The sequence below is a fragment of the Carassius gibelio genome, chromosome B15, assembly GCF_023724105.1.
Source record: "Carassius gibelio isolate Cgi1373 ecotype wild population from Czech Republic chromosome B15, carGib1.2-hapl.c, whole genome shotgun sequence".
Taxonomy (NCBI): Eukaryota; Metazoa; Chordata; class Actinopteri; order Cypriniformes; family Cyprinidae; genus Carassius; species Carassius gibelio.
The window spans coordinates 21,645,793-21,717,881 of record NC_068410.1 but is presented as its reverse complement, the minus strand read 5'-3'; the positions used below and the strand labels follow the sequence as shown (position 1 = coordinate 21,717,881).

Sequence of the window (72,089 nt, the reverse complement as noted above, 5' to 3'; positions counted from 1 at the left end):
TCTGTAACAGAAAAAGAGCTGATCTGAGGTCCTGAAGCCTTTTGTCCGATCTACATAGTAACCTAATGCTCGAGCAGGACAGGCAGGGCTTGCAGGTTCACCACTTGGTCTTTGAAGGGATTACTGGGAACCTTGGGCACATAGCCGGCCCAAACTCTACGAATCATCAACCCAAAATGCGTGCAGGTACCCTGCTCTCTTGATGGAGGCCAGTGGAAACAGGAGCAGAGTTTTCAATGCAAGAAACTTTAGCTCGATTTAATGTAAGGGTTAAATTAGGCCCTGCTGTAGTGATTTTAGCACTAGAGACAGGTCCCAAGAGGGTATATTTAAGCTCATGGTCCCTTTAAGGAACCTGATGACGTGTTTACCCAAAGACTTCCCATTCACAGGGTCATGGTACGCAGCAATAGCAGCAATCTGGACTTTGAGGGTGGATCACTGATTCAAGATTGGCCATAACCCACCGCCTTTCTTGGGTACAAGGAAGTAAAAGCTGTAAACCCCCAGCCTCATACTAGGTTTGACGGGGGCCTGGATGGGTGGGGTTGCCGTCTACACCCAGCTCCATGGTGCTGCTTACTGCAAATGCAGTGTGGGAGTGGACACAGGGGGGCACCCTCAGTAATGAGCAGGCTGTGGAGGTCTTCTACAGGGTTTGTTACCACTGTAATCCTCAAACCACCTGTGCTACTGCTAGAAGTGGTTCACATCTGTCAGCCACCAGAATGAGCCTTAAATTGCAGCAATGGGACTCCACCGCCCTGAAGGTAGTGGAGCCTGGTTCACAGCTCTGAAATGGTCATCTTCCAGCAGTGGGAATATGACTCATTCACGAAGACCACCTCTGCGTGCTTGACACATGAGGCAGCAATTGTGACCATCACCTGGTGCCAGGTAACGACTGCACCTAGAAACGCACGCGTGAAATGGCATCCTTATATGGATGATCCATCGTCTTTACAAAGACGCACCCGTTTATTGTTCTTTTAGATAAATTGCTATTTTAGGAAAAGGCTCTTTAATGTGCTGATCGCATAGGAGAATGGCCGCTTGCAGCTCAACAGGGGGTAGTGCAACCTGAAGCGTGCAACCTAATCGACACAGGAATGACCACTGCAGAAGCGCTGTACCGTCAACAACAAATGTTTACAAGAGTGCAATGAACTTGTAGCTCATTGAAGACACATGGATGAAACAGAACGATGTTGGCGCTTGGCTCCAAAGCAAAAAGCTGGTATGCTTTGCACCTGCTGCCTTATTATACTCACGTTGATCACAGCAGCAGCTGGAGGCAATAATTGCATTCAATAATTGTGGATTCATTGACTCATTTAATTTACATTCTAAGTAGATTGGTCTATCTAAGTGATATCCCAATTCGTCATTCACCGACGTGATGTGAAGAGTGACCGACTGAAAGGGAACTGAACCTTAAGGAACACCTTGTTAAACTGGAGCAGTGGCAGATTTATACCCTTGTATGGTGATAGAATATTTTTTATTGCTAATCTCAATATAAGGCCACAACTTTTTCAATAATTTTACTTAAGAATGGTAAATTTGAGTTTGGCCTATAATTGTTCATGTCTGGATAGTCTAGAACTTTTGGTATGGGGGTTACTGCAGCCATTTTTAAAAATGGCGGGAAAAATGGCAGATGCTAAACTACAGTTAATCATATGTGTTATGAAAGATTCAATCTCAGGAACACACATCTTAAGGAAAACAGTTGGTATAGGATCAATCTGGCAGGATGTAGGACCACCTCAGCCAGGTAACGACGGCACCCAGAAACAGGACGATCCGTCAACTTTACAAAGACACACTCGTTTATTGCTCTTTTAGAGAAATTGCTCGTTTATGTGCTGATCACATTGGAGAATGGCCGTTTGCAGCTCAACAGGGGGTAGTGCAACCTGAAGTGTGCAACCCAATCGACACAGGAATGACCACTGCTGAAGCACCATACCATCAACAAAAAATGTTTACAAGAGTGCAATGGTCTCGTAAATAACTGAAGACTCTTGGTGTTTTTTCAAGTATGGGGTTACTGCAGCCATTTTTATTCTGCTTGAACGATGGCAGATGCTAAACTACAGTTAATAATACTTATTATAAAAGGTTCAACCTCAGGAACACACATCTTGAGGAAAACAGTAGGTATAGGATCTGTCTGGCAGGATGTAGAATTTGACTTCACAATTAGATCACTTATGGCAGCAGAAATAATACGAGTAAAAGCAGAACGAGAGTATGTTGAGTGAGCTCAGTCAGCAGACATCAAGTGAACATTTGAGTCAGTTATTTGAGGGGTGTCTTTGGAAATGGATTCACTGATAGACTTAAATTTGTCTGAAAAGTAATGAGAAAAGTTATTCACAAAGACCTCAGAGCCAGAAATAACTTGTGTTGTGGAGGGTTAGTGAGTTTGTTGAGCATAGCAAACAGTTAAGTTCCACTGTGAATTTCTGTTCCCAGAACATTCTCTCAAAAGATACAATAATGTTCTCTAAAAACATTCAAAAAATGTTTATTAATAACATTATTAGAACATTATCCCCTAACATTCTAATTAAGATTTAAGCAGAGGTTTAGATGTTTATGTCTGTTTCAAAGTAATAGTTTGATTTGATGTCACCATAATGGTGGTAAGTGTTGGCATTAGTTGTGCAATTTGCCACTTGACTTGTCAGTGTTGTGTTTTAGCTGCTGTAATCTTTATTTATTTCATGAACAAAGTGATTTAAAAAGAAGAGACAAAAATATATATGATATAAATTTACAGGATTCTATGCGTTGCGACACATTTGCTATAGTCACTAACAGTGAAGTGATAGCATAGACTAGTCTCCAGATAAAACCAGTTTAATAGATCATTACATGATGAAATTTTAAACATCAGCATGTAAACCATGTCACCTGATTATTTTTTTTAATGCTCGCTGTTTTCGCCGTAACAAATATAGTTACAGCAGTTACACAAAAAGTAACACTGAAAAGAGTCATACTGCCTAAATACTGATCACCATAATGGTGATGTCAAAATAAACTATTGTTTTCAATAAACCATCAACACCTCTGTTAATCTCTATAAGAACTTTTTTACATTTATGACAGAAATAAAGTCAATCTTGTTTATAATAAGTTAAATTGGTAATACTGTTTTTGGAGTTTTTTACGGTGGAGTTTGACATCAAACAAAGGTTGGGTTTTCACTTTCAACCAACATTTGACTTCTGAGCCCCATCTAGTGTGATGGGAGGCTTTATAAGAATGTTAGGCCCCATTTACACTGCATGATTCAAGTGACCCAATTCCGATTTTTTTTCTCTCATGTGGCTAAGTTCGGATATGACAGGTTAACATGGAAGCAGGAAAAAACTCATGGAGTCCGATGTCCTCAGATCGGATTCAGGCCGCATTCATATGTGGTAATAAATCGGATATGAATCGGATACGTGCATTTGTGTGTGCCATGTAAACAGACAAATCAGATATTTCCCAGTAAATGCGAGTTGTACGTCATCAAATAAGTGACATCAACTCAGGTGGACACCACCAACTGAGATCACATGACTTATTATAGGCACAAAATTCGCCCAGGCTGCAACAAGGGCTCCTCTTTTTTCTCCGCCATACGAGACCAATGTTTTGCTGATTTTTTTTTTTTTTTTTGTTGACTTTTCAAAATATTGTGGAAATCAAAACACTATATAGTCATATATAGTGGATATACACAGATATAATCAGAAAATCTGATTTGGGCATCAAGACCTGCAGTGTAAATGCAGCCAGAATAATGTTCTAACAATGTTATCAGTAGACACGTTTAGAATGTTTTGAGAGAATTTTATCCTAAGTTGAGCAGAAGAAAATTGCAACGCCATCTCGGGAGAAGTCACTTTAATAATGTCAGCCAAAAACAGCACAAACAAACAAAAGAACAAAACCTGCAAATGATTACGTGTCAACATGACCAAAAAAAATGGGGCCCACACAACAATTTATTGGTTTAACTATGTTAAGCCAGAACCGCATCAAGTCCATCATCAAAGGCATTACATCAACGATATCTCTGAATATTGTCGATACACAATAATATCATCTATCACAGTGGTGTATAAAATACCTGTAAGTCATACTCAAGTAAAAGTACAGATATCTTACCAGAAAATGACTTGTAGAAGTTGGAGTCATTGTTTAGAATATTACTTGAATATTACTAAAAGTCTAAAATTATGGGATATTTATTGTACTTAAGTAAGAAAAGTATTTTTTTTTTTTTATCTTAAATGTACTTAAGTATTGCGTGTAAAAGTACAAATAAATTCAAAATGGAAAAGAAGCATATGTATATGTTCATACACAGTTTGAGTAGCAAGATTTTGTTCAGTTTTAACTCTTCCTTCCATTTTGTATTTTTGGGTAAATGTAAGAAGCACTTCATCCAGAACTTAGTGTCTTTCATTACAACATTAGAAAACATTTCTGGAATCTGATCTGAAATAGCATTTATTTACATAGTTTACATAGGGACATGGATTCATTTAAACTGCAGATACAGATGTATAAAAAGGGCTTATGTTTTGTTTTTAACATACAACTTTGAATACTGACATTTGAAATAAAAAAAATAAAAAAATAGTCGAAAACTACCAGTAGGTGACAGCAAGTGAATGTTAATGAATGAGTCATTGAGATTCAAACGATTTATTCAAAAACAAAGCATTTGACTGTGTTAATAACTGAATCACTGAATCATTTATTCAACCGATTCATTCAAAAAGCTGATTCATTCAATAAGTAAACTCCATTCATTTGGTTAAGTGATGACATAAAAAGCACTGTTTCTGGGTCCAAGCCTCAGTTTGCTTAAATTGAGAATACTACCTCAGCAGCTGTTTATGTGCACTGTTAATTCATATTAAACATTTAGGCTAAATATTTTCAAACTATATTATATTTTCATTGTTTGGTTATCTGGGATTTCGGTATGGAGTTAAAGGATAGGATTATTATTGTATTTGGTAGTATTACATAACATCACATTGTGAGTGTATATTAACACCTTTTGCTGTTTTTTTCGTGGTATCTGATTAAGCGCTTAGACACGGAAGCGTTGACACTTGATTTCAGATTTAACAAGTTGATTGCTCATAGACGCAAAACAGTGCTCTGATCTTTGTTTGGAATTTTTTTCGTTAGCAAAAACAAGTGTTGTGAGGGGCAAATTGGGTGTGGCACAATATTTATATATATATTTATGCATGTGTTTACATTGGATTGCTGTTTATATGGAATTTTCTGTGTTGTTGTTTTTTTTTTTCCTTTCTTTTTTCAAGCAGTATTATTCAATGACACAAATCTATTTTTCTAATTATATCAAATTAACTAATGAGTGATGGACACTGGGCGAGTGCAGAAATATGTTCCCCTTTAAAAGGACAGCTGTGACTGGGATTCTACAGGGGGTGACACCGTGTGGGCGTGTTTGTAACTGGCCTAATGAAAGGACGAGCAAGGACCTGCAAAGTGAGTGTTCTGCATGCGGTGGGATAGCTTATGGCTAGGTGAGTGTGCAGTGTCCTACAGATGAATAAAGGTGGATGAGTCTGTGATTTGAGGAATCCTGAGCAACAGCAACATGTGAGACGAGTGCTAACTGGTCGGGGACGTCTACTCGAGTGCTGTAGTGACGATCGAGAGCGAACGCCCATGCCAGTTTTCTGGTAAGCGACTACATGGGACTGATAGCAGAGTGCTATTTAATACATTTTTCATCTATTTGAAAACTGGATTGTGTGTCTTCCAGTGCCATCATTCTCTGGGGAACTGAGTTTAATGGTAGCCAGCAGTAATGCAGATGCCCAACAGGGACTGAATTTAACTCGGACTGTCTATCGAGTTTGGACTTGGATTTTTTTTTAATTATTATTTAATTGATTGTAATAAATAAAGTCTTATTCTGATATTTTGTTTGGGTGATGTTTCCACCGTTCCATCTCTATAAAAGAAAGGAACCTGTGTAAATGTTCTATATTTTCTTCTGTTTTTTTTTTAACTCTAGGTGGCGTAGTCAGCTACAAAGAAGGTATTTTATATACATTTTTCTACAATTAATATTAAAGTACAATGTAATTGCAAACTCGAACTCACTTTTCCCTCGGCCCAAGTACCACAAAGAATGACGGCCCTGAAGTGGCCCAGAACTGGATTAAAGACTAGGGTCACACATGGGCCAAAAGAGGTTTTATTATTGGTACCAATTCTCAGCCTTAAGTAAACCAGAATCCCCAAATCTGAGCCACACCTGAGCTTTATATAGCCCAGACCCAATTGGTCACACAGACTATGCCAATAAAGTACATTAAACTGAATAGAAAATCAGACTTAAAACCACACATCATGTAACTGTGCAATAAAAAAACGAATTGCATTGGTTTTTCTATTTATTTTTATGAAGAACAAATCAACCAATAAAGAGTGAGTGTATAAAGTATATAGTCTATATTAGAAACGTAATAGATAGACACTTTTACCTTATAATATAATATAATAATCATAATCATTTATTGCAGAACTTTAATGCACTTGACTGATTTGCTTAATTTTGAAATGATAATGTTTCATTCTGGTTTAACTTGTCATTTCAAAGACTTCATTTTAACAATACTACACTTCATTAAAATGTCTGTGATCATTTAACCATTATCATGCAATATTGTATTTATCTTGTTTATCATGGGTCACATAATATGCTGCCAGATCTTAGCCTGATTTGGGCCACATATCACCTGACTGATCTGGGCCACACTCCTCCCAACAACAATTGGGACTCATATTGTTTGCCGGATCCCCGCAGTGCCATCATTGCCACGCATGGCCCAGCTCTGGCTTAAAGACTACATGCCATTGCCGACATTAGGCCAGCAGTGCCAGCTTGAGGCCACATATGGGCCAAGTCCGTTTGCTATGAGGGTCGCTACAGAAAATACCCAGCTAACATAAAAGAGTTAACTAACATTTCCCTTAATTTATGAAAATGTTTTCCCTCAACGTTACAACGATGTATTTTACCTATGAAAACATCATAAGACTGTTCCAGAAACGTTTTTTTCTAACATTTACATAACTTTTACATAATGTAAGTGAAAGTTATTGGAACGTTCCCTGTTAGCTGGGTATATGATACAGTATGACTAGGAATTAATGAAACAGAATTATACTGACACAAAAACATGCTAATTTTGGTCATGCATTTGTTATTTTCAATTAACTTACCGAAATGCAGAGGCCTGTACTGTGGCAAATGGGTGTAAACCCTTTACCAGAACCTTAGTCACTACTCAGTGACATTCATTTATCCTTGCCTCTGTCATTTTATTCTTCCCTGCCTCTGTAAACGGAGTAGCATGAGAGGTGCATGAGAGATACTTGCTGCAGCCTCCGAGCCAGCAAAACTCTGTCCATTATCATCATCATCTAAATTTGATGGACCGTGAAAATGGAGATAATCCGTATAGTAAAAGTTGACACAATGAAACGGTGTTCACAAGTTGCCTGGAGACAAGTTACCTTCGGCATTAATAACAGATGGCGTTCCGTTAGCTCCACTGCTGCTTGACTCACTTGTTGTGTCACTACGTAGATGTGTATCAAACACACAAATGAATTGCATGCTGTATGGCCAAATGTTTCTGCATATTGGAGGTAGTTCCCCCCTTTGATGAAATTTAACTTTTACAACTGTTGCAAACAACCGTATTGTCATCTTTTCGCCTGAAATATATCCAAACTTAAGAGTGTTTCGACCTCGATGCCATGTTTCCTGCGTTTTTAACCAAAACAATGCAGCGCGTGGGTGATGTCATGACACATTTGCAATGAGTGGAACCGATAAGCGGCATTGTTCAGCAGGCAAGCAAACAGTTCAAAGGAATCGATTCACTGGGCACCGGTTCTGAATAAGACTGGAAGGGCAGTCCACTTTAAATATGTGAGATGTAGAGGGGAGACCGATCTGTTGGTGGTGCCATACATACATTGGGACATATAGCAAGGTACTGTAAGTACAGTGTGCTATCTAATGTGGTCTTAAACTAGGCCACCCTGCTGCAGAGGTAAAGGTGGTGGGGCCATCAATTTCATCTGAAACTCCTAGGACCACTCTTTCATTTGTTGGTGACTAGGGGTGTGACGGTTAGTATTTAACCGTGAGACCGGCCAAAACCGTGTCATTAAAATATTTTTTACAAACATTTTTTATCAAAAATGATTTTCATTTTTTAGATAGGATCAGAAGATGCGCAATATATCGGGAGACATGGTTTTTACCACTTAATGAAGTTTTGTAAATCAAACATGATATTTACCACTTCATTAAATTTTTCTTTGTAGAAAACCTTTCTTAAAAACGAATTTCGTTTTGTAAAAATTTTATCTTAATTTTAATAAATGTTTCATAAACCAATTGCATGTATTTTAATAAATAAGAAGCATATATAGCAGACAATGATAACCGTGACATGGAAGCACCAGCGCGCCGCGTTCACTTGCACTGCACTGTGAACTAGAGCGCATCTCATCGTAAATGAAACTCAGCGCAGGCCTATGCCTCATACATTAGCATTAAATATCTTTGCTGCATCCTTTCTAGAACAGACAATGGCTTTTTTTTGCGGCTCGCATCAGCAAAGCACTGCATCGTCCATAGACCGCAAACCAATCAGCGGATGGCGGGCGGGTGCGGCTTTGAAATTTGCTCAAAAAACGTTGGTGCGGATGATGAGTTTTGTGATGTGGTTGCGGATGAAATAATACCCCATCTGCGTATCTCTATCGATAACAACATTTTTAACACTACACAAATATTAATTCAATTTTTTTAATTTAGGCGATTAATTTCCCATAGTGACATAGGACTGAGGTGCCGGATCCAATAAAAAATGTTCCGGATCCAACGTCGGAGTTGACGGAACATGTTCCGGTTCAAATTAAAACTTAATGAAGAAAGGTAAAACCGATGGATCTCGTTGCGAAAAATTTTTTTACATCGCCTATATGGGCACATTTCGGGTTTAAACCAGATGGCAACGGAAAACCAGAAAATCTTGATGAGCCTGTGTGCAGAATATGTGGAAAAACGGTATTTGTTACAAATGCCAACACCACTAATCTCCGTAACCATTTGAAGATTAACCACCCTGCGGCCTATGCGGCCCTTGGATTAAGAACTGCTTCTGCTGCCGCTCAACCATCCACATCTGGCCAGAGGCAGTTGAATATGGCCGAGGCATTTTCCAAGGCGACGAAATATAAAAAAGACAGCGACAAATGGAGAGTACTAACAGATAGTGTGACTCGATATTTGGTAGTAGGAATGGTACCCTTCCGGACAGTGGAAAAACGTTCATTTAAAGAAATGTTGAATACTTTCGACAAACAGTACGAGTACGAACAGTACGAACATTGTTGCTGCAGTAAGGCAATTAGGATGGCCGTGGCTAAATTGTTTTGGACATAATTTGCATCTGGCTGTTACCAACGGTGTAAACAGTGAAGCTGCCCGAACCGGCCGAGCTATAGGTCTATGTCGGTCCCTAGTGAGCGTTTTTTCTCAGAGCTGGAAGAAAAAGAAAGAGCTGATAAAGGCACAAACAGAACTTCAACTCCCACAGCACAGCCTTATTCTGGTAAGAATTGTTTTAGCCAATAGTTAACTCTATATTATACTGTTCTATTAATATGCATGCTAAATAAACAGTAATTTTAAGCAATGCTGATATGGGTCTTGCAGATAAGGTTATAATACTAATATAGAGTAGTCTTACTCATTAGATTTTCATTATTATATTCTATTAGTTTTTGCCAGAATTGGTTTTAGATTATTTTTTCATCTGCATATAAATCATAAAGGCAGCAATATGCTATAGCATGGTACTCGTTTTATTTTTTTCTATTACTGTACATCCTCTTCCAATAATCATATATATTATTATTTCACAGGATTGTCCGACACGGTGGGGAACAAAACAGAAAATGATAGAGAGAATTTTGGAACAAGAGCAAGCGATCGCACGTGTCCTGGTCTCACATAGAAAGCACCAGCATCTGATTCTTAAATGGCAAGATAAAGAAGTTTTAACATCGCTTCAAGAATCTCTAAAACCTGTGGCTGACTTCACCGACATTCTCTCTGGGGAACGTTATGTAACAGTTTCTTCAGTAAAGCCTGTCCTGCAACTGTTGACATGCGATCTTTTAAAACCAAACCCCAATGAAACGGATCTGACACAAAATATTAAACGCAAAATGTCCAGCGTACTGGAGGACAAATACAGTGCCCCAGCCACTCAGGAGATTTTGGCAAAGTCATCTTTGCTTGACCCACGATACAGAGGCAATGGGGGGGATGGATTGGAGGAGACAAAAGATGCACTCTGGGGGGAAATTGTATCAGCTGACGAGGGAAACGGAGGCGGAGTTAATGGTGCTTCGGAGGCTGCTGCTGCTGGAGATGATTCGGGAGAGGTCTGTGCACCACCCCCTCCCAAGAAGAGAAATCTTGGAGATCTCCTTAATAAACGGAGGTCTGAACTCTCTGCCCCTTTATCGATCGGAGCGCGCGCTGACACGGAGTTAACCCGCTATCTCCAAGAACAACAAATTGATTCTACGGCAGATCCACTAGCATGGTGGCGAGACAATGAAACGCGCTATCCGCTCTTAGCAAAATTGGCACGTAAATACATGTGTATTTGTGCTACAAGCACCGCATCAGAGCGAGTTTTTAGCACTGCGGGGAACATAGCTACCCCTGTCAGATCGTCACTCAAACCGAGTAAAGTGAACATGTTGGTGTTCCTGTCACGGAACTTGGAAGTTGAAAAAGATTAGGAAATTAAAATGTCATTGCACTTTTTTTTTTGTTTCCTTTATTTAGTTTAATTAAGGTATTATTAAAACAGTCGTTGTTCGACTTTTTTTCTTTGATAAAGGTATGTAGATTTTATCATTTGTAATTTAGGCCTAGCCTACTCATTCATTTTTATGCTCTTATAGAATTTAAGTAGCCTACTTTTTTTAAAAGGTTTTGTTTACTGTGTGTGATTTATTTAAAACAAAGCACGGGCATTGCAAATGTTTTTTTTTTTTTTTACGGATTTGTTCACTGTGTGTGATTCATTTAACGGAAAGCACATTCACTGCTGTTAATTTTAAATAACTGTAAAGGAAGTAGCTAATCAGTGTCTGCTCATTTATTCAAACTAATACCCCCCCCCCCCCCCCCCCCCCCCGACGGTTATGTTATGAACCGTCACATTTGACTCACGTCATAACCGTCATCACCAAATCTGCAACCGGCACACCCCTATTGGTGACTGCCCAATGCTGAGTATTTTGATTCAAGATATTGAGTGTACATGATTATAAAAAAGTGGTTCCCAAGTCTCTCTGCTGTTGAATTTTAAAATAGCTGGTGTTCAAGTTCCTGAAAGGGGTGCTATAATAGTAAAAGGTAAATTCTCTTTTCCAGAACGAGGGAAAGTCTTCATCATTTCAGAACAACAGAGAAGGGCGAGCATTGCAGCAGGTAATGGCTGCTGTCATGTCGCAGCATAAAGCACGTCCTGATATTGCTGAGTTAGATGTGTTCCTAGGTCAACATATTTTGTTGAACCTGGAACAACATTTTACTCCAAAAATATATTCTTGACCATATCCCTACACCTAAACCTAACCTTAACCATGAGTAATCCCTAAAATCAGAGGAAATTATAGATGAATGACACTCATGTATAAGCACCAAACCCTGATTGTAAGCGTAAACTTCACAAAATCTATAAACTGGTTCTTCAAATCTGATTGGTTAATCACAATGTTGTTCCAGGGACAACAAAGATGTTGTCCCAGGAACATGTCTCACTTGGTAAAATCAGGTTCTGCCAGCATAAACACAGCAAGATGGTTCTCTGGGCTACGTGTGGCTGGCCAATAGACGAGGTGTTCATATACCAACAAGGTGTGAAGTCATGGTTTGGGGACGTGATCAAATGGGACTGCGACATTACAGTGTCTGAACAGCCTGTGACTGCTGCACAAACCATTTTTATAGTGAGAGATGGTAGTATTCCTATGAGACTTTGTAATGTACATCCTTACAGTGTTTATGTGGGGAAGTATCACAAGCTTGGGCAGCTGTATGAAATCAATAGCCCTGATATTTATGGACACTGGGACCTTGGACTGACTCTGGACACTGAGGGTATCATGGATGTGAGCATGATTGAAGCTAGTCCCCATGCAGAAAGTACAACTTCATCTAGAGCCCCCTTCCTCAAATCTTACCCTGGAGGTCCAATGCACTGCAGAGTTTAGCTCCAACCCTGATTAAAGTCACCTGTCTGCCATTTTCGAATGATCCCAAAGACACTGATTGACACTGATTAGCATGCTCAGGTGTGTTTGATTAGGGTTAGCGCTAAACTCTGCCGGAAAGTGGACCTCGAGGTCCAGATTTAAGGATTCCTGATCTAGAGTAAACTAACTCTGACAATTATCTGACTTGACTATACAGCAGTGCCAAGATCTTGATGCATTTTTGAAAAAATGGTCTAATTCCTTTGCTGAGAGTGAGGACAATATGGGGTACACAGTAGTCATACAGGCTTACAAGATTCATACTGGAGATGTTCCTCCCATTCAGGAGAGATTTCGACCATTACCTCCCATGATGTATCAAGAGATGAAGGTTTTATCGATAGACATACTGGATAAGGGGCTCATTTCTGAGAGTACTAGCCCTTGGTTGGCCCTGTGGTGATGGTGAAATAAAGTATGGGAGTTGGCGATTCTGCATGGACTATGTTAAATTGAATGCGGTCACACACAACGATGCTTTTCCTCTTCTGAGAATTGAAGAGACGCTGACTACTTTGAAAAGGGTGGAATGGTTCAGTATCTTAGACCTGGTTATTGGTAGGTTGGTGTACATCCAGAGGATCGCCCTAAGACCACTTTTGCCATTCCCCTTGGGCTATATGAATTCCAACGTATGGCTTTTGAGCTGTGCAATGGTCCTGCCACCTTCCAGGGGGTAATGCAGCATTGCCTGAGCTGTTCTTACAAATTTTTCACTGGTATACTTGGATGACATTATCGTATACTCATTTGATTTTTCTGCTCATCTTAGCCATCTTGAACAGGTATTCCACAGCAGCAGTCAAAGGCTGGCCCCACCTCCATGATAGTCCAGGAAGTAAGGTCCTTGCAGGTTACTACAGGCGTTTTATTTCAAAATTTTCTACGATTGCTCAACCGTTAAATGCTCTGGGTGGGAATCCCTGATGGAGATGGAGCAGTCAGCTGCGCATGATTGAGCCTGAAGCCTGACACTTGAATTCTAAAATCCAGTAAACATCAAGATATGTTTTAATAGACCAAAGTTCCCCGCAGTTATGGTCTACTTTAACTTGACACTAGAAAGTGTGTTTATTTCATCGATGTCAGTTCATAATCTAAGTGTTCTTTAAGTGCATTTTATCTTTTTTATGTTTCTCACAGGCTTTATAAATTTTTTTTTTTGCAAAGATCTATGCATATTTCATCTCGTGTGTGTGTGTGTGTGTGTGTGTTTGTGTTTTAATGAACCATTTTTTAATGTACTATTGCACAACATCTGGCAGCTAGCCTATTTTCATCTAAATAAAGTTAACGAAAATCAAATACACTTTTTCAGTTTTTTTTTAGGTATGTTGGCTAAGGTTAGACTTAGAAGAATGTAAGAATTTCATTTTGAAACATGATAATTGCTATTTATCAGCAACTCAGCATGAATAATTGTATACAATTATCCAAGAATTTCGGTACAAACAGTAAACAACTAGTCAATTTTTATGTCGGTGAGAATTGGTTTACGGCGAGTGTGAGCGGAATATTAACGAAGCGCTTGCTTGGGCGGTTGATCGACTGAGTAGAATGCACGTCTATAGACCGTCACACCGCTCCGCTCCGCTCACATGCTCTGATAGGTTAATAACTGTTATTGACCTAGAAATAAGACTTTTTTTTTTTTACCACATTTTAAATTTAAAGTTTTTTAACAAAGTTTCTAACAGTGACAGGAATTGCTCATTCATCTCATCTCCACGGCAGCTCTCTCTCTTTTTCTCTCTCTCTCTCTCTCTCTCTCTCTCTCTCTCTCTCTCTCACACACATACACACACACACACACACACACACATCACCTTTTTCTGCCTTCAACTTAACAGGAAATCCTAGAGGTCAATGGATCTTTCCGTTTTGCATTCAGCTTGTGGGGGCATTTGAGAAGCAGCCTCAGAAACCGAGGAAGTTGATGGTCATGGGTCATCCTGAATGGAAGAGGATATTAAAACAGGTGGTTAAACAGAGAGACACTTCCCAACAGCCTCATCCATTAGAGCAAACCAAGGACATGTTGTAGCAGTAGCCTTTACGGACTTTCTACCAAACCCTGTTGGTGGACATTTCAACTCCTACAAGAGAGAGAGAGAGAGAGAGAGAGAGAGAGAGAGAGAGAGAGAGAGATTAGCCAGACATTTTGAGAAAGAATCAGCAATCCTGATTCACATGAAATTCTGAAACATGATACCACATTAATAAAAATAAATAGAGCAAAAGTCTCCATGAAAAGCTTCAAAGACAATTAAAGAAAAATAGATGTGTTAGGAAAATCTGTACAGCCCAACATAACCTTGGCAAATCCAATTATTAAACAATGGATAGTTCTCATCCACTGTGCTTATTATATGAATCTGTAAAATAACTTTATTTCAAGATGGAACAGAAAAGGTTTGTAAATAATAAATGTTCTCAAGAAGTGTTAATTTTTTTTGTAAATTCTTCTCTATGCACACTAGACACTTTTCACACACAATGCTGTGTGTACATAATACCACAAAAGACTCAAATATGTGTTTTCATGCTTGTGCACTACAAATCATCTTGCACTATTCCTCAGCCATCTGCTTGACTTGCAATGTTTCTATTTGCACAAGTACAGTGTTATGTGAAGCATTCGTATAGTCGATGTATTTTTCCTTTTCATTTTCTGTAAAAGTAAACATTTATACATAGTATATTCATACTCAAATATGTAGGATAGTTTGTGTATAGGTACAGTGTTTATGTGTAGCTAGTTTTTAGTTTAAGCATAGGTTAACATTTATATATAGTATTTAAAGTCAAATCTGACATTGTGTAAGTTTTGTATAAGTATAGTATTATGTGAAGCATTCCTGTAGTATGTATTTTTTTTAGCTTATGTACAGGTAAACATTAATATATAGTATTTTTATAGTCAACATCTGTCAGTAGGTGTAACATGGAGTAAGAGACAGTCAGATCCATATGCGGTAGTTTATTAAAGAGAACTGTCAAACTGGCAAAGATGAGAAAACAGCGTCAGGTATGTCAGAGGATATCCAAAATCAACAACAGTAAGAAGCAGAGGTCGGGGCAGGCAGCATAGAATCACAGTCAGTAGAAACAATAGGAACAAAGGAACAAACACTGGTAAACTGCTCGGAAATGCCAGACAGAACTAAACAAGACCTTCTGATAAATACTGAAAGCATTGTTATAGATTGAAGCAACACCTTCCCCTTTACCTTTTGGACGTGGGTCCTGTTTATAACAATAATCTTGGGGGGTAGACTCATTTAAAAATAATGTAATTATCAGGTTTTAGCCAGGTTTCTGGACAACAGAGCACATATAGCTTATGATCAGTGATCACATTATTTACAAAAAGTGCTTTCGTAAAACACAGTCTTGTTTAAAACCTGGTAGTGATTAGCATGGGATTCTGGGAAATGGAGTTTGAAATGGGTCCTGAGTGAGTCCTGAGTGGAGTGCTCTCTACTGAAGTTCATGGGCACTCCAGCTGATGATCGTGACAGTAGGTTAGTTGTATATAGGTTTATACTGTTTTACTTCATTGTTGTATGTCTGTATTTATGTAGCACCACAGTTCTGTGAGACACAACATTTCGTTCCACTGTATGTCCACACATGCAGTGGAATGAAAATAAAGGTCACCTTGACTTGAAACCAAAAAACAGTCAAAGTATGGTAACTAGTATGATAACTAGTAGTCAAGGATGTACTGCAAATTTTATTTCATATACTAATTTGTATAGTGCTTTTTAACCATACAGATATTTTAACCATACAGTCAAAGCACTGTAGAGAATAAATTAGGAAAATAATGTGCCAATAATGCATTTTTACATTGGCAAATTTTTCAGTTAAAGGCAGTTCATCATTAAATTTGGTGATTTCATAATCCAACTCAGTTCAGTTTAAAGAGCCACACAGATGGGAAATCACAAATTACCTGTATTACAGTTTATGATGTAGCTGTCCATCAGTGTAAACAATGTGCAAATAATTAAACCAAAAGTACACGATTTATAAAGTTATTGGCTTCTAAAGTAAGGAGTCGACTCTGAATCACTGAAACGAGTCGTTATAGATTTCAAATCTTTTGCCCATCTCTGTCACTAGGAACACTTTGCATAATAATCTCCGCCTACCATCTTGAGAGAAACTGAACTCTGACCTGCCCCCCCCACACACAGACGCTCTGGTTGGTGTGATATTATCATGTCGAGGAGACAGTGTGTTTTTAATTGTAAAGGCAAGTTTGTTTTATTTTCACTGCCAAAGAATGAAGATCAGAAGAACCAATGGCTAAAATTCATTTTACCACAATTCCAGAGCAGTACAACAAATCCTTGTGTTCACAACATTTCACTGATGACTGCTTTTCTAATCTCGGTGAGTACAGCGGGATTTTCAAAGCGTTTGCCCATAAAAGAGGGTTCATTACCAACTTTATTTAGACCAATGAGCATCTCCGAATCACAACACGAAGTAAGATTATGAAGTTATGTGTTTGTTTTCTCCCGAGCGTCTTATCAGTATGTGTGCTGTCTGCAGCCTGTCTGCGCTGATCTTCATTTACAAACACGTCATTAAAATGAAGTGTAACTCGTGAATACTCAACGAAGAGACATGAGAGAGATATCTATAGAAAGCTTGACATGTCTTCTTTAAAACTAAATAAGTGCTGCTAACAGATATTCTGTGATAAAGTAATCCATATGAAAACAACGCAATGTCTGTTTTTCACATCTCCCTTCATTATATCTAATGTGACCACGCCCCCGCGCTGAACGCTCTATTCAGATTCAAACTGAAGCGCGGCTTGAATACACACACACAGAAGAAAAAGCAGTGACTGTTCAAGTTTTTTATTTTACTGTTTGCTTCGCGATGAGAGGAATAAGACATAATTCACCCCAAACAGATGCTAACGCATAGTTTACCGTGGAGGTGTGTGTGGAACAACCAATCAAACCTGACTATGTCAGTTGACCAATCAGAACACAGTATGCTACCGAAAGGTGGGGTTTAAGGAAACTGAATCTTTTGAACAGCTTTGCGCGAACCGTTTGGGGATCTCTGAGAATTGAGGTAATTTTAAAATGATATTTTGACAAAATGACAATGTTTTTTAACCTTGGATGGATTTAAACCTATTGTACAGGACTTATAAACAGTGATAGGAAGCTTAGAATTTTCATCTTACTGGCTCTTTAAATAGTATCTGTGCAATCAAGTCGAAAATATTGCTGGATATTAAGTGTCCCAAACTAAGCAAGCCAGAGGCGACAGCAGCAAGGAACCAAAATCCATCGGTGACAGAATGGAGAAAAAAGACTTAGGAGAAAGCCAGGCTCAGTCTGAGGGCCAGTTCTACTTCTATGGCCAAATAAAACCAGCAGTTCAATTCCAGGCTACAGCAAAGTCAGATGGATGCAGAGGACTCATCTGTTTCCTGTGGTCTTATCCTGGTGGCCGTCTGAGACAAGGTCTTTATAAGGGATCTGTCTCTGGGGCTCTAGTTGTCCTGGTCTCCGCTGTCTTTCAGGGCAGTAGAGGTCCTTTCTAGGTGCTGATCCACCATCTGGTCTGGATACGTACTGGATCCGGGTGACTGCAGTGACCCTCTGATCTGAACACAGACTGGATCTGGTGGCTACGGTGACCTCGGAATAAGAGAGAAACAGACAAATATTAGTTTAGATGGCATTCTTCTAATGATGTAGCAAGTACATCAGATGTTATGGAAAGGGTTCCCGGTTCCAGTTGACCTAATTAATGCAGCCAAAAATCCTTTAATGGATTTGAATATTAGAAATGTATTTATGAGTTATGTGTAACACAGGTTAAAGAGATGGATCTTTAATGTAAATTTCAACTGACAGAGTTAGTCTGCCTCTCGAAAAATACTAGGTAGGTCATTCCAGAGTTTGGGCACTAAATAGGGAAAGGATTTGCCACCCACAGTTGATTTTGATATTCTAGGTATTATTAAATTGCCAGAGTTTTGAGAATGCAGCGGACATGAAGTACTATAAGAGCTTATTCAAATACTGAGGTGCTAAAACATTCAGGGCTTCATAATTAATAAACAAGACTTTAAAATCAGTACAATGTTTAGTAGGTAACTAGTGCAGTGTTGACAGAACTAATATGGTCATTCTTCCTGGATCTAGAATGTGAAAATGTGAAGTTTTTAGATGCAGAGTTTTTAGGTTAGGTCCTATAACTGATACCTTGTTTATTTATTTATTTTTTTCAGAATTTAGCAGTAAGAAATTACTCCAATAATCAGCGTGACAGTGAAAGCTTACAACGTGCTTCCTGATGATATCTCCCAAGAGTAACATGTAAAGCGTGAAGAGTAACTGCCCTAGTACTGAGCCTTGAGGTACTCCATACTGCACTTGTGATCGATACGATACCTCTTCATTCACTCCACGAATTGATGGCGGTCAGACAAGTACGATTTGAACCATGCACTTCCACTAATTCCAACAAGGTCTTCTAGTCTTTGCAAAAGATTGTTGTGGTCAATTGTGTTGAACACAGCACTACAAAACAAGTAGCACTAATACAGAGATACATCCACGATCAGATGATAAGCGTAGATCATTTGTAACTCTAAGGAGAGCAGTTTCAGTACTATGATACGGTCTAAACCTGACTGTAAATCCTCACAGATACAATTTTTCTCTAAGAAGGAACATAATTGAGAGGATACTTCCTTTTATAGTATCTTGTATAGAAAAGGAAGATTCTAGATCAAATCTAGAAACTAGTTCTTTGGGGTCAAGTTCAGTTTTTTTTAGTTGAGGCTTAATAACAGCCAGTTTGAAGGTTTTGGGGACATATTCTAATGACAATGATGAATTAATAATATTCATAAGAGGATCCATGACTTCTAGAAGCACCTCTTTTAGGAGCTTAGCTTGATATTAAAATCACCAAGAATTAAAACTTCATTGAAGTTCTTCATCTGCAGCCAGTACAAACTTGGATAGAAAATCAGCAAATTATTTAAGTAAGTCTGAATGGTGCCTTGGTGGCCTGTATACAGTAGCCAGTACAAACATCACAGGGGATTTATCATTAACACTTGTTTCTCTGGATAATGTTATGTTACTTAAAACAAGTTTTACCTTAAGCACGCCTTCTGATAAATACTGAAAGCATTGTTATAGATTGAAGCAACACCTTCCCCTTTACCTTTTGGACGTGGGTCCTGTTTATAACAATAATCTTGGGGGGTAGACTCATTTAAAAATAATGTAATTATCAGGTTTTAGCCAGGTTTCTGGACAACAGAGCACATATAGCTTATGATCAGTGATCACATTATTTACAAAAAGTGCTTTCGTAAAACACAGATTGATATTCAATAGGCCTAGCTTTATATTTTATTTATCCATATTGCATCTGTTTTTTTGTTTGTTGAACCTCAATTAAATTGTTAATCTTAACTTGGTTTGGACGTTTTTTGTATTTTCTAGTTGGGGGAACAGACACAGTCTCTATAGTGTGATATCTAGGTGAAAGAGTCTCTATGTGCTGAGAATTAACTGACCTCTGTGACGGGAGGCAGCTAGCAGACGGTCGGTTTAGCCAGTCTGTCTGCTTCCTGACCTGGGCCCCAGTTAGTCAAGTATAAACACTAAGACTATGTGCCATATTTCTAGAGAGAAGAGTGGCGCCACCCCAGGAGGGATGAAGACCATCTCTTTTAAACAGGTCAGGTCTGCCCCAAAAGCTCGTCCAATTGTCTATGAAACCTATGTTATTCTGTGGGCACCACTTAGACATCCAGCCATTGAGTGATGACAATCTGCTATGCATCTCATCACCACGGTAAGCAGGGAGGGGACCAGAGCATATTACAGTGTCTGACATCGTGCTTGCAAGTTCACACACCTCTTTAAAGTTATTTTTAGTGATCTTTGACTGGCGAAGTCGAACATCATTAGCATCAATTGGATGCATGTCTCTAATTCTGAAATCTTCTCTGTCAGCTTAATTATTTCCTTGCATTTATCACATGTGAATCCCTCATTGCAGGAGAAGACATTATTCAACATGATTGATGAATGATCTGGCTACCACTGTTGTTTGATGAACTTAAAAAGAAAGAAAAACAGTGATAGACGTGAATGGAAATCCCAATGCCAAGCTATCCAGCTAATGAATGCTAACACGCTGCATGCGCAGTTTTTGAATAAAAGAGAATGATCAAATTAATCAGATTAGTTTGATATTTAATATAATGAGTTTGATATTATCAGAAATAAGGTGGGAATTAAGTGATATTTGATCACTTTAAACCACAGAGAGTGATAATAAGATTCAACAGAAAAGTGGACCTACAATCACAAACCACTCTGCAGCAGGACAGACAGGAAACAAGTGCACAAAGGCTGTCATCAATCACACACAGTGACACTATCTTTGAAGAACAGAAGAAAAATCTTTATCTATCATGATTTGTTCATTAGTGCATTAAAAGGCAGAATGAAGAAGTGGCCATTGAAACATACATCAGCAGTCCCTGTCAGCAAACGTATTTCAGTGTTTTACTAATGACACCACGCATCACATTTCAGTAAATGAGAGTGATTGCAGTGAGAAACATGATCCCTCATGAATCTGGCTGGCCAACTTGTCTCTGTTCCAGTGTATTTTATGGCATAATGCTCCAGTAATCACATTTGACCAATTGGACATTTGCTCTATTTATGAGAAGTGAATATCGACTGCAGCCTTACAAGCAGACTTTGGTAAATGTATATTGCACATTCATTCTGCCTTTTCTAGGCCCATAATACAATTTAGTACATAAAACCAATTCTGTCAAGCACACTTTTTTGTAAAGACCTTACATGGTACCACAAATGTAAATACTTAAAATACAGATTTATCCACATAGTAGACATGGAAAGGCATTTGCCTATTTCACTGAGGTTTCATTGAGACATTTTATAGGTTGTATTCTACACTACATTACAGCACCCATGTTACATATTACTATAATTACTTGCAAAAGCAACAACAACAACTAGGTAGGGTGGTTGTCTGTTTGTTTACCACACTTGTTTAGTCTTTGAGTGTATTGTGTGAAGGTATTTTTCACCTGATTTCTTGTCGTCAACACACATTATTTGAGAAATCATTCATGTGCCTAGCACAAATAATTATGAGCCAGAGTTTATTAATTGTTTGAAAAACAAACATACAAAAACCTAGCCAGATGTACAAGAAATAATAAAAGTAGCACACAGCACAGATACTGACCTGTAATTAGAGGAAGCTCCAGAAACAATAGCATCTGTATTACTCAGTCCTCACTAATCTTGTTACCCTGTAACATGAACTGTATCATCTAAAACATATTTTGGGTTCTTTACAGCAAACACAGCCTCCCGTGCGAGAGCATCAGGAGGAGTGTTTAGTTTGAGTTGGTTCTGGTTATAATGGGTCCATTGAAACCCACAGAGAAACAGTGCCATGAATTTTTAATCAGGTGGCTTCTGAGGTCGCCTGCTCCATTCTGAGGATGTGAATTATGAGCAACAGTGGGATGAAAACTGAACCAAACTGACTGAAAGACAATGACATTACCTCATGACAGGAAGAGAGTGATTTTATTACATTGATCTGTCATTTTCATTTCCAATAAGTGAGTGGCAGAACTCTTATCTCCAAACATCCGATGGGGGCTCGTCCGGGATTGTTGCTCCAGTGTGCTATATGAAGAGATAAGATCAGAAACTAAATATCTCGGATTATATTTTGTGTTAGACTGTAACAGACTGCACCTTCACTGAACCGCTTGATGGTACAAGCATGAGAACAAGGACATGGCTGAGTGTTGCGTCTGGGTTAATGAGCTTCTCCTGCGAGGCTGTGCGCAGTTGTGCAGAGATCCAGTGTGATGAAGACCAGCGATGCTGCACACGAAACAGCAGCAGCATCACGTCCATCCATCAACTCCCTCTGCACTCTTTCCTGGACAATCTGGAATGGTTGGTCCGTAAGCTGTCGGGACTGCTGATCCTGCTCTTGCTCTTCGTGGTGGGTTACTTCATTCAGCGGCTCGTATGTCCCCGTCCTCGCCGTCAGACGCCCGAGGAGCCATCACTTCTGCATGGACACGCGTCCCAGGACTCTCTCACAGGGGACTTCAGCTCTCCGGTGCTGATGCTTCCCACATACGAGGAGGTGAACTATCTGCCCACTTATGAGGAGATCATGATGGAGGTGGATGGAGACAATCTGAACTCAAACACAGGAGCGATAGAGGAAAGACGAGCAACATTGCACACATCTAGAAGACCCATAAACTCTATATAGTCCACTCATTATGTTTGACTTGATTCTGTAACAGCTGATGCGTCCACAATAATGCATCCCATGTGTCTTCAGCAGCTGTGCACTTTTCAAGACATTTTTACATTCAGGTTTGGCTCCTAAAGTAAGTGTTTTGAAATATCCAGTCCTAGACAGTGCCAGTTATGTGCAGAAATGTGTTAGTAACAATTTTCATTTAATTGCTGGTCTTATTGTGCTTACTGTGTGCACATAATCAGAAATGAGAAAGAGATGGTCTGCTCAGAGACAAATGAAAATGATAAATGCACATGGTACAACTGAAAAAATGTTTTTAACGTTACTTTAAGTTTAAAAGCACAGTTTATGAGATCACCACAGATTTTACAGTTCTTTTGACATGTTACATAAATGTTATCCTGACAAACAATTTCAGTTTTATCCTTTCCACAAGCTCAGCGTGAGGTTCAGACACTCAATGTCTCCGTTAAGACTCTGGAAATGATTTGTGGTGAAACATATGATTTGTAATAAAAGTAAGTATAAAGCAGCCCCCTCCCTTAAATCTAATCCTTGTTGGGGCGTGGGCAGGTCTCCGCGTGAAAATGTATGAGATTGTACAAATTCACTGCCAATATGCCAAAACTTGTCCTAAGATTGTCAGAAATTGTCACGAGACTGTGTTGGCCAGCCTAATTCACCATCAACAGACACGAACACACCTTTCAGATGCATTTCTGGATATCAGAAGTGCAAAAAACTAAAACATGAAATGCAGAAAACCAGTCATTTGTCTTTTTGTATGTTGGAATCTAACTTTAAGGTTAGCAGCAAAGACATAATGTGATAAAAAAGTGTATTTATACAAAGCGTTCGTATTTTCTTGCATTTCTGACTCTTTTTGATGAATACAGAATCTGTTTTGTGTACATGAGAGTAAAGAGTTCTGATGCAAGCTCTGCCTCTGTTATAAACCATTCAACACACTTCAAATTTCAAGATTTTTTAAACTTCAAGCTTTTCAAAACACTTAAAGGGGGGGGGGGGGTGAGTTTTTTACACTGTTAAAGAGTTGGATCCCCATGCTAAACATGGACAAAGTTTCAAAAATTAAGTTGTACGTTTGAACAAGTATTTTTGTTCCCAAAATACTCCTTCCGGTTTGTCACAAGTTTGGGAAAGTTTTTTTCGTGTATGGCTCTGTGTGACGTTAGATGGAGCAGAATTTCCTTATATGTGTCCTGAGGCACTTCTGCCGGAAGAGCGCGCTCCCGTATAGCAGAGCACTGAGAGCACAACAGACTTCACTGATCAGAGCGAGAGCGTCGCCAAATGTCACAAAAGGAGTGTGTTTTTGGTTGCCAGGGCAAGACAACCCTGCACAGATTACCAAAAGAGAAACAGCATTAAGGGACCAGTGGATGGAGTTTATTTTTACAGAGCATCAACGGAGTTGTGCAAGTGTTTGTGTTTGTTCCCTGCATTTCGAAGATGCTTGTTTTACTAACAAGGCCCAGTTTGACGACGGATTTGCGTATCGTTTATTTCTTAAGGATGATGCAATCCCAAGTAAAAAGGGTCACGATCGTGTGTTGGAACCGCAGGCAGTGAGTAAAACTGCTTCAAATATCTCTGCCTCCTTGTTAGTGCGTCCCCTCCCATGCCAGAGACCAGGGTTCGAGCCCCGCTCGGAGCGAGTCGTTGCTGCTGCTCTCGTTCAGTTTCAGTCTCTGGATCTGATTCTGGATCATAAATAAACGGCTGAATCTGACTGTAAGCCATGGTTTGTTTTGGATGATGGGTTTTCCCTCAAGGTAATGTCACAGCTTCCACATGCTCTCAACGCAAAAGCCTATTCGCGCTCGTGATTCTTTAGCTCCGCCCACACGTCACGCCTCTAGCCGCTCGTGTTTTTCCGGGAAAAATCGGTACAGACTATCTTTCTCTTATGAATATAATTTCACCCCCCCCCCCCCCCCCTTTAAAACTCAATAGGCTTTTTCAAGCTAATATAAATTTGTTCTTGATTTACCATGTACTTTACAGTGAAAAACGATAAAAGAGCATTAGCAGATATTGGTTATGAACACCAAGGGTTAAAATATTATTATTTTTTTTTTACATTGGATGAACTCAACTACAGGGCATTACTGAACAGTTTGAGAACTGACAATACAGGTGAGGATACTGAAGAACAATGCAATGCAGGCTCTTAACCCAGTCTCTGTCTGCAGAGGCAAATGGGAACATGAGGAGATCACAAACAGCAAACGCTGAAGTTGATAGACACTTTAGCAGAGAACTGGAACATACACAGGAGAACAGATGAAGGAGATCAACAGGGTGAAGATACAGGTGAGAAACCCACAGGAAAGGAACTTCAGACCCTAGGTGATGAACCAAACCGGCAGAAAATATGAACTTTATGTGTTGAAGAATGACAGCTCTGTGGTCTCTTCATCTGCACCAGATGACAGGCTTTGGAGAAGGTCCGCCACAAACAGGACACAGATGCTGGGAGGTCTGAGATGAACCACACCCCTTGATGAGACCAACGGCAGCGGGGGACGAGCAGAGGAAGGAGCTCACCGGCCGGAAGATGGCAAGGCCATATGGAGACACTGAAGTGGATATCCTCAGATGAAGCACTGAACTTCCTGAGCCACACAGGGACATTAACACAGGTTTGCAGGTGCCAGAGGGTTTAATGTTTGTCCAGAGCCCAGGAGGATGGTACAGGATACACACCCAGGGCCCAGTAGTCTGGACTAACTATCACGGCAGGAGTGAAGACGATGTAAAGCTGTTTTACACTGAACGCGATGAGACAAAGTAAGGTGAATCACAGACAAATGGTGCTTTCAGACCGGGCATGAAACGACTGATCTGTTGATTCACGCATGCACGACCACCACCAACCAGCAATGCATTTTTCCTCAGATTTGCATCTCGTTTATGGATTTAACTTCATCCACTGCTCGATATACAGCATTAATTTGAGATAAATAAATAAAGTTTGGTTCTACACCAAAAACACAAACTATCAATACTTACAAGAATACATCCTAAATTAAAAATAGAGGTACAATTAGCATCAAGCTACACTTGAAAAGGTATGTTTGTAGTTATTAATGTATTTGCTTAAAACCCACTTTAAACCATCATCGAGTGCTTGTAATGAATAACGAGTGTGATCTATAGTTGATTCTGATTCTGTAACACATGACAGCTGTCCCATCAAGTGTAGACACGGTGTAATAAAGGCAAATCTCTGTGAGTCTGTCTGTTTGCAGTTTATTATGTCAAGTTATTATTATGCTGCGGACACAAGGGAGTGCAGCGATTCATCTTGGTGCAATATGGACACGCAACACATTCAGAATGACTCAATCTTTAATAAACTACAGAACACGTGCAGGCAGGGCTTATATACTCGAGAAAAAAGAAAAAGAAGGGTATTCGAATCTCAAAATGTAAAATTGAATGCCAACCCATCAAACACATATTAGAATAATCGAATATTCTGGTCCAGCCCTAAACGTTACACAAACATGTGTTCTGCTCGTGTTTCGTGAATGAGTCCCCCATGAATGAGATCTGTATCTAACGCTTCATCAACACCCCCAGAGCTTCACAGTCCTAAATCAATCACATGTTTCTGCTTCTTTGCTGTGTTTTGATTCAGATGTTCAGTACTCTTTCGAAACATAGCACCTCCCACCATATCATAACAAAAACACTGAATGCTGGGAAATTCTGTCAATGGCTGGTGAAGGGTTACACAAAGGGGGCACAAAAATGGATGTAAAGACATTACATTGCATTGCTATTAGTTCCAAATGTATCCCAGACCACAGAGAAGCTTTGCCTGCTTTCCCTCTGCTCTAACACATGCTCATTGTGGAACTGCATTTCATATTTCTTTCTTTCTTTAAGATATATTTTTGCCATTTTTAGAGCAGACAGGAAGTGAAGTGTGTGTGGGCAGGATCAGGAAAGGTCCACGAGCTGTGAATTGAACTTGGGACGCCCACTGCACAACAGTGCTCTATGGATTCATATTCACGGATTATGATCTGAATAGTTGCCAGTGGCTGAACTATAAATGAGTAGGTGTTTCATCTGTGTCGTATCACTAAAAATTCATGTTGTTCACTCACAAATGGATGTTTTATTTCAAATATGCATTTATTGAATAAACATAAATCAAGCTTTTACAATAAAACTGAATTCTTGTTACAAAATCTTGATGAAATGATATATGAATATCAGCTGAACTAGACATGATGCGCAGTGTTCAGCTGGAGCTGACAGGTGTAATCCAGGCCTCAGTTCTCCTGCACTACATCACAGGTGTGTGTTCATCTGCGAACGGAAACACTGCTCCTGACGGATGAGCTGGCTGCTTTCTCCCGCTCCATGGCAAACTCCATTTCAATTTTAGCCTGTATTTTCTCCCAGTCCACTTCCACCTGAACAGAAGCAGGAGACAGAAACAATAAAGCGCTATAGAGAGGAGACTGGTTTACACACAGTCTGAACATGTCTTACTCCCTCAGAGTACTGCAGGAATCTCTTGTTGGTTTCCTGCTTCCCAAAGTCCTGCAGGAACTTCTGTCTGTGAGCGAGCACTGTGTCCACGTGAGTTTTGTGCTTGACCGCCAGCTCCAGAGCCCTGCGGAGAGACAGGCGTGAGCGGCACACACACACACACACACACACACACACACAGCGTCGCGCCGTCGCACCTGTCCCAGTTGTAGAGGGTGATGTGTATCTGGATGGCGTGGTAGATGAGGTTGGCCTGCAGTAGAGTGGCTTCGGCCTCCTGCACGTGTCCACTGAAGAGCAGCATGTGAGCCACACACGAGTCTCTGGACGGAAGATCCCTGATGAAGTTGATGTACTGCACTTTATCAATCTAGCAGAGACAGAGACCAGCGTTATAGAGACGGAGAGGAGACAGTGATGAGAGATATCCTCTGGGCAGATTCACCTCTCCTATAGCTGCGTACGCCACTTCTGCTGTGCTCAGCTCTCTATTGGCCATCGCCAGACCGGCCAGACACGACCAGAGCGTCTGATCCTGTAAGACACAACCTCTTCAGACACATCTCTGTACAGGACTGATGAACCAGCGCTAGTCTGCTGGTCAGAGTGCTTCTGTCATCATCATCTAGCATCAGGTCTGTGGTGAATATCTGACACCACTACGATCCCCAGACCGGTTCAAGTTCAAGGAAGACTTCATCCTGGTCTATCACAAATGAATGATGACCATTACTCTACATTAGATTCATAATTTCTGTTAATGTTCATTTGATCAAATATATACGTATATATCTGTAACATTTCAAGCTGTATAAATGACCATGAATGTATTATAACAAACATCAACAGAAGTGTATTTTTAAAGGGACACAGATTACTGCGTTCAAACCTTCTTCATAATGAATCTTAACAGCTCTTTAATGCTTCAGTTGTAGTTTAGTTGTATATTAGTGAAGTGTGGCTCTGCCCTGTTAGTGCACTAGTGTGACTGCAGTATTATTAGAGTATTCCTGTGTGTTATTAACCGCTGCCCTCTGCTGGAGTCACACACACACACACACACAGAGGAAGAGAAGAAGACCTCACAAACCAGAGACAGACAGACACATACCTCCTCATCACACACACTCACACGCACACGCACACACACACACGCACAAACACACACGCACGCGCACACACACACACGCACACGCACGCGCGCACACACACACACACGCACGCACACACACACACACACACACACACACACACACACACACACACACACAGTGAATCTGTTCAATCATGCTGTGAATCACTGCTCTGATGGAGATGATGTCAGAACGGAGCTGTGCATGAAGACTAACAAGACTGAATATATTCAGCAGCTTACAGCTAACGATACAATTTACATATGTGGTTATTCAATTCAATTAAAATATAGTTTCAAACTATTATTGCATTATTTAATTGTTATACCATTAATATTTCATAGTACTAAACTTTATAGTAAATGTGAAGATCTAGGTGTTGAGCTGGAGCCGATGCTTGATCCTCTGCTGCCATCTCCTGGTTATTATGGTCATGTCATGCCATTTTCATCTTAAAAAGTCTTTATTTTCCCCCAAGAGAGACATTTTTATGCACATCTCTTCATGTAGAGTTCACGAATGAGAAATGAACCTTTAAAGTGAGTTTAACTGCACAGATGTAGATATAAGATAAACTATAAGATTTTAAAGACGTGTTGATGCTATAAAGGTAAGACACTGATGATCTAGTATACCATTATGATGTTGTTTAAGATATTAGCCTAAGCAGTTATGATAGCGTGTCTGGTTCTCCTGGCTCATGTTGTTAAATAACATGAATCGGTATGTTTCTGCTGCTATCATTATTAACGGTGTGGACATAGGTTTGTTTCTCAGTTTCTCGTATTACATGAGCTTTATGTGAAGTGCTAAAGCATGTGTGTATGGTCAAGTGTTCAGATGTCTGGTGTGTGACACTAGCCAACAGTCTCTGAACACGGAAAGCTTTGACCAAAGCAATCAATTACAGTTTAAAATATGTTCAGATACAAAGCAGTTATTTTAAATAGTGAAATCATTTCACAATGTTACTACTTAAGCTGTATTTTACATTTACTTTACATGTAGTAGTTTGGCAGATGCTTTTATCCAAAGCCACTTACAAATGAAGAGAACGAAAGATATCAGATCAACAAAAGAGTGCTATAACAAGACTCATCTTAACACAGCACATGGAGCAAGGGCTTTTTGTTTTGTTTTATACATATGTATATAAAACACACACACACACACACACACACACACACAAAGAAAACAAGTAGATAGAATACAAAATTCAAGTTCGTCATCTCCAATGTAGGCGCGCGATATGCTCGCTCATAATGGAAGCGACACGGTCGTTTTTTCCAGGCGCATCTGCACCGCATCGAGTTAAAAACATCTAAACTTGTCAGAATGCCGCAAGCACAAGAATATCAGACCTCACCTGAAGCAGGAAGTTGGTCACCAGATCACACGGTAACCAGTTAAACCGTAACACCGGAGAGCACCAAGATGTTTTGCTCTGAGGTGCTCGCGCATCACAGTTGTGCTGCCGTGGTACACCATATCGGTTTTGTGAAGATAAAAACTTTCTCCATTCCCAGTATGTCATTACGCGAGATGTAAACAAACAGTGTGACGCGTCGTTGCAGCACTAGTTCAAACCCTTCTGACTGGTGGTGCATGTGCTCTGTTTTAGCTCTGAGATGTTTAGTGAGTGTGTGTGACCTCTGACCTTGGCGAAGCGGCAGATGCGGAGAGCGTCCTCCCAGCGGCCGCTGCCGGTGTACTCGTGCAGTAAGCTGGGGTACGGGGACACAGCGCTGCGCACCAGAGAGCCGTCCACCCGTCTGACCGTCACCTGACTGCCCTCATAGCTCACCATCTGAGGAGGACGGCTGAACTCACTGCACACACACACACAGACACACACTGATCAGCTCTCAGAAGAGTTTCTAAGCATTTCTATTCAGACCATTCTGCTTACTTCATTTCATTTTGCTCCATATGAACATGAATATCTGACCAGACGTTCATACTGTGCTGGTCGCTCATATAAATATATCTGTGTATAAGCAGGTGTTTCCTGCGTCTCTGTGCTGCAGTGAGTGTGTACCTGCTGTCTCTGCTGAAGATGGTTTTGGGCAGCAGGTCTTTGTCCACAAACACCACGCTAGGATAATACCAGACCGTGAAGCGGCTGTCCTGGATCCCACACAGGATGTTAGCCGAGTCGTTCCAGGCCATAGTGTCCACCATCGACCCTGAGATCACACAGATCACACACAGATCAGATCACACACACACAAATCACACACACACACAGATCACACACAGATCACACACACACAGATCACACAGATCACACACAGATCACACACAGATCAGATCACACACACACAAATCACACACACACACAGATCACACACAGATCACACACACACAGATCACACAGATCACACACAGATCAGATCAGAAGCAGACTTTAACACAGACGCCTGACTGAACTCTCACCGATCTTGTGCATGCTGTGTGCTCGGCCCAGCTTCCTCACAGAGGTCAGGTAGAGGTCACGGTTCTTATCGATCAGTGCGATCCTTCTGTCACTGGACGAGCCACACTGATCCAGCGCGACGAACACCACCTCTATCTGAACACAGACACATGATCATCCCTGATCCGACACTACACTACAAGACCAAACACTGCTCGTTAATCTCCACGAAAATCACACTCTCTCATGTAGGATCTTTTTAGAATAAGTGATAACTTTACAACCACAAACAGAGTATGTTGTTTATAGTAGGAAAGTAATCTGGGACAGTAAAGTATGCAGAGAATCACACGGGGAGCAGTATACTATGACTACTGTGAAATCTGTCATATTTCTCTGGTCACACACACAGTGTTTTGTGTACTATACAGCAGGGAAGTGTGTGATCTCAGATGTCTGAATGATTCAGCTGTTAGAACAAATCAGATGAATCAATGATTCAATGACTCACTCGTTAGCTTTTACTTTCATATTCAGAGAATCCTTTTATTTTGAAAAATAATTTCATATTTGAAATTATAATATATAGATGTTAAACCTAAATTAAAAACATACAGTCATAATTTATGCAATGTTGAATCAACAAGTAAGTGAGTGTGTGTGTGTGTGTGAGTGAGTGTGTTTGTGTGTGTGTTAGTGAGTGTGTGTCTGTGTGTGTGTGTGAGTGAGTGTGTGTGTGTACCTTGTGGGTCAAAGGTTTGCCATCACCAATGGCTTTTCCTGTCTGAGCCTCGAACAGAAAGATGACTGGAGGAGAGAAGGAAGACCCTGTGACTGATCACATTATAACACACCTGCCCCTCGTAGTGGAAATGACATTTATCTGGTTCAGTCCAGCACCTACAGTACCAGGATGATGAAGATGGAACCAGGCTGGACATTTCAGCAAGACAATGATCCCAAACACAGCCAAGAAACTCTCAGAGAAAGAACATAAAGCTGCTAGAATGACCAGCCAATCACCTGACTGGAATCCAATAGAAATCAAGAACTAAAGGTCAGAGTTCATAGACCAAAACCACACCTGAGCAAAGCATGCCACCAGTTCCTCCTACAGCTGCAGCAACAACAAAGTATTGAACACATTTCCCTGTATCATTACATTTTATTACACAGAACTTCGATTTCTCTGTATATGTGGATTACTTTGGTTGTTATTGATGTCAGCAGCACCTTTAGAAATATATTTACTGGAAAAATTGTGCTGTGTTCAATACTTATTTGAGCCGCTGTATATAGTACAAGCTGTCTGACTGAACACAGGCTGAGGACATGTCTCTGGGACGCTGGAGGATACTCGTGTGTTGATGGAGATGCACTGGTGTGTGTGTGTGTGTGTGTGTGTGTCAGTCAGCACCTCGTTCATCGCTCGTGTCTCGTATGGCGATGCTGTCGTTGCTCAGAGAGATGGACTGAGAGCTCAGGATGTCCATCCTCAACCCGGGACTCTTGGGAGACGACACCAAACGGCCCTCATACGAGTACACAAACAGCTCTGCTCCATCCACCAACAGAAAGTGCCTGCACAGAGTGTGTGTATGTGTGTGTGTGTGTGAGGGAGAGAGAACACATCATAGTCCTCCAGAATAACTCTGAATCAAGCTCCACCTGCTGAAGAGACTCTGAGAAACATGCACCGATCAAAATCATGTTTATTTGTTTAAACTAGACTTTCATTTGGTTTGTCTAACAGCAAATAACCATAGAAGAAGATGAAAAGAAAGCATGTTGTTTAAGCTTGAGAGCTGATGTGCAGAACACATGACTGCAGGGTCTATTCATTTTTATGGGTTTTAAGCACATCATAAAAATATGATGCCTGTTGAAGACATCAGAATTAACATTAAGGGATTTAAAAGCTGTCTTTATTCATAATAAATAAACTACATTCAATATTTTTACTATTACTATTTTCATTGCATAGCCAATTTAGTTTTAAGTAATTAAAATCCAAAACAAAAGAAAAAATATTCTAATATAATAGACACATCTGCTAAAAGGCTGATATAGGGGTGTGTTCCTCACCTCTCGGCCTGCACGATGAGACTGACCGTTCCCTCCTTCAGGTCAAAGATCAGCGGCGTGTTCCAGTTCTTAGCACTGAAACAGCACAAGAGCGCGTCAGAGCGGGCACAGACGGACTGATGGAGGAGTGATAGGACACACACCTGTAGACGTAACACTGCAGAGAGGTGGTGACCACCAGATGACCGTGAGCCAGTGAGGCTTTGATGACCCGATCTCTGAACTCCAGGACATCCACTGCATCATTCAGCACGTTTCTGACCTGAGAAACAAACACACCGACTCATGATCACTGACCCTGAAGATGCATTTCCAAGATTAAAGCACGTGTGCTGCCACAATCACCTGCAACATGATGCTCACTGCTCTGAACACATTTAAACTCTTCAGGGAAATTCACCTGAACTTCACAAATCAGTCAAAGCTTACTTTCAACAGAAAACATCTAGAATTCATCTAGAATGAGTGTACTGTAGAAAGCACAGGTCCACACATGGGTTTAGAGCAGCACAAAGCACTTTACTAATGCTGCAGAGAGTAAAACCATGCCTTGTTATTACGTTCAGCACACATAATGCTATATTTATGAGCTGCATTAGGACAACTGAAAGCCAAGGACTCAGTCACTGTTCCCTAACTTAAAGGTGTACTTTTCATTACACCAGTGAGAATCTAATAAGAATTACTGAGAAAATGGAAATAACCAAACTGGTGAGTAAAAAGGAGCATTACAGTAGTGAGAATGTGTGTGTTAAATGTGTAGAATAGTGTGAGACGTCCACAGGCTTGATCTCCATCTCTGTCTCAGACTGTGTCTGTGTGTACCTGCATGGTGCGTCTCTTAGTGAGTGTGATCTCAAAGTTCCTCCACTCCCAGCGCTGCTCTACCACATGAGCGAACAGCACCTGTCCGTTCCCACAGGCTCCGGCCAGCTGAGTGCCATCTGCAGACCAGGCCAGACTGAACAGACTTCCTGTGCTGGGCTTCTCCAGGGAGTACGACCACTGATGCGCACACAGACACACACACACACACACACACACACAGAGAGAGAGAGTAAGCACACGACACAGAAACAGAGGCCGCAGGACCAAGCAGACAAGCACTGACAACTGCTTTATGCTCAAGAAAGATAAATAGTGCTAAGAAAAGTGTGTGTGTGTGTGTCACTGATATATGCTGTGCTGTAATGACTCCCTGTGGATGTATGTGCTGAATCAGCACCATTATATCAGACACTTTAAATACGCCTGTCTTGACACACACACACACACACACACACACTCAGCAAGGGTCTACACATGCTGTCAGGCTGTAGGGATGTGATCTGTGTAAATCTGGCACAGCTGGCTTCACTTACATCTGCTATTATACACACAGGACAGATATGGTGTACAAATAAACACACACACACACCTTCTGACAAAATACATATACTGTAGGAAATTACACACAGTGACAGAGTGTGTGCACATTTGGTTTGTAAAAGACAATTCCTCAATTTCTGGACATTTTGTCAATCAGCTTTATAGAAGCAGTTTTCTAACGTTATTAAATGCATGCATCCTTTATGTCCAATACATGTAATTATTAGAATAATAAGATACTCTTAGGCTGTTAATCACACAGACGGTTTAATGCAGCTCAGAAATGGCATGAATGCATTTACACGCAGTTACAACTGAATAAATTATGCTGTGATTAATGATTTGAAGAATAACATTCTGAATATTTTACTTCTTATTTTCTTATTTGAGCACTTCAAGACTGTATATATGACTGTAATAAAGGGCAGAAGAAAGAGGCTAAATGAACGGAGAAATGTGGCACACCTCACCAGAAAAATCATTTTATCAGAGGATCACATAATGAGATTTTGAGTAAAGATTAGGGGCTGAAATAAAAAAATAAATATCCTCTGTGGATGTGCATGGATGAGTCGTTCACTATACCATCAAATAAGATGCAGTTTGTGTGAACTTTAACAAACTTGAACCTCTCCATTAAAGGTGTGTGAGATGAAGTGAAATAGAGAGTCTCTGGTGAAGCTGAGGGGGCTGTGTGTGTGTGTGTGTGTGTGTGTGTGTGTGTGTGTCTTACCCCGGTCTTATCACACAGTCTGAGTGTGTGGAAGGAGCCCATGGCGAAGAGCTCTCCGTCTGGAGCCCAGGCCACTGAGGTGATGGGGTAATCATGAGCTGAGCTGGAGAAGAGCATCCGGCCGTAGCTGTCCCACACCTGCAGCACACACACACACACACACACACTCTCAGACACTCACCAGCATGAGTTCAGCAGGTCAAACGCCTCATATTATGCTGCTAAAACAACATTATGTGGTGTATTTGGTGTAATGAAATGTGGTTATGCGGTTTAAGATTCAAAAGCACATTATTTTACACATCTTGCTTATTATGGTTTCTCCTCTTTGCTCCATCTTCTGAAACGCATCGATTCTCACAAAGCTCATCGTTCTGAAAAGTGCGATGTGCTGTGATTGGCTGAATACCTCAAGCGCGTGACAGAAATGTTATGCCTCTGAACATACTGTAATCCGTCCGGCCGGAGCGATCGTGATTCCCCCCGTGGGGTCAAAGTTCAGTCAGAAACAACAAGCCAAAGAGACAAGATGGCAGGCTTGTGTCCAGTTCTGTTGTCTGTTGTCGGATCACGTCACTTGTGTCCGGTGTAGACATGCTGTGAGTTTATTAATGGGTCATGTTATAGCCCTGCTTGTTTTGAATGTTTTTATGAAATATCTGTATTGACTGCATGATCATATCCTCGTATTATTTAATGCCATGCAATGAGTAACGAGTAAAACTGCTGTAGGGTGAGTTGAGCCCAATCTGAACCTCAGGAGCCTGAGTGGAGCGTCAGCGGATGTTAAAAAGAAAACCCATTTTCATTCAAACAAATCGATGTAAACTACACATTTGAATTAATCAATAAAATCATTTATCGCCCCGCCCTAGGAGAAGGGGAGGGAATTTGCAGCTGTTTGCATTTCCACACCAAACCAGCTCTTTTTAAGACACGCCTCAAAGATGACATTTTCCAGATGATATAATAAAGGATCTGTGGGGAATTCTGAGCTGGACGTTCACAGACACATTCTGGGGACACCCAAGACCAATACTGTAGCTTGTAAAAAGGAGCATAACAGGTGCTCTTTAAGGACGCTTAAATAATTGTATTTTGTTGGGAAACAAAACAAAAAGGGTGAGGATATTACATTTTAGAAATTCATGCAACATTACGAGTTTGAGGCTTTCTGCTTCGATTTAAGACCTTTAAGGTCTTCATTTTTGGAAGGGCAGACTTTTGAAGACCAGCAGAAACCCAGGGTTTACATTGATCTTTACCTTATATTTGCAGTCTTCTCCTCCTGACAGTATGAGATCATTGACAGCACTCCAGTCCACCTTCAGAATGACCCCGTCATGAGCTCTCCACTGCACACACACACACACACACACACACACACACACACACACACACACACACACACACACACACACACTCAGTGGATCTGATCTTACTGTGGACATCTGTGATTATATCTGACGTGAGACTGGATTCAGACATTCAGCACCGTCTGGCTCTGGCACGTGTGTGTGTGTGTGTGTGTTTAACCCCAAAGACCTGCAGTAACTGCATCATTTATCAACAGTGTGTACACACAGATGTGTGTGTGATGAGGGCAGAAGAACAGTTTCACTGCATATATAAGCTACATATGACCGCCCAGCCTGAACACATGTGTACTTGTGCTAATCTGTGTTCTGTTGTCTCTACACACCATCAGTGACACTGCCCCCGGGTCTGAGCTCAGGAGGTCAAAGGTCACATCAGTCTCATCAGTATTATGAGTTACTTCTGACACGAGTCATGTGACAGGACTATCACCAGCTAACCCCAGGAACTGTAAACGTGTGTTAGTTTCATCTCGTCTTCCACAGAATGTCATTTAATTAAAAGTAATGTTCATTGATTTTACAAGCTGACTGTCTTTATAGAATACTTACAGATATCAGAGTGAATATAGATTTGTCAGAGATTTTAAAAGAACGTTATGTTTACTAATAAGTTTTTGTTTACTGACCAAACAGAAAGAAACACTCTGGTGGCTGTTCAATGGTAAATGCACTCGCAGTGATTCAGACGTCTAGTGAATGTTGAATAACTGAGTGTATGAACAGAAGTCTTAGCTGTGATGGCGTGTGTGTGTGTGTGTGTGTGTGTGTGTGTGTGTGCGTGTGTGATGGCGTACGTGTCTGTGTGTGTGTGTGTGTGTGTGTGTGTGTGCGTGTGTGTGTGTGTGTGTGTGTGTGTGTGTGTGTACGCTGTACCTGCAGGACTTTAGCGCTGGGCTGCAGTGGTTTGATCACCAGCTGTCGACCTGATGTGTACAGAACCCGTCCTGAGTCTGGAGCCCAGGCCACGGAGTACACCGGAGTCCCTGCACACACCATCACACACACACCACACAACAGACCGTCTGCATTCATTAAGTGCTGTAAATCCTGCTATTCTAACATAGCGTAAATATAATCTACAGCTATTCTCACTGAGTGTAAATAGAAATAATTGCTATTTTAACAGAGCAAACAGCTGCTGTCTTATAGTAATGGAAAACTGTGAATGAATGAGAGAGGCATTTTTATAGCACTTCATTGCGTATATATATCTCAAATCAGACACCGGATTTTCACAGCCAATCAAATTGAGGCACTGAAGATTTCACTAAGTAGGTTTGAACTCTGCTGCTCCATCAGCGCCACCTGCTGTCAGAGAGTGCATTCACATTCAGTCTGTGTGCAGTCTCTGTCCTGACTAAAAACAGACCAGATTTACATTCTCAGATCTAATTTATGACTGGTTGATGAAAAACAAGCTTATGTGGATGCTGCACATTTAAATAATTCAGATAATGATTCTAGAATTATTTATGATGCATGATAAAATCGTGATAGAAAATGTGCATCTGTGACATCTCTAATAGTAATGTAGTAAGATTTGTCTTCTTTCTTTCGTGTTCTGCAGAAGAAGGAAAGGCACACAGGATTGGAAGCACATGTGGATGACTGAAATGTTCTTCAGATTGTCTGACTCAAACACTGGGTCTGTTTGAGTGTGAACTAACAGCTAAGTGTGTCAAACTCATTCTCAGATGTTCCTGTATGATTTCCCGTCGCAGCAGATGCTGGAAGGTGTTTCAGGAGAACAGGGAACAAGAAGTCAGATTTTAAACTGTCAGCTTTGAGTTCTGAAACTAGCAGAATATTCTCATTACAAACTAACTGCAGTGTAGATATTCTCCATTTCATAACCCCATATTCAGTGAGTGTGTGTGTGTGTGTGTGTGTCCATGTGTGCGTGTGAGCGTGTGTGTGTGTGTGTGTGTGTCTGTGTGTGTGTGCCTGTGTGTGTGAGTGTGTGTGTGCCTGTGTGAGTGTGTGTGTGCCTGTGTGTGTGTGTGTGTGTGTGCCTGTGTGAGCCTGTGTGAGTGTGTGTGGGTGAGTGTGTGTGTGCCTGTGTGTGTGTGTGAGTGTGTGTGGGTGTCTGTGTGCCTGTGTGAGTGTGTGTGTGTGTGTGTGTGTGCCTGTGTGTGTGTGTGTGGGTGAGTGTGTGTGTGCCTGTGTGTGTGTGTGGGTGAGTGTGTGTGTGCCTGTGTGTGTGTGTGAGTGCCTGTGTGAGTGTGTGTGGGTGAGTGTCTGTGTGCCTGTGTGAGTGTGTGTGGGTGAGTGTGTGTGTGTGTGTGCCTGTGTGTGTGTGTGTGTTTGTGTGTCCTGTGTGAGTGTGTGTGGGTGAGTGTGTGTGTGCCTGTGTGAGTGTGTGTGTGTGTGTGTGTGTGTGTCCTGTGTGAGTGTGTGTGGGTGAGTGTGTGTGTGCCTGTGTGTGTGTGTGTGTGTGTGTACCTTGTTGGGCCAGAGTAGACCTCAGCATCCCACTCTTAGACCAGATCTTCAGCTGTCCATCTTCACCAGCTAACACACACACACACACACAACACATGAGCTCATTAACACTCTGATCCGTCTGCTTAAATATTAGTCATTATCTGAAGATTAAATAAGCAAGGTAAAGCCTCATAGAAGTGTCTAAACTAATCTTCCAGTTCAACTGAATAGTAACACCGTTAATAAGACTGAGAGTGTTCACTCTGAGTCTGGTCTCTTTCTCACTCAGTGCACTGCGGCAGGACTATCAGACACATCACAGACACTGCTGTAGGACTTCCTGTCACAGTAACTTCCTGTGAAGCTGCTATCAAACACGGGCTACTATGATCAAGAACAGTGCTATCCAGATGAGTGGCTTGACTGATGTCATGTGTGTTATGTCTGGGCTGTATGAAGGGAAGTCCTACAGGTCAGTAGATGACCACAGACGCAGCGCTAGACAACGGTTCACTCCCAGCAGAATCAATCTCTTCCTGCATTCCTCTGTATTATTATCATTCCTGATCTGTTTCCTTGCTATAATGATCAGAAGTATGATAATAAAGTAAAGTGTTTTCTTAATTTTTTAAGATATTTTAAAATGTTTGCTGCATTGTAAGAAAAATGCTATTCCAATAAAAGTTTTGAGAGAGAAGTGTCAGTAAAGCAGAGCGATCGGTGTACAGGGCTTTACCGCTGGACCATGAGTATCCAGGTACAGAAACTGACAGATCACATGGAAATACCATCTCATAGTCTTTACTGTATACATTAAATATAGATTAATTCTTGTTAAAACTATAAAGTAGTTCAGTAAAGAGCAGCGAGAGGTTTTCTCCCATTTCATTTCTTGGATGAACATTAAGGACACTGACAGCAGCGAGTAATTACAGAAGACAGCTGTCAACGGTCACACTGAGTGATTAGAGGGCAAAACATGTGAATCTGCTTTCAAATCACTTCAGAAAAGCATTTACTATTAATGAAAATGATGAAAATCCTCAAGAAGATGATAATACAGTATTGGGTAAGGATAGGGTAGGGGTAGGGGGGGCTTTTTTCCCAATAAGATGGCAAACGTACACTCAACTCATACTGGTTTATAATGCATTACAATGCTGAGGTGCATATAATTGTAATTATTTGCAATAAGCAATTAGCAAAATATCCTACTATTATCAATCGTTGCCCCCCCTGACGATTAAGAGATTTTACTAAATATTTGTTAATTAATAATGTTTTCAACTCAAAATAAATTATGCACATAATGTAGTTATTTTAATATCTTTTGCTGTTATTTATTGTAAGTAAATTAATAAATACAATCAGACTCACTAACAAGCTTTCCCAATCTTATTTGGGTGAGAACATGGCGCGTGATGAATCTGCACTTTGGTGATTAATCGCCTATGCTTGCTTGTGATGACATTATACAGTACAACTGAATCTGAACCTGAGCAAACTACAGACAGATGAAGCTAGACGCCGAGCCTTGTGAAGATGATCCACGAGACGCTCCCTGAGAGGCTCAGGGTTTTACATCTATGTGAGGAAAACGAGCATTCACATCCAAATGTGATTTAATAAACACAGGACACAACCTAGAATTATATTTCAGAATATAAACTGCCACTGGTCATTGTCAGTAAGATTTAACGTCACTAAATGTGTTTGTTTGTGTGCCTGTGTGTCTGAAAAGATATCAGTTTTAAAGCAGTGGGTCATTCACTCGTTGATTTGATTAAATCTACTTGTGATTGTGTTAACAAACAGGTTTCTCTACTCAAGGGTTTATTGCTAGTGCAGCAGAAAGACAGCGCAGGTCATGTGTGTGCAGTGTGTCTGCTCTAATCAGAGTAAAACCGCTTTTAATGGGACATGGACTGTGACTTAGTACATTTACCCCCCGTGAGCAGCTACAGCACCCCCAACCTAAAACACCTTCCCACGCCCCTGAAGAAGAAGAGCTGGGTTTGGGGACCTCTCAGATGAGTTTGTCCACGTCTGTTTGGATGCTTTAAACTGTTTTGAATGTTTCAACTGGCAAGGCTTAGAAGGTGCTATTGATAAGCTTGTGTGACGATGAGCATGCCGTGTTTAACGCTAGGCACTGTAGGATCTGAGACAGATGTGAGAGAGTCTTGTGAGGGTGCACCTGTGATGAGAGCCGTCCCGTCATGATTCCAGCGTCCAGCGAGCACAGCTCCTCTGTGGGCCTCCACGCTCTTCTCTACACGTCCAGATCTAGACACCAGGTGGAGTTTACCTGCTCAACACATCAGAGCACACACACACAACACACACACATACACACTTCTTTAGCGAACCAGGAACGGATCTTTAAAACCTTTGAGAACTTTTATTTTTTAAGCACCACAATCTGCTCCAAAATACTAGATGAGAATAACAGAGCACTAAACGACCATTCGACTAAATGTGTGTGTGTGTGTGTGTGTGTGTGGAACACATGATATGATATGTAAAAATTGATAGCCCTGCCCTCTGCTTTATTAAGAGCATGTGAGCGCAGTCAAGCTCAGAAGATCAGCTTACTGCTTTGCTGTAGTTTGCTGTACTCTGATCAAGTAAAGGCAGAAGAGACTTGTTGGACACACCGTCAGTGCTGGTGAGGGCGAAGCTGTCGGCCGCAGCCTGCTTCCTGCCGCTCAGGCTGCGGGGGGGCCAGTGCAGGTCCAGGGGGTAGATGTGCTCCTGGAGATGGACCAGCACACTGGTGTCGTTGCTCTGCAGGTTCCACCGCAGAATCTGATGGTCATCACTGCAGGAGTACAGCTCATCAGCACTCGTCCAGCCCACACAGCTCACCAGCTCTCTGTGTGCTCAGGGGTCAAGGGTCAACTACAACTAAACCATTTACTGCCAGGCATCTGTGGGTTCCTCTATTTGTGCAGTTCGGATGGAAAATGTGTGCCTTCTTATCATTTCAGTCACTTAACAGAAGTTAATAAAAGTTGCCAAATAAATGTTAAATGTTTTAATGATAAATACATTTATTTAAAAACAACAACACCATGTTAGTGTGTAAACACGTCATGTCCCAATCCTACTCCTCAGATAATAAGAGATGCGATCAGTGATGTATGGAGTATCCTTACTCGAGTGTGTAACAGACAGTGTGTTCGCCGTTATAGTTAAAGAGTATAGAAAGGTGGAAATGCGAAGTAAGGAATCAATGTAAAGGATATGTTTGGGTTCCTTCAGCAGAGATGTTTTCAGCCGCATCCTTCAGCGTCCCTCTGAGGCTCGGAAGGGGATGTTTATCTGTTTTTAAGGAGAAAGCTCCTCTGAATCATCGATCATTAAAATCGTGAAGAAGAACAGAAACATGTTTACCTGACGGAAGGCGCCGTTGCCACGGAGACGCTTTAGCATACACAGTGTTAGCCGGCTAATTCTGAAGAAGTCGCTTTGAATCCACGAAATAATCTGGATTCTGACTATCGTGATGACGAACACTTCTGAGAAAACGCTAAGTTAGTCGTCAACATTATGTCTCAGTCTCCTTGTTTGTTATCCGACTGTTTGCTTTCTTTGCAGTACACTAGAGAGTAAACTGATTAGACAACTGCGCCCCACGTGATCTCGCGAGATGAAGTTCATTCAACTACAACATTACTTCTCGCGAGATGTTCTTAGCTCATTCTAATCATATTTTGTATTTTTGTATTTTGTATTTTTGTATTTGTAATCCATCTAATCACTGTATTTATTCAAATATACTCAAATTTGTATGTATTTCTTAAAGATTTACTAAAGTTCTCAAAAGCTGTCTATTTTTTTGTTAACGGTTTTTAATTGTTTGACTTGTTTTTCTTTAGCTACTTAATTTATGCTGTTCTTTTAAAAAAAAAATACAATGGTTTTTAATTACATTTAGAACATGTTCAGTGAGGTTTTTGTCACTAAAAATAAATAAATAAAATAAATAAATAAAACGGTCCGGTCACGTGACGCGCGGGGGCGGCTGTGTTCCCATGAAGCACTGCGCGACTACAACGGACTCGGGTTCGTGCTTTCAGTTTACGCGCGCTTTACGAGAGTGTGTTCTGTTGAGGGAAGAACATAGCGCAGATTTACTCTAGTTTTACTCTCTTAACGTGCATTATACACGAATCCGACCGATAAAGTGGAGTAATATCGACGAGAGCGAAGGACATCAGCCAAATTAAAGGTAAACTATTACATTTAACGTTACGCGGATTGTTTCTGAAGTGTCAGTTCCTCAGATCCTTTATTATCGTTAGAAGTTCAATAATTAACATTCACATCAAGCGTTTAGAAACGACGACATATTTATATAATGTGAACTAATTTAAGCCGATTCTATTGAAATGACGATAGATAATGATTAGGTAGTTATTATACTGAAGCTGTATGTAAGTTAACATTTCTAATTATTTATTTAAAGTGGGTGTGTTAGTTAATACTCGTGTGGTTTATTATTCTTCTGTTGTTGTGTGTCTGAGGGAAGAACACATCGCTGTCATGTCGGGTATAAAGCTGTTAGTATATTCGCGTTATTATTGGACGCAAAGCATCTTGGTGTAACGTCAATGTTGGTGTTTAAAAACTCCGGTCATGTTTCTGTCACTCGGGCTTCTGCTTGTGTGATAGATTCACTAAACCGGCCCGAACGAGCTCGTCTGGGGTGAGTTACTGCAGTATTCCCGAGTGAGAGCTGTCAGCACAAACAGTAGAAGTGTTGTCCTGTGTCAGATCACAAACACCGTCGTGTACTCGGTCTGTCGTGTTGTTGTCAGCTGTGTGTTTTCCTTTGTGTGAGCGGTGAAACTCCGACGTCAGTACACGCACACACACACTTCACTCTATTATTAAGATGAGAAGTTTTCTCCACCCTGGCATTGATTTGTTGTGATGTTGTGTTTGTTGTTCACCGTCCCTCATCAGTGCAGAGTAACCCGGGTTAATGTGCTTTCAGCTGCAGCCATGCCTGTGAGAACCAAGAGCTCGACGGCCGTGAAGAGAGCGACGGAGTCCGACGAGGAGCAGAGCGCGGCCCGCACAGCCCCGAGCGCCGCCGCCGAGCACGGTAACACCGGTCACTTCAGCTCCTCTGAACGCGCTGGTGTTTCTCTCCTTGTGTTCAGTGAACTCTGTTAAAGTTAGTCAGCTTCTAGAAGAGCTCGACTGATCACAAGAACCTCACAGAGATCAGGAGCAACACTTCTTCACATCTGCCTGAGCCTGACCTCACTAAAATCTTATCTTACAAACTTTATATGTTGAAAAGTTTAATTTAACCTGAAGTTTCTTCAAATCTGATCCTGGACCACAAAACCAATAATGGGAGCAATTTTTTTTTGGAATTCAGTTATACATCATGAAACATAAATACATCATCTCTCCATTGATGTGTGGTTTGTTCGGAGGATAATATTAATATATTAATATAAAATCTGGAATCTGATGGGAGCAAAAAAATCTAAATATTGAGAAAATCATCTTTAAAGTTGTTCAAATGAAGTTCTTAGCGATGCATATTACTAATCAAAAAATCAGTTTTTAAATATTTACAGTAATTTACTAAATATGTTCATGGAACATGATCTTTACTTAATATTCTAATGATTTTTAAGCCTATTTCACTTGTTACAATATCCAAGTAAAATGTTTTGCGTAACATCACGGCGGTACGATGTTAACACTTAACAGCACTGATTGTATTACATATGTAAACTGAGCAGTGTTTCTCCATATGTTTGACTGACTGTATTTTATCATGATAACAGACTGCGTTGTTAAACTAGCAGAGCTTAACTGTGTGCACTTGAGTTTTCCTTCTAACAGTGCAAGCATCTTCTCCTTTTAGTCATAAAGATCATCAGAACTGTTAACGGTTTGCCTTTATTTGTCTACATTCACAATAAAAACAATTCTTCGTTCGTAAAATAAGCCTAAAGAAAATAGGGTGCTGCCATCTGTCTCCTTTCGCGCAGCACAAAATAAACCGAAACTCAGCGTTTTTCATTCATTTTATGATTTGTTTCTTGAATAATAAATAGTTTTCTTATAGGCCTATTTATTTGGTATATATAGCCTAGCTTAACTATGTTTTTCTCCTCTCGCAGAAGCGCTGCAGGTGCATGATGTGATGTTTGTTGCTATTTGCACATGTAAAATTAGTCCCCGGGAAACAAATCTTAGTATTTTTAACAGGTCACATCCACTTATCCTTTCTAATTCAATTCAATTCTAATTTAAAATAATCTTGTATTAATCAGTATAAATTAACCAAAATGAACATCCCCAGTTGTGGCCAAAAAGTGTGAGAGAAAATTCTCTAGTGAAACTAGAGAAAATGTAGAATTCTGAGAAAACTCAGATTTGAAAAGATGAAAAAAAAGTCACCGTCATTATTATTTTCCATCTCATGCCATGATAATGCAATACCATCTGGATATTTTACGGCTGTAATGTGGTTGTGACTCTTCTGCTGTACAGAAAGTCTATATACTGAATTGTTTATAATGTAAAACCCTTAAGTGATGTTCACGAGTCGTTCTCATAGTTTTAACAGAAACACAACTATGTCAGAAAACCTGTCCAGATGCAGGTTTGTACATCAGAAGCAGTGTTCAGTAAAAGCCAGAACGTGTCAGAGTGTGTGTGATGTGATCAGCAGACACCGTGAATGAGCAGTGCTCGCTCTGGCCTGGGACACAGGTCTGATCAGATGAAGTGTGTGTGTGTGTGTGTGTGTAGATGTGTCTGATGATGAAGTGTGTGTGTGTAGATGTGTCTGATGATGAAGTGTGTGTGTGTGTAGATGTGTCTGCGGGTGAGTCTGTGGAGCTGGATGAGCGTGGTCTGGAGGAGATCTTGTCCAGCATCCCTCCTCCTCCTCCTCCCTCCATGAGCTCTGAGCCCGGAGCCCCGCGCCTCATGATCACACACATCCTCAACAGAAACTTCAAGTCCTACGCCGGAGAGCAGATCCTGGGCCCCTTCCACAAGGTAGAACTGCACTCACTCAGTGTTATTGTGTCTCATACTAGAGAGGTGATGAGTGTTGTACTGTAGCTTCACTGAGACTGACAGTATACCCTGAAGTGTGTTCATTCTGTCTGAACCGTTCTCTCATCAGCGTTTCTCCTGCATCATCGGTCCTAACGGCAGTGGCAAGTCCAACGTGATCGACTCCATGCTGTTTGTGTTTGGATATAGAGCTCAGAAGATCCGCTCCAAGAAGCTGTCGGTTCTGATCCACAGTTCTGACGCTCATCCAGACATCCAGAGCTGCTCTGTGGAGGTGCACTTCCAGAAGATCATCGACAAGGTGTGTGGAGCTGTACTGGGCTGACGCTGTGTTTACTAGCACACTGTGTTGTTATTGGATGAGAGTGCACCTGTCCCTGAAGTGTGTCCTCTGTGTGTTCAGGAGGGAGACGACTACGAGGTCATTCCCAACAGCTCTTTCTTCGTGTCCAGAATGGCTGCCAAAGATAATTCCTCCTCCTATCACATCAATGGCAAGAAAGCCACCTTCAAAGACGTGGGCACCCTGCTGCGGAGCCACGGCATCGACCTGGACCACAACCGCTTCCTCATCCTGCAGGTACTGCTCTGTCTCTGCTTCATCACTGCTGGGGAACTCAGTCCTCCTTAGTGTTGTCACGATACCAAAATTATTGTTTCGATAGCGATACCTAGTCAAGAATTGCGATTTTGATACTTTTTCGATACTTTTCCTGTAAAGGGAAAATGCATTCTCAAATATCATTGCTGTGCTTTATTTTAAAACTGGGACAACATTCTAATTATATAACACACTAATAAATGAACATATGAACAGCAGATATATTAAACATTTGAACAAAATATGAAATATAAAAAATAAAATAGAGCAATGAAATTCAAGGTAAAGAAAGAATAAATTTAGCAGCATTGTCTCAGTTATCATAAGAAACATAAGAGTAATAAATTGATCTTGATTCTGAACTTTGAATAAAAAATATGAACAGCGATTATATTAAGCAATGTTTCTGAACTCAGAAAATTAAATGTCAAAAGATAAATGATATCAATTTAAGCAATGGCATTCAAGTAAAAAAAAAAAAAGCAAATACAATTTAGCAGCAATATCTCAGATATTGTAACTCATTCTGTCAGTTGTGCAACCTTTTCTCTCAGAGGAGAAAACTCACCCAGTGAGCTTTAATGAGCGTCATCTTTTTCTACCAGTCGTGGACCGATGGCCACAGTATCACTTGTGTTCGCGCATGCAGCCTAGTGATGCGCAGGTCGTTTTTTTTTTCCAACCCACGGGTCCCGCGTTTATGAAATGATTTGGCCCGCCCCCGCCCGCAAATAAAGTAACATTTCTTTACCCACCCCGACCCGCGCATCGGGGACATCACGGAAGATACGTTGCTACTAGACTCATATTTCTTGTTCACTGAAGCTCCTCCCTCCACAGTAGCGCGTGAGCACGGCGCTATTAGCAGCGCATGCGCAGCTCGTGAACTGCTCTGTGAACTGTTTCATCCTGTCAAAGAGTTACTCAAGATGTGACGGAGCATGTCATTTGTTGTATGAAGTGAACCCATATGCCCTTCACTGAACGAGAGCGAGAGATCTTCTCATTCGTGAACAAGTTGAATGAACTGATCTGGTTTATGAACTAAATGAATGAGTATACAGGCCAGGATCAGTGAGCCAAGCATGTGAATCTCCATCAGCAATCAGCAGATACAAAGCGCAGTTATATGTGCTGTGCAGATACGCTCGTTTTCATATTTAGCATTAGTGATCGACCGATATTGATTTTTTATAACCGATACCGATTATTTGCATGTTTATGTACCCGATAACCGATATGCAGAACCGATATTTATTTACTGTTATACTTCTGTTTCTGACAATTATTACAACACAAATGAGCTGAAAAAAAAAAAAACATTTTATTTATAACAATCACTCCCTCCTTGCATACAAAAAACTTTATATTTATACACAAATAAATAGAGGGGTCTGAGTCCAAAAAATTTAAGTGCACTGTTACTAAGTGTCTTTGTTTTAAAATAAAAGCTTTGATGAGGTAAAAAAATAAAAACGGGTAAAAAAATAAAGCACAAAAATGATTCTAACATATTGGTGGGGGCGGGAGGGCTATTTAGGAGTGCATAGCTATTTAGTAGTGTAACTTAATACTCCCAGTTAAGCAGAACTAGGTTTTAGTGTAGAAAACAGAGTCTTTCAGCATTCTGCCCTGTAAGCCTGCTTCCTTCAAAAATTTCATGCAGTGGCCGTGCATGAGGCTTCCTGATCATCAACCCAGTCAGGTGCTGAGAAATATGAACAAACTTTTATCCCGAGACTATATAAAATTAAACAGCACTTGTCAGTTGGCATTTTATGATCTAGATTCAATCTAACGTTAGATCATGAAATGCCAACTGACAAAGTGCTGTTTGACTATAATTTAATCAACCGCGATCGCGCATGGAGATAATAAATAATTAATTTCCACAAAGCGGTATATGTATATGTGTATTAGCGAAATAATTGTTATGTAGTAAATGATAATAAAATCTAGTGTGTTTAAACAAGATAATCTTGTCAAAAGTTTCATTCAGTGGCATTGCTTGAGGCTTCCTGATCATCAACCCAGTCAGGTGCTGAGCAATATGAACGAACTTTTTATCCCGAGACTATATAAAGTTAAACAGCACTTGTCAGTTGGCATTTTATGATCTAAATTTAATCTAATGTTTAATCATGAAATGCCAACTGACAAAGTGCTGTTTGACTATAACTTAATCAACCGCGATCGCGCATGGAGATAATAAATAATTAATTTCCACAAAGCGGTAGGCTATATTTATATGTGTATTAGATAAATAATTGTTATGTAGTAAATGAAAATATAATCTAGGGTGTTTAAACAAGATAATCTTGTCAAAAGTTTAATTCAGTGGCCGTGCTTAAGCCTCCAGATCATCCGTCAGTTGCTAATATGAACGAACTTTCTCTTCTAGACTAATGGAGAGCAAATACAACAGATAGAGAATTAAATTCAACGCTTTTATTTTCAACATGCACTCATTCATGTCTGTTTTATTTAATTCATGTAAAGATACGTCTTTATTGGGGCAGGACATGATGAATTACACTACGTGACTCAATGAGTTCGTCTCAATTGTTTAGAAACAAGCTGCATAAATTAACTATATCAGGAATTTATGTCTCAGATCTCATTTGTGCATGTCTGTTATGTTAAATAAAGTTGATTAATTAAAGCAAACCAAGTAGAACATATACTTTACCTGTGCACTGAGTTGTTGTTGACTGATCCCCTCAGACGCCCGGGCTGCAATGGCGGAAATCTCAAAACGGCCACAAGATGGCGCCGTAAATCGGCGAATCCGATATTACAAAACCGATACCCGATTATGGAAAAATGCTTAAATATCGGGAAAAATATCGGTAAACAGATACATCGGTCGATCACTATTTAGCATACAGAACATAACTCCACGTTTAATACCCGATTAATGTGAATATTATATATGAACTGTCTGACCAAACAATTAAAATGTTAATGATGCTAGAAAACATTGTGCTTTGTTCATCTGAACAACTTGTTTAAACTATTTAATGCGATTATGTAAACATTTTAGTAAAGCCAAATCAGCTTAGTAAAGCCACTAATGGAGACAGTAGTGCTTTTTTGTTTGCGTGAGGAGAAAAAAAACACAGCCATCCATAAGGAGGCACTGGACGCATGAGTTGCACACCACACACCAGCATGAAATACATCTCTTACAAATCTGGAACACAGTCATTCTTTGAAGTATCGATACTAATAAATTTAGGTATCGTGACGTTTTTAATTTCCGAGAATCGCGATACTTTTGAAGTATCGGTGCACCGTGCAACACTAATCCTCCTCAGACCTCTACAGCAGCACGTCATGCTTTTCATCAGGAGGCACGGTGCAAACCATCACCTGCTGCTCTAGAGTTTTCAGGGACTCGCAGATTCAGACCTGACAGTAGCACACAGTTCATAAACAGCATCTGTCCACTCTACCTTCCTCACTTTAGCAGCACGTAGATATTGGTGTGTAAAGTCAAGGCCAGCCCAATATTGTGTGTGCTGCTGGAGCGAGGCAGGAGCCAGCCTCCTCCACTTCTTCATCAGTGTTCACTGAGAGCTGCTGTCATCATGATCTATCACGATTCTTTCTCATGCTGGTTTTAGTATTTTACATGTGGTCTGAGCATTACAGCAAACACTTTTCCCTATTATAAAGACAAAGCTTGTCAAGGTAACAAAAGAAAAAGAGTGGCAGATATTTAGGCCAAAGAGGGCCAGGGTAAAAATCAGCAACTGTTTGGTTACCAACATTATTCAAAATATCATATATATCATCTACAGGTTTGGGACACTGTGACAGTGAGTAAATGTGACAGAAATAAAGTTTTAGGGTGATCTCTCCCTTGACAGTAATGAAATTAGGCTGCGTGTTTAATAGACGTACTGTCACTTTAAGACCTGCACGCATCTGATATACAGGCACGGATAGGGTTTTCTTTCACATGTAAACCTTGTGTGTTTTGACTGTATTAGCACAACATTTTTATCATATTGCACAGCCCTTTCTAGAGCACTGTTTGGACTCTATTTGCACTGTTAAAGGGCTACTCCACCCCAAAATAACATTTTGTCATTAATCACTTACCCCGTGTTATTCCAAACCCGTGTGGGGGGCGTTAGTTTAATGATCCTGACTGTAACATCACAGTCAGTGTTACGCTGGGGTTTGTCTCTTTGAGTGGTCTATTACATGCACAAGATTTACATGAGGAGAGGGGACAACCCTCTACACACATGTGACTACATCTTCACTCTGGGCAACTAATGTCCTGCACCCCTAGTGTTTTTGCTTTACCCCGTGTTAGTTTGCTTTTGTCACAGAATAGCAGAGTCCTGCAGGTGCCATGTAGTGAGTGTGTGTGAGTGTGTGTGTGTAAGTGCTGTGGTGTCGTCCTCAGGGCGAGGTGGAGCAGATAGCCATGATGAAGCCCAGAGGACAGACGGAGCACGATGAGGGCATGCTGGAGTACCTGGAGGACATCATAGGCTCCTGCCGTCTCAAAGAGCCCATCAGTGTCCTGTGCCGTCGAGTGGAGCTGCTGAACGAGCAGCGCGGAGAGAAGGTACACTATACTGACCCAACATCTGAGCGTACGCAGCACAAACATTCAGCAGGGCAGGAAACAACAACACACAACCAAACACATACAAATACACCTAATATAAAATCACAAATAACTTACACAAAGTGTATTAGATTGCACAGAGCAGTATTATAATACTGAAGGCAGCAGTATAGAGCATCACAGAGCGCTTGTACACATCTTGTGCTCAGAATGATGAGCTTGAAACAACACTGAGTCACTGTATGCAGCTGCGCAGTCCTCGGACTCACAGAGAAAACTGCTCGGCTCCAGTTCATCTTCACTTCTCTCTTCACAGCAGTTGAACTGGCTCAAACGATTCAGTCTGATTTGGTGAACTGGTTCACTAAGAAGAACCGGTCAGATCAAACGATTCGTTTGTGAACCGGACATCTCTAGTGCAAAGGGAAGAGATACTGATTCGTAGTCTAAATCTGTGTTTAAACCTCGGTTACTGTGTGCTCTTGAAGAGTTTGATGGCTTGACTGTAGTAACTGAACGAGACACAGTCTGAACACTGAATGGAGGATGACAGACAGCTACAGCGGAGAGAAGAGTTTATGAACTGAATTTAATGACTTCAATATTAATCTGTACCTCACTGATCTATGGAACCGCTTCAGAACACTTGAAATATCTGCATGGAAAAGTTTTGGTGCTTTATAATGTTTTTGTGCCTTTCGTGGAGTAACAATAACACAGAATAGTACACGCACAATATCTGATTTGGATCGGTCTCGTCTGACTGATATTGAAAATGCCAGGATCTGAGTCGATACCGATCCCGAGAATCAGGTCGATGCATCCCTAACTTTTAAATCTCTATTTAAATCTTCATTTTCTCTGAATATTTATTTTTTTAATCAATTTTTACAATTAACTAGTCAACTTGAAAATTTCACTACAACATAATTAGAGTAACTTTTTTTTTTACCCTCTTGTTAAAGAAACTTCTGTTTTAAGTGCAGCATACATGTTGTCAACATTATGAAAATGTCAAACCACTTCTTAAATATCACTTGCAGAAAATAGTTTTTTTGTATTTAATTGTGCTGCTTTTCCATTGTTCTGTGCAATCGAGGACAGGTTTGACTGCTGCGCTCGCGTCTCTTGCAGCATCTCATGCATGAAAACGCTTTCATAAAACACGCTGCTCAAGTTATAAGTAGTTCACTCCCATCTTCTTGCATGTGTTTCCTCTTTCACTGCCCGTGTCACATCAGTTTCAACTCCAGCACATCACATGCGAGCGGTTAATCACTTGCGCTGACATCACTCTTATCTCTTTACTGTCTTTTATTGGCATGTTGTCTAACTGTTCATCATATGGTAATATTTCTATTCAAAATGGAAATTCCTTGATAAAAAAAAAAAAAATGTAATCTTGGCAAAACATTGCATTTGAGTGAATCGATTAAATGGTAAGAACGTCCCAGATCTACTGAGCAGCTTCACACAGGCATTACTGTCACAGTAGATTGACTTGATTTACTTCAGCTCTAAAACTAAGTGAAGTACACATGATGCAGGACACACACCACACATTTACACTCAGCAGAGCTCACTCTGTCAAACTCTTTACTGGATTGCAATAGTTCTACTCTTCTGAGAAAACAGCTTTGTTCTGCTGATACTCTTTGAGTTGAACATTAAGCACATTAAACCAAATTTAGTTTTAGAGTTTAAGGGAAATGTTCTTAAAGCTTATTTAGTGTCAGTTGTAGTTTTCAGGCCTGAAAATGGTTTCATGATGTATTGAGTGGATATACACCATACTATCATCTATCACCACAGCCCTAATTCACATCTGATCACCCTGTATGAAGACGGTGTAGTAACTGTGTGTGTGTGTGTGTGTGTGTGTGTGTGTGTGCAGCTGAATCGAGTGAAGCTGGTGGAGAAGGAGAAGAGCGCTCTGGAGGGAGAGAAGAATAAAGCCGTGGAGTTCCTCACCTTAGAGAATGACATCTTCAAGAAGAGGAACCTGCTCTGTCAGTTCTACGTGTAAGACACACACACTCCTGTGAACATCTCTGAGTTACTGATTTCACACTGTGTGCAGTGAAGGCCCTGTGCTGTTGCTCCATCACAGATGTTGAGTTGTGTTCCTGCAGGCATGACCTACAGAAGCGTGTGTCGGCCAGAGAAGCTGAGAAACAGCAGATTCAGGAGGACACAAAGGAGCTGAGTGACAAAAGCAGCCAGCTGACAGAGGAAATGAAGAGCAAGAACGAGGAGCTGAAGGGAGTGGAGAAGTGAGTGCTTAGATCCCTCTCAAAGCTTGAGTCAGGCTTCTGCTGCTGGGACAGTCCTGTGTGATCGTGGTGTGCTTGTCTTTCCTCTGAAGGAAACTGACCAAGCTGACCAAGTTCATAGAGAGCCAGAAGGAGAAGTTCACCCAGCTGGACCTGCAGGACGTGGAGGTGCGGGAGAAGCTCAAACACACCAAGAGCAAGGCCAAGAAACAGCAGAAGCAGCTCCAGAAGGAGCAGGAGAAGGTGAGTGTCCCGTCAGCTGGTCTCTCTGCAGCGGAGGCTGGACTCTGAGATCTGGTGTGTGTTGTGTGCAGCTGGAGGAGCTGAGAGGTGTTCCTGCCAGCAGTCAGAAGATCATCACAGACACGTCTGCTCAGAAGGAGCAGCTGGAGAAGAAGAAGCTGCAGGAGGAGCAGAAGCTGGCTCAGGTGATGGAGAGTCTGAAGGAGGAGACCAGCGGCCTGCAGGACGACAAAGAGGTCAGAGGTTTTTTATTTATGCTTTTGTATCTTATCAGTATATGTTTGTATACAGGTATTTTCCAGTAATCAGATGTGAGTTTCTCTGAGCAGTGCAGTGTTGAGGTGTAGCTCCTGCTCAGTCTTGACTCGTGGTGTGTGTGTGTGTGTGTTCCTGCAGAAGAAAGAGCAGGAGCTGCTGGAGCTGAGTAAGACGGTGAACCAGACGCGCTCACGGATGGACGTGGCTCAGTCAGAGCTGGACATCTACCTGAGTCAACACAACACAGCTGTGAGCCAGCTCAACCAGACCAAAGACGCTCTGCAGGAGACGGTGGACACGCTGAGAGAGAGGAGAGCCACCATCACAGACCTCAACACCAGGATACCACAGGCTGAGCAGCAGCTCCAGAAGGTGACCGCATACAGAAGAGGAGTGTGATCCTGCTGTGTGTCCTGGAGCCGTGTGTGTCTGACCGTGTGTGTGTGTGTGTGTGTGTGGCAGGACGAGGCCGAGCTGCAGCAGATCTCCCAGCAGGACCAGCAGAAGCGGCTGCAGGTGGGAGACATGAGACAGAAGGTGGCTGAGGCCAAGAGCTCTCTGTCCTCCAACCGCAGCCGCAACAAAGTGCTGGACGCCCTCATGCAGCAGAAGCGCTCGGGGAAGATCCCGGGCATCCTGGGCCGTCTGGTGCGTCCCTCACACTCACCCAGCCACAGAGACTCTCTGTGCAGCACACATGCTCACACTGCTGCGCTCCCGCTCCTGCGCTCACTCTCCTGCGCTCTGTGATCACGCTCCTCCTGCGCTTCCTGCGCTCACTCTCTTGTGCTCACTCTCTTGCGCTCACTCTCCTGCGCTCTGTGATCAGGCTCCTCCTGCGCTCACTCTCCTGCGCTCACGCTCCTGCGCTTCCTGCGCTCCCACTTCTGTGCTCACTCGCCTGCGCATACTCTCCTGCGCACACTCTCCTGCGCTCATGCTCATGCTCCTGCGCTCACTCTCACTCTCCTGCGCCCACTCTCACTCTCCTGCGCTCACTCTCCTGCGCTCCCGCTTCTGCGCTCTCTCTCCTGCGCTCTCTCTCCTGCGCACACGCTCCTGCGCACTCACGCTCCTGCGCTCTCACTCTCCTGCGCTCTCGCTCCTGCGCTCACTCTCACTCTCCTGCGCCCACTCTCACTCTCCTGCGCTCACTCTCCTGCGCTCACGCTCCTGCGCACATGCTCCTGCGCACTCACGCTCCTGCGCTCTCACTCTCCTGCGCTCTCGCTCCTGCGCTCACTCTCACTCTCCTGCGCTCACTCTCACTCTCCTGCGGTCCCGCTTCTGTGCTCACTCTCCTGCGCTCACGCTCCTGCGCTCACTCTCCTGCGCTCACGCTCCTGCGCTTCCTGCGCTCCCACTTCTGTGCTCACTCGCCTGCGCACTCTCACTCTCCTGCGCTCACTCTCCTGCGCTCACGCTCCTGCGCTCACGCTCCTGCGCACACGCTCCTGCGCACTCACGCTCCTGCGCTCTCACTCTCCTGCGCTCTCGCTCCTGCGCTCACTCTCACTCTCCTGCGCTCACTCTCACTCTCCTGCGCTCCCGCTTCTGTGCTCACTCTCCTGCGCTCACGCTCCTTCGCTTCCTGCGCTCACTCTCCTGCGCTCACTCTCACGCTCCTGCGCTCACTCTCCCGCGCTCACTCTCACGCTCCTGCGCTCACTCTCCTGCGCTCACTCTCACGCTCCTGCGCTCACTCTCCTGCGCTCACTCTCACGCTCCTGCGCTCACTCTCCTGCGCTCACTCTCACGCTCCTGCGCTCACTCTCCTGCGCTCACTCTCACTCTCCTGCGCTCACTCTCCTGCGCTCACTCTCACTCTCCTGCGCTCACGCTCCTGCGCTCACTCTCACTCTCCTGCGCTCACTCTCCTGCGCTCACGCTCACTCTCACTCTCCTGCGCTCACTCTCCTGCGCTCACTCTCACTCTCCTGCGCTCACGCTCCTGCGCTCACTCTCACGCTCCTGCGCTCACTCTCCTGCGCTCACTCTCACGCCCCTGTGCTCACTCTCCTGTGCTGTCTTCACAGGGGGATCTGGGAGCTATCGATGAGAAATACGACATCGCCATCTCCTCCAGCTGCGGCGCGCTGGATAACATCTTAGTGGACAGCATCGACACGGCGCAGAGGTGCGTCACGTTCCTGAAGAGCCAGAACATCGGTGTGGCCACATTCATCGGTCTGGACAAGGTGAGTGCAGGAGCTCCTGAGGAGACTCGTCTGGTCCCGTGTGTCCAGTGCTGACGCTCTCTGTGCTGTCGGTCAGATGAACGTGTGGCAGCAGAGCATGGCCTCCATCTCCACTCCGGAGAACATCCCTCGTCTGTTTGACATGGTGCGTGTGAAGGACGAGAGCGTGCGGCCCGCCTTCTACTTCGCTCTCAGGGACACGCTGGTGGCTGGAGACCTGGAGCAGGCCACACGGGTGGCGTTTCAGAAGGACAAGCGCTGGAGGGTGGTCACGCTGCAGGGGCAGATCATCGAGCAGGCCGGTACGTTCACACACCACTCTGGAGACCTAGGAGATGCTTCCTGATTACTGCCTTCAGCTGCAGTTTTACTGGGTTACCTTTTAACGGTTAAAATACACACAAGTGATCAAATAGAACAGCTAATCATTCAAAGTCCACTTATGTTATTCTGTGTGCTCAAGATCCTTTTTTCCTTCTTTCTACGTTATCTTAAGGGTTTGTCCATTGGTTTAGTATAACACTATACCATTCATATTTTCTCTTTTCTGTAATTTAAAGAAACCGATGTTTAGTGGACATTTGAGGCTTAATACTATTGAAAAGCACTTAAAGTTGGACAGTTTTCATAAAACTACAGCATGCAGTTGCATCAAACAATGGTATAAACATCATTCACTGTAAATTGTGATGATTAATAATTAATAATCATTAATCACAATTACAATTTCAAGGGAATAATTGACGAGTATGATTTTTGTCATAACTGTGCAGTCCTAATCTAAAGTGAAGAATTCTAGTATGTATGTAAACGTGATTTATCAGTTGTTAAGTGCTGGAAAGTCTTGAAAATGTACCTCGAAAGTGGTTGAATTCTACTTTGGGAAAGGTGTAGGAACACTGTATCTGCTTATACGTGCAAACATATTCTGCTGAACACAAACACTGCTTTATCAGGCATTACTTGCAGGAAAGTGAAAATGACTGAGCGTTTTCTGAAGACAGAATATACAGTGATCTAAAAACAGCTGTTTAGATCTAGAAACACGCAGAGCTCATGTTTGTTCAACAGCATTAAAGCTGTCACATTCCCTCAGGTACCATGACTGGAGGAGGAGGACGAGTGATGAAGGGCAGGATGGGCTCCTCGGTCTGCGCTGATGTCACTCAGGACCAGGTCAGGGCACATGATCACTTCACTTCCAGACGCACTAGTACACTAGCACTTTTAAAACTCTTACTATGTGCAATTTAATATTTTGTGTGTGTGTGATTGTGTGCAGCTGGATAAGATGGAGCGTGATCTGAACCGAGAGCTGACGCAGCTGCAGGACTGGCAGCAGAGGAAACACCAGCTGGAGGAGAAGCTGCTCAGAGCCAGACGAGAGCTCAGAGACATGAAGAACACACTGGAGAAGTACACCGCCAGCATCCAGGTGTGTGTGTGTGAGAGAGAGAGAGTGTGTGTGTGTGTGTGAGCCTGCTGTTAACTGTGTGTGTGTGTTCCAGAGCCTGGCCGAGCAGGAGCTTCATCTCAAGACTCAGATCAAAGACCTGGAGGCCAAGGTCATCTCTGCTGCTCCTGATAAAGCCAAGCAGAAGCAGATGGAGAAGAGCCTGGAGCTCTACAGGAAAGGTCTGTTTCTCCATCTGCTTCAGTCTCATGTGTGGGCCGGTCGATCGGGCGGCTCTTGATGTAGTAATGGTGTGTGTTTCTCGTCAAGACTTTGAGGCAGCGTCCACTAAAGCAGGAAAGGTGGAGGCGGAGGTGAAGAGGCTGCACACGCTCATCGTGGACATCAACAGCCATAAGCTGAAGAACCAGCAGGACAAACTGGACCAGATCAACACTCAGCTGGACGAGTGCTCCTCAGCCATCACCAAAGCCCAGGTGGCCATCAAGACTGCTGGACGGTCAGTGACCACAAACACTCACACTATCAGTATTCTAGACCGCTCGAGTCACAGCTACACCGAGCTGGGTGTAGACCCTCAGATAGATGAGGGAGATGACAAGAGCTCTTCCACCTTTATTTGACTTGTTCTGAAAACAGTTTGTGAAGTGTTTGTCGTCCTCTGGTGTGCTAGTAACCTGAAGAAGTGTGAGGACGGCGTGTGTCAGCTGGAGAAGGAGCTGGCAGAGAATGAGAAGCTGACGGAGGAGCTGACGGAGCAGCTGAAGAAGCTGGAGGAGGCGGCAGGAGAGATCATGCAGACGTACCAGCAGGCCGAGGTGTGTGTGTGTGTGTGTGTGTCAGACGCCGCTGCAGACACTGACTCTCTCTCTCTCTCTCTCTGTCTCTGTGTGTGTGTGTGTGTGTGTGTGTGTCAGCCGCCGCTGCAGACACTGACTCTCTCTCTCTCTCTCTCTGTCTCTGTGTGTGTGTGTGTGTGTGTGTGTGTGTGTGTGTGTGTGTGTCAGCCGCCGCTGCACACACTGACCTGACTCTCTCTCTCTCTCTCTCTCTCTCTCTCTCTCTCTCTCTCTCTCTCTCTCTCTCTCTCTCTCTCTCTCTCTCTCTCTCTCTCTGTGCAGGAGGCTCTGCCCGAGCTCCAGGAGCAGCAGCGAGGAGTGCTGCAGCAGATCAAGGCTCTACAGGAGCAGGAGCACGTGCTGCAGAAGGAGTCTCTGAGCGTGCGGCTGAAGGTGGAGCACATCGACACCGCCATCACGGAGTGCCACAGCAAGATCAAACACTGGGAGAAAGAGGTACTGAGCATCCTGTGCTGATGTGTTTGAGTGCTCCTGGTCTTCTGTCTGCGCTCACAGTCAGTCCTGTGTGTTTTAGGCCAGCAGGCTCTCTCTGCACCCCATCGATGGAGCTCCAGAAGAAGAGCTGCCTGCACTGAGCCCAGAGCAGCTGGAAGACATCTCCAATCCAGACGTCATCAAGAACCAGATCGCTCTGCTGGAGGACCGCTGCTCCAACATGAAGCCCAACCTGGGAGCCATCGCAGAGTTCAAGAAGAAGGTGCCTGAGATCCACCGCTGCGGCCCGCTGCTGATGACGGGGTCAGCCGGCTGACTGTGTGTGTGTGTGTGTGTGTGTGCAGGAGGAGCTGTATCTGCAGCGGGTGGCCGAGCTCGATGACATCACCACACAGAGAGACTCCTTCAAGAGAGGCTGCGAGGACCTGCGCAAGCAGAGGCTGCACGAGTTCATGGCTGGATTCAACATCATCACCAACAAGCTGAAGGAGAACTACCAGATGCTGACGCTAGGAGGAGACGCCGAGCTGGAGCTGGTGGACAGTCTGGACCCCTTCTCCGAGGGCATCATGTTCAGGTGTGTGTGTGTGTAGCCAGCTGTTAATGCTGCAGTAGCTGCACAGATTTAAAGCACTAGTAGGGCTAGTGCTGCACGATCAGCTGGATAAAGTAAAGCTGGATCTGTGATTAGTAGTAAATCTCCATCACCTATTCTCAGATGGAGCACAATTTACTCCACAGAGCCTTAGTTCACTGACAGATTACACAAAAAATTCATTGTACAATTATGATATCGTGGTGATAATGACAGGTGTTTGTGTACCTTCTGAGTGAACTACAGCTCTCTGTAGCAAATGCTGCAATAACTTCATCATAGTATCCTTTCAAATGTTAAAGTTGTCACAGTCATTGCATGCTTTACATGTGTTGCCCCGCCCCCGGAAAAAGGCCCCTGTTATAGGCCGCCTAATAAAAATAAGTTATTATTATTATTATTATTATTAATAATAAGTGAATAGGAGAATGAGTCTAATATGGTCTTGACTCTGGACAGAGACATCTGCTGGTTGAATCAGTCAAAGCAGTTAAATCCTCTGTTTATTCAGCTGCAGCGATGGGTTTCTTCTTCGAGGCATATTTTGAGTTTGTCTCCTTCAGATGGAGATTTAATGCTGACCACAGAACCGTGCTTCACTGAAAGAGATGCATGACTATCACAGCTTCAGTTCTGTCTAATGTTCAAGTCCCTGTCAAATCAATATTACATTATCAATAATCCAGTGTGCTCCAAAACAGTCACAAAATTTGCATTTTGAAGATATATTTTTTGATGTCAAAGCTTCTCGTTAAATCTTCTGACCAATCAGATGCTGTCTAGACTCTGCACTATAAATAGACTGAGATTGGCCACGTATTCACGGGATAGGGAACAGGTGTGATTTAGTCTACTGCACATACTGAAGCACAGTGACTTCACCCTCTGCTGCAACACTATACGAGTACATCAACACATGAACATGATCTCCTGAACCGTCACTTCATTTCACCATCATAGACAAACTCAGCAACCAGATAAAGTTTGTTTTTACTTCAATAAACCTGATATTATCAATTATTAATCAATTAATCAGAGATGCTTTTAATTAACTTAGTGAAACCTTTAATATTGGATCTAGAAAAATGAAAATGGGAAAAAAAGGAATTTTGGGAAAACTGTCTTCAATCGGAGCCTACACTAGACTTGCAAATGTTTAGAGGACATCTAGGCACTGATGACTGTCAGACACTAGCAGAGTTTCAGCAGCTGAAGCACAGAAGTGTTGCTGTAATGAGTGTGTGTTGTGTTGTGTGTCTCCAGTGTGCGTCCTCCGAAGAAGAGCTGGAAGAAGATCTATAACCTGTCAGGAGGAGAGAAGACGCTCAGCTCTCTGGCGCTGGTGTTTGCTCTGCATCACTTCAAGCCCACGCCGCTCTACTTCATGGACGAGATCGACGCTGCCCTCGACTTCAAGAACGTCTCCATCGTGGCCTGCTACATATACGTACGTACTCCTACCTGACTTATTCCCTGCGGTTAGGAGTCTAAACACTCCCAGGATCTGACCAGACATCATTCTCCATCAGGCAGGCTGAATTAATAATGCTAGAGGAAATCTGTCCGTTAGAAGTCCGTCAGCATTTAATAGGCCTGGGCAATATGATGGAAGGCCGTATCAAATCCTTTAGATTTATTCTGGATTCATTTTCCACTTTTTTCCACTGAATGCACTGAACACCGATCTAAAAATACTGTACTTGAGCATTTTCTTTCTGTTCTGTTTGTGTTCACTTGAGTCAAAAATGGCTGTTTATGATGATTTACTGACTAGGGATGTGCATTTCAAGCAAAAATAATAATAATCAATAATCGCTGGGTATTATTCACTTAGTAGTCGATAATCGTATCATTTTTAAAAATGTTCACAGATTAAGATTAGAGCAGATTCATTCCGACATGAATATTAGGCTTAACACCGTATGCTCTAAAACCTATTGTGGTGTACAGCACACTAATTAAAGTGAAGCGCTCTGGTCCACTTCTTCACACCGACCGCGTCCCAGCGCAGCACAGAGCGACCACAGTAAACCAAACCACACGCTCCGGCATGGTGCAGCCTAATCAATAATCAGTCATTAAATCAACTGATCGAATATTGAGAAATTGTGACCGATCCCTAATACTGATGTAGTTTTCTACACACTGTTCTGGCCCGGAACAATCTTTGCAGTGAAATGAATGGAAGAGTTTGAGAACGGACACAGATCCCCCCCTCACATCTGTTCTCTGTGCTCTCACTTGTGCTTTGAGTGCCTAGGTACTAAAACATTTAAATTGTTTTAGTACCGACTTGGTACCGAAGTACCGGGTCTTTTGACAACACTAATAGAGACTGACCATCAGTCATCCCAAAGACCTGATCAGCTGACCGTGATCGCTAGACAATCAGTCAGAGAAGCCCTTCTCAGTTCAGTCTAATCCTGAGAAACCACACCACATTTACAAGGAAGTTCAGGAAAACTACCGTCAGTTATACAGGAACTCAATAAACTGCTTGTCTGTTTTCACCCCTAAATCTAACATGTTTAGAACTGAATTCTCTGACCTTCCCCACATTACTGCAGGAGCAAACCAAGAACGCTCAGTTCATCATCATCTCCCTGAGGAACAACATGTTTGAGATGGCTGACCGTCTGATCGGCATCTACAAGACACACAACACCACCAAGAACGTGGCCATCAACCCCAAAACCATCGTCCTGCGGGAGATCCCCACGGCCTGAGGAACCACTCCTCTAAACCTTTTCTGTGCTCTTGCTCTTTCATTGCTTTTAATTAAAGATGCTGTTTTATACTGCGTATTATCAGAATATTATCATGCTTTTACTGCACTGCTGTTGAATATTTTAAATAAACATTAAATTTGCAGTTTTGAGTTTTGTGATACTTATGGCTAAACTAAAGCAGAATAATGTTCAGGATTATGTTTGGGTTTAGCTGATGACTGCTAAACAGTTTATTCATCTTCAGCTCTGAAGCTGTCCAATGAAATCAGGAATTAAAGCAGGGGGGTGGGGGGGGTGAAATGCTATTTCATGCATACTGAGTTTTTTACACTGTTAAAGAGTTGGATTCCCATGCTAAACATGGACAAAGTTTCAAACATTAAGTTGTACATTTGAACGAGTATTTTTGTTCCAAAAATACTCCTTCCAGTTTGTCACAAGTTTCGGAAAGTTTTTTCGAGTATGGCTCTGTGTGACGTTAGATGGAGCGGAATTTCCTTATATGGGTCCTGAGGCACTTCTGCTGTGGATGGAGTTTATTTTTACAGAGCATCAACGGAGTTGTGCAAGTGTTTGTGTTTGTTCCCTGCATTTCGAAGATGCTTGTTTTACAAACAAAGCCCAGTTTGACGCCGGATTTGCGCATCGTTTATTTCTTAAGGATGATGCAATCCCAACGAACAAGGGTCACGATCGTGTGTTGGAACCGCAGACGGTGAGTAAAACTGCTTCAAATATCTCTGCCTCCTTGTTAGAGCGTCCGCCTCCCATCGGAGACCCGGGTTCGAGCCCCGCTCGGAGCGAGTCGTTGCTGCTGCTGCTATCGTTCAGTTTCAGCCTCTGGATCTGATTCTGGATCATAAATAAACGCTGAATCTGACTGTTAGCCATGGTTTGTTTTGGTTGGTTTTTCCCCTCACGGTAATGTCACAACTTCCAAACGCTCTCAACGCAAAAGCCTATTCGCGCTCGTGATTCTTTAGCTCCGCCCACACGTCACGTGATTCTTTAGCTCCGCCCACACGTCACACCTCCAGCGGCTCGTGTTTTTCCGGGAAAAATCGGTACAGACTATCTTTCTCTCATGAATATAATAAAACTAAAGACTTTTTGGAGTTATGAAGGATTCAGTACTACTCTATAGATACTCAAGATTAACAGGAGATTGAGTGAAAACGAGCATTTCACCCCCCCTTTAAATGATTCTGAAAGAGTAAAAAGATACTCAATTTTTATGATTTATACAATAAACAAATGCAAATATTAAATGTTTTCGTAATCATTTGTCGTAGCACAAAGAGTAGAAAAATTCAGATTTATGGAGCAGTGTAGACAAATTAATTTTGAGAAAATGCCCTTTTGAAATGTTTTGTAATTGAAATCTATTGACACAAATAGATAAAGTGCTATAAACAAAACACTTAACAGTGTGAAAAAAACACACAATGAAAAAAACACAGGTCCCAGGGACTCAAAAAAAATTCAGGTGGAGAAGGTAAATGTTAAGAAGCCTTTATTGTGGTATAGCCAATATCAAAATTAAAATGCAGACGTGTTTCGACCGCATTGGTCTTCCTCAGGGCAAAGTGTCTTGGAAGGTTTTTTTCTTTTTATAATTCACTAGTCTGAAGAAGAAGAAAAAAAACACTTTTATGATGAGTCTAAAGGCCCAAAATCTCAAACTTGACAGGTGCATGAAAAAACTGTGTTTTTGCCTGCAGTGTCTCCTCTTAATACTACAATTACAATCCAAGGGACTGATGAAACGCGGGACATGTTCTCGGTCTGCGGCGTGTGCTCCAGTCACTGTACCTGGACACAGTAGATGCTGACCGGCAGTGTGTCCAGGCCACTGGCAGACGCAGACGACATCAGATGGAGAAACTGACGGAGGCCTGCAGGAGCTGTCTGCAGAGCGTGCTACACCTCCGTCAGTTACTCCATCTAGCGTCTGCCAGTGTACGAGCAGGACAGAGAAGAAAGCGAAGCACACCCAACACATCGGATCATCCATCACGGGACAAACAGCCCGAGGTCTGCCCTGCAGAGAGATATTCAGATGGAAATCAGTTATAAAGTGCCAGTGGTTTATATTCAGAAAGAGTGGATCAAGTGCCCATGAATCATTCATTAAGGTTTTGCTCATGTTCATCTTCAAAACAGTTATTTTTAAAGATACCTAAGACTTTCCTCGATAGAAAGTTCATTAGCCAGATGTTTGTCACTTCAAACTTGGTAAAGCAGAAGTGTTTCACATTCATCAAAGCACATCACACGGTCAAAAGATGCTTTACACTCGCTTTCATTAAAAAATAATGAAGTCTTGTGGGTTTGGAACAACACAAGGATGAGTTATTGATGGCAGAACTTTTTTATTTTGGGTGAACTATCCCTTTTACTGATTTCTGTCCGTCAGGAATGCACCATATTTAATTTTTGAAAGTAATGAAAATGAGGACTAAAGAGATGGTTTTGAAAATTCAACCAAAAAATTAGGTTGAGTAATTGTTGATTTTTGAGTGAACTACGCCTTTTGAGTACAGTGCCTTCAATGGATTTAACAAACTGATTATTCAGCTGACAAAAATAAATAGAATAAAAATATAGCTGCAAGTAGCGATGACGGGCCCAAGCCCTCAGTGCAGTCGACACCCGGGTTTCATCAGGAGAACGCTGCACAGCGGGCACATGCATTTACAGTAACCCTGTGACAGGATGGATGTCAGGGAAACCACAATCAAATACTATAACATCACACACACACAGAGAAAACAACATTTAAAACTTTGAACATTTAAAAACTTAGTTTCCTTTGATAACATTAAATATATTTGTTAACATGAGCAATAATTATATGGTATTTATTAATATTAGTTAATATTAAGCTAAAAAATAAAAATCTAACGTATCTGTTAACATTAGTTAATATACTGCAAATTAGCATGAACATTTTTATTAAATAACATTTAAAAAGATTAATAAATGCTGTAAAAAATATATTGTTTACTGTTATTTCATGTTACTTATTGAATTAACAAATTTAGAAAAATTAGACATTATTGGAAATTATTAACCAAAACTTGTAATTATCTATAAGCATTTGTGAAATAATTATATAAAATATATTACCAGTACATATAAGTATTTGTTTTTCATTCTAATTGAACTGAGCAAGGATCATGCTTAAAAGATTTCTTATCATGAGTAAAGGGTAGGATATATAAAACTTTAAATTATTTACAAAAAAAAAAAAAAATGCTCCATAAGCATTTCTAAAATAATTTAAAAGTAACCTATGCAATTGTTTTGTCAATATAACAGATGAATTGAGGAGAGAAAGAATTAGGCTTAGATGGAGACTGAGCTGAACAAGGTTATGCTTAATTAAAAAGATTTCTTATCCTTTGATAATACTAACAACATTAGTATTAAAGCCTGAAATGTGAGCTGAAAAGTCTAATAGTTTTTAATTTTCTTTTAGCCATGGACCATTGTAAATTCATGAAACTATGCATTTTTCCTAAGAATGACTTGTTCTCCATATTGTAGTGTTAAGGGATTTTATAGGACGCATGATGTAACGTGGCCCCCTTCTGGTTAGGTGGAGGCATTGGTCAACCAAACGCTGTAATAAAGTCATGCTTTGAGAGCACACGTTGGACATGCGTCTCTGTGTTTATTTAAGTTACAGCCACTTAACTCTACATGGGGTAAACATGAGATGTGGTTTTGTCGATTTAACTGGAGAGAACTCACATTAACTTTAGTTAGTAAGTCTGAAGTTTAGCTAGCTTGCAAAACTAACGTTACTTGTAATTAACGTTCGCGGCGGACTAGAAGGAAAGAAAATGAGCGATTCCAGATTCCCCCACTACCGAAGTTTGACTTCACAAAGCCAGAAGTGTGGCCCAAGTGGATTCGAAGGTTTGAGAGATTCCGGATAGCATCGGGTCTAGAGCTACAGCCGGAGGAAAACCAGGTGAACACTTTAATCTTTACTATGGGGGACGAGACGGAAGAAATCATGGCTTCACTTCGTATGACGGAGGAGGAGGCAAGCGTGTACAACACTGTCATAGAGAAGTTAGAGGGACATTTCATGGTGAACAGAAATGTTATTTTTGTGCGAGCCAAATTCAACCCGAGACAGCAGGAATAAGGAAAGACTGGACAGTTTTATCACTGCACTCCACTGCTTGTCAGAGCACTGCGGCCGTGGACAGCTTCACGACGAAATGGTCCGTGACAGACTTGTTGTAGGCTTGCGTGATAAAAAGCTGTCAGAGCAACTGCAGCTGGACTCGGAGCTAACGCTGGAGAGAGCTGTGATGCGCTTGTGTCAGAGCGAAAGTGTGAGAAAACAACAGGATCTGTTGAAGAGTAACTTTAAGGCAGAGGCCACAGACATGGACAGCATTCAAACAAAACACAAGTTTGACAAAGGCAAAGGAAGACTGCAGAAGTGCAGAAAATGCAGACTCACTGGAACAGATGATAAAAGCAGTTATAGGCACACAGGCAGACACGATGCATGTGGCGTAGTAGAACATCAGCACACAGTAAAAATCAGTGCCCAGCTAGAGAAGTAGCATGTAACCGCTGTCAGAAAAAGAGTCACTACGCAAAAGTGTGCAGGTCAGGGGCTCTTAATGAAGTTAACACAGCAGAGTCAGATGAGGAAGAAATGGCTTTCCAAAGCACAGTCTCATTCAGGTTGATTAGCCAGGTTTCACTATCTGAACTGACTGAGCACAAAGCTGTATTCAAAATATATGTAGGAGCAGATATAACCCTCCTATCTGAAGATGTATTTCAGAAAGGGCAGTTTCCAGAGCTAGAGAGATTAAAGAAAATGCTGCAGGGTCCAGGTCTGACGCCTATCACAGTGAAGAGGAAGTTCACGGCCACTATAGGAACAGAGAGTAAAAGCACAACACAGGAAGTGTATGTAGACCCGGGACTGAAGTTTAGTCTACTGGGACGTGCAGCTATCCAGGCATTAGGGCTAGTGGCTAGAGTAGACACAGTTGAACTGTATTCAGTCGAGAGATTCAAGGAGCAGTTCCCCACACTGGCTAGGCAAGGCAAGATGGAGGGTGAATACTGGATCGATCTTAAAGCAGAAGCCAAACCATTCTCCATATCAACCCCACAACAAATCCTGCTGCCTCTCATGTCCAAAGTAATTAAAATAACTCACGTGCATGGAAGAGATGGGGGTGATCTCGAGGGTTGAAAAACCCACAGACTGGTGCGCCGTTATGGTCACTGTCCCAAAACCAGGCAAAGACGAGCTGTGCATCTGCGTGAATTTGACCAAATTGAACAAGTCAGTCAAGAGGGACAGACATATGCTCCCAGTATGCTCTCATATGGTCTCAGTCGAACACACACTTGGACACCTAGAGGGTGCCAAAGTATTCTCAAAAATGTATGCAAACTCAGGGTTTTGGCAAATTCCCCTTGCCAAGGAGTCTCCTCACAACGTTCTTCACTCCCTTTGGTTTTGTTTCAACGAGGCTGGGGAGGCTGCAGGAGGCAGGCGTCACGCTGAGAGGTGAGAAATGTGAATTCTCAAAAGGCCATGTCAATTTCTAACTTGTGAATCACCAGGGAAAGTACTTACCTCATCTTGCAGAAAAGACACAGCCACTCCGGGAACTGTTAAAGAAGCAAAACGTGTTTAGGTGGGGGCATGATCAACAAAGGCATTCAACAGCATCAAAGAGGATCTGATCACGCCACCTGGGCTGGTGCTCTACAACGCAAAAGTGGAGATGGTCGTCTCAGCTGACACATCATCATTTGGACTTAGAGCTGTGCTGCTCCAGAGACAAGAGGATGGCCACCTCAAGCCAGTCGCGTATAGCAGAAGAGCACTCACTGACACTGAGAAAAGGTACGCACAGATTGAAAAAGAGGCTTTGGCTATCACATGGGCGTGCAAGCGTTTCTCAGACAGGAGCCTGGATGAGCTCCCGCCACGCATTCAGAGACTCAGAATGAGACTGATGGCTTTCAGTTTCTCCATCTCCCATGTGGTTGGTAAGAAGTTTGGGCAAGGGCACCATTGCGAGACCGAGGGCAGCAGGAGCAGGAAGAGGAAGTCAACCTGTATGTGAACATGATCATGTCAACCCCTTCCAGCTACAGAAAAGAGGCTACAAGAAATAAGGGAACATCAAGATCATGATGAAATACTGAGCCAACCCTTACAAAAAAGAAGTTTATTCAAGTGTGCTATTAGTAACTTAAAATAGGAAAGTATACTTTTAGTTTACTTTTTATGTACTTCTCAAAAATGCTCTTTATGTACTTCTCAGAAATATACTTAAAATTACGTTTAAGTATACTTGACTTGTACTTACAAAAAGTCTAAATATATTTGAGCTATACTCCCAGAATCTGTGTTTTCATTGTTTTATGGTAGAGGGTGCTAGTATGCATCTTCTGTACAAAATTTTCAGAAATACACAAGTGAAGAAGAAAAAGAAACACCACCCAGCAGGCACAGTTCATCAATGTGACGTCAGGAAGACGTTGGACTCCAACTAATCCAACATCAGTCAGACGTCATATTTTGGTTGAAAATTAAAGTCGGTTTGACATCTAAACCCAACTTTGTTTGACTTCAAACTCCGACATCAGACAGACGTTGAATTTTGGTTGGAATAAGCACCACACTGCAACAATGGGTGATATGCATAGAAGCACATTAAACATCTCAAGATCTCAGCAGAGGAGGATTAAACAACTCCACAAACAGAATTACCAGCTTCACTTATTACTAACCAGACTGACTTTATTTCTGTCAGACGTCTACAAAAGCTCTTATTGAAAATTAACAGGGGTTTAACTCTAATGTGTTTAATTTCCATAACAGCATATCAGTTAAACACCATAACAGTGATTAGTGTTTCCATGAGCAATGCATGCTGGGAGCCATGCGTTTTATACTATCCCAGCATGCATTGCTGCATGAAACGTCACCATTGTTGAGATTCATATACTGATTATTGATGTCTATGTGTCTCGAAAGCTTTTTCTCCCAAAATGTATTTAAAAATAAAAATTCAGAATGTCTGATCTGAGTGAAGAAAGTATTGTCTCTTGAATATTGTTCATTAATAGTAAATAACCACTTTCGGTCAATGACAATAAAAATAATTTTCTCAATCACTTTTCCTCCTGATGATGAAAACTATACCACCTTATCTTTGTTTGTGGCTCTTTTTATAACAAATTATGTGTTTTGGTAAACACTATTACAGGAACCACAAACTTACTAAGCCAAGAGTCAAACCACCCAACTAAAGCAAACACTGATCACAATAATGGTGACCAAACATTTTCAAATAAAACATCAACATCTAAACCTCTGTCAATTCTCAAACAGAACTTCTGTAGACATCTGACAGAAATTAATGTTTTTTGGGGTGGGGGGTGTTTATTCCAGCCAAAAATCAGCATCTGCCCAACATTGGAGCTTGATGGAGGGTTGTGGATAATTTCCTTCACTCTCGCCAGTCCTCTTCCTCGGGGGCGACAGGGGGCGCTCCTCTGGGGAGGGGTACTGTCATGAGCCAGGTTTGATTACTCTCATTTCTGGGTGTTTTTCCTCCCGTATTGTTAATCTCTCATTGGTTTCAGCTGTTCCCTGTTACCGCTGGTGTTCACGCACCTGTTCTGTGTCTTCATGCTGATCGCGCTGCCTACTTCTCCCTGTTCTCTGTTCTTGTCTGTGTCTGGGAATTGTTTAATGTGAGTGTGATGTGCTTCTCGCCCTCTCACTTGATGCAGCTTGTGTGTGTGTGTGTGTGTGTGTGTGTGTGTGTGTGTGTGTGTGTGTGTGTGTTAGCAGCTATTATTCTGAATCTGAGTCCCAGTCCAGAGCCCGACCGTGTTCCTGCGGTCCTGATCTGCTGTGCTGGGTTACCTGTCTGCAGGTGTGGTTGCCTCTATCTGCCTGCCTGACCATCTCCACCGGTCTATGCTTCACTCCAGTTGGACGGCACTTCAGTCGAGGATCTGAGACTCGGAAGACTGCTCTACAATCCTTAGTTCTCCAGCTGCAGCGTGTTTTCCTCATCATGCCTGAAATTCAGTTTGTGTGTGTTTTTGGGCTGAATAAACTGTGCAAACTTCTTTCTTCTTTCCTCTGGGTCATCTTGTGTAACCTGACATATACATGTAAAAGTAGAACAAATAATATTTTAAAATTCTATCAACAATATATAATTCAGTGTGTGTGTGTGTGTGTGTAGGCGCATCAATGATCTGTTGACTCCTCCCTCTTTTTGTGACAGTCATCAATGTATCGTGCTGCTAGTAAGATACGATCTTGTTATTCACCTAAGTAACTTTGAAGTTGTGTTTTCTTGTTTAACATTTTGAAGTCAGGGTAAAGTATTGCAAATTTGGGATAGAATGTCTTTCTAATTTCTTCATAGTTAGAGCAGCTGGTGAGGAAGTGTGTGTTTGTGATCACAGCAAGATCAGTATGACTGCTCAGTCTGGACCTCGTCATCTGTCGTCTTCATTTACAGTCTTTCACTGTACTCAGATATTCTGCAGTTGTGTAGTCTCTATTTAGGGCCAAATAACATTCAAGTTTACATTGTTTTTCTGTTGTTTCTGTCCTGTAGGTTAGATAATTTTCTTTTTGTGCTTTTATAATTTGGTACTTTTATGATTTTGAGTCTGTGTGTGTGTGTTTGTGTGTGAGAGAGAGAGAGAAAGTGAGAGAGAGTGTGTGTGTGTTTGTGTGTGAGAGAGAGAGAAAGTGAGAGAGAGTGTGTGTGTGTGTGAGAGAGAGAGAGAGAGAGAGAGAGCTTGTGTGTGTGTGTGTGTGTGTGTGTGTGTAAGAGGGAGAGAGAGTGTGTGTGTGTGTGTGAGAGAGAGAGAGAGAGAGAGAGCTTGTGTGAGTGTGTGTGTGTAAGAGGGAGAGAGAGAGTGTGTGAGAGAGAGAGAGAGAGAGAGCTTGTGTGAGTGTGTGTGTGTAAGAGGGAGAGAGAGAGTGTGTGAGAGAGAGAGAGAGAGAGAGAGAGAGCTTGTGTGAGTGTGTGTGTGTAAGAGGGAGAGAGAGAGTGTGTGAGAGAGAGAGTGTGTGTGTGTGTGTGAGAGAGAGAGAGAGAGTGTGTGTGAGAGAGAGTGTGTGTGTGTGTGTGTGTGAGAGAGAGAGAAAGAGAGAGAGAGAGAGCTTGTGTGAGTGTGTGTGTGTAAGAGGGAGAGAGAGAGTGTGTGAGAGAGAGTGTGTGTGTGTGTGTGTGTGTGTGTGTGAGAGAGAGAGAGAGAGCTTGTGTGAGTGTGTGTGTGTAAGAGGGAGAGAGAGTGTGTGTGTGTGTGAGAGAGAGAGAGAGAGAGAGAGCGAGCTTGTCTGAGTGTGTGTGTGTGTGTGTGTGAGAGAGAGAGAGAGAGAGAGAGCTTGTGTGAGTGTGTGTGTGTAAGAGGGAGAGAGAGAGTGTGTGAGAGAGAGAGAGAGAGAGAGAGCTTGTGTGAGTCTGTGTGTGTAAGAGAGAGAGAGCGAGGGGTTGGGAATGTGTGTGTGACTCAGGATCATTAAGGAGCTCAATCCTCTCAGCTGACTTGGCTTTGGGAATATTGGGATGAAAGTTCTGTTCCACACAGCCAATATCAGACACTTTCTTTCAGCTGCACAACATGCTGGACCATAATATCATAGCACTAATAAGAGACAAAAATACATACATTTAATTAACAAATATTCTACCGAATCTAATATTCTATTAAAATGTTCTAATATTTAATGCATACACTTAAATGGATTTTAAAACAGCTTTTTATTTATTTATATATGTATTTGTTTTATTATTATTACCATTATGTCTAGGCATTTCCTTTTATGGATAACAATAATTCATTATCACAACCAAAGGACTGAATCAATAGCATTCCTCTTGATTTTCAGACAACTAAACATATGTGAATGGTTTCGCAAGACGCAAAGATGATGGACCCTGACCTTTCAACTGAGA

At 41.8% G+C, this 72,089-nt stretch overlaps 3 protein-coding genes across 3 annotated transcripts in view; 2 read left to right on the top strand and 1 right to left on the bottom strand.

The window, feature by feature from the left end:
- Positions 1-26,921: 26,921 nt before the first annotated feature.
- On the bottom strand, positions 26,922-42,496 carry ift80 (intraflagellar transport 80 homolog (Chlamydomonas)). The gene is made up of 20 exons (XM_052575752.1): positions 42,238-42,496; positions 42,092-42,165; positions 41,499-41,722; positions 41,039-41,149; positions 38,860-38,928; positions 37,291-37,400; positions 36,304-36,393; positions 35,039-35,176; positions 33,763-33,942; positions 33,081-33,199; positions 32,938-33,012; positions 32,270-32,433; positions 31,595-31,659; positions 30,873-31,008; positions 30,475-30,622; positions 30,094-30,265; positions 27,749-27,838; positions 27,501-27,673; positions 27,304-27,427; positions 26,922-27,224 (listed from the first exon to the last, which is right to left on the bottom strand). The coding sequence occupies exons 2-20, from the start codon at positions 42,124-42,126 to the stop codon at positions 27,114-27,116; spliced, it is 2,334 nt and encodes a 777-aa protein (XP_052431712.1). The 5' UTR covers positions 42,127-42,165; positions 42,238-42,496; the 3' UTR covers positions 26,922-27,113.
- Positions 42,497-42,854: 358 nt separating this feature from the next.
- On the top strand, positions 42,855-62,236 carry LOC127972319 (structural maintenance of chromosomes protein 4-like). Its single transcript, XM_052575749.1, has 24 exons — positions 42,855-43,075; positions 43,844-43,954; positions 45,692-45,879; positions 46,010-46,201; positions 46,304-46,480; positions 50,922-51,086; positions 52,984-53,111; positions 53,222-53,362; positions 53,455-53,605; positions 53,677-53,841; positions 54,002-54,235; positions 54,326-54,511; positions 55,900-56,061; positions 56,138-56,363; positions 57,158-57,237; positions 57,344-57,496; positions 57,570-57,696; positions 57,785-57,974; positions 58,149-58,293; positions 58,597-58,770; positions 58,850-59,032; positions 59,115-59,347; positions 60,629-60,812; positions 61,933-62,236. The coding sequence occupies exons 2-24, from the start codon at positions 43,852-43,854 to the stop codon at positions 62,089-62,091; spliced, it is 3,846 nt and encodes a 1,281-aa protein (XP_052431709.1). The 5' UTR covers positions 42,855-43,075; positions 43,844-43,851; the 3' UTR covers positions 62,092-62,236.
- Positions 62,237-71,787: 9,551 nt separating this feature from the next.
- Positions 71,788-72,089, top strand: part of mfrp (membrane frizzled-related protein) — a 15,340-nt gene continuing 15,038 nt past the window's right edge. The window contains exon 1 of the mRNA XM_052575790.1: positions 71,788-72,089. This exon is cut by the window's right edge and continues 17 nt beyond it. Within this exon, the coding sequence (XP_052431750.1) occupies positions 72,041-72,089 (49 nt within the window). The 5' untranslated portion in view covers positions 71,788-72,040.

Excerpts from the sequence above, each read along its gene's own strand:
- LOC127972319 (XM_052575749.1), top strand. The coding sequence starts at position 43,852 with ATGCCTGTGAGAACCAAGAGCTCGACGGCCGTGAAGAGAGCGACGGAG. Across the intron at positions 53,606-53,676 it reads TCCAGAAGGAGCAGGAGAAG|CTGGAGGAGCTGAGAGGTGT; the intron begins GTGAGTGTCCCG and ends TGTTGTGTGCAG. Across the intron at positions 57,975-58,148 it reads GCCATCAAGACTGCTGGACG|TAACCTGAAGAAGTGTGAGG; the intron begins GTCAGTGACCAC and ends CTGGTGTGCTAG.
- ift80 (XM_052575752.1), bottom strand. The coding sequence starts at position 42,126 with ATGCGGCTGAAAACATCTCTGCTGAAGGAACCCAA. Across the intron at positions 33,943-35,038 it reads GACTGTGTGATAAGACCGGG|TGGTCGTACTCCCTGGAGAA; the intron begins GTAAGACACACA and ends TGTGCGCATCAG. Across the intron at positions 33,200-33,762 it reads CTAAGAGACGCACCATGCAG|GTCAGAAACGTGCTGAATGA; the intron begins GTACACACAGAC and ends TTTGTTTCTCAG.